This window comes from Temnothorax nylanderi, unplaced genomic scaffold, assembly GCF_030848795.1.
Source record: "Temnothorax nylanderi isolate EJ_2023f unplaced genomic scaffold, tnyl_v1.0 TNYL_tig0289_pilon, whole genome shotgun sequence".
NCBI classification, from domain to species: domain Eukaryota; kingdom Metazoa; phylum Arthropoda; class Insecta; order Hymenoptera; family Formicidae; genus Temnothorax; species Temnothorax nylanderi.
This window is the reverse complement of record NW_027249351.1, coordinates 83,401-155,489: the sequence shown is the minus strand read 5'-3', so window position 1 is coordinate 155,489 and position 72,089 is coordinate 83,401. Positions and strand designations below refer to the sequence as shown.

General features: G+C 42.5%; 4 protein-coding genes across 4 annotated transcripts; all 4 read right to left on the bottom strand.

Moving 5' to 3' along the window:
• Positions 1-29,544: 29,544 nt before the first annotated feature.
• Positions 29,545-30,469, bottom strand: LOC139780637 (uncharacterized). Its single transcript, XM_071719359.1, has 2 exons — positions 30,342-30,469; positions 29,545-30,240 (listed from the first exon to the last, which is right to left on the bottom strand). Exons 1-2 carry the CDS (start codon positions 30,467-30,469, stop codon positions 29,682-29,684), a joined length of 687 nt encoding a protein of 228 aa, XP_071575460.1. The 3' UTR covers positions 29,545-29,681.
• Positions 30,470-31,498: 1,029 nt separating this feature from the next.
• LOC139780636 (uncharacterized) lies at positions 31,499-32,701 on the bottom strand. The gene is made up of 2 exons (XM_071719358.1): positions 32,622-32,701; positions 31,499-32,537 (listed from the first exon to the last, which is right to left on the bottom strand). Exons 1-2 carry the CDS (start codon positions 32,699-32,701, stop codon positions 31,499-31,501), a joined length of 1,119 nt encoding a protein of 372 aa, XP_071575459.1.
• Positions 32,702-40,338: 7,637 nt separating this feature from the next.
• On the bottom strand, positions 40,339-43,274 carry LOC139780635 (uncharacterized). The gene is made up of 4 exons (XM_071719356.1): positions 43,018-43,274; positions 42,252-42,923; positions 41,730-41,875; positions 40,339-41,123 (listed from the first exon to the last, which is right to left on the bottom strand). Exons 1-4 carry the CDS (start codon positions 43,272-43,274, stop codon positions 40,339-40,341), a joined length of 1,860 nt encoding a protein of 619 aa, XP_071575457.1.
• Positions 43,275-67,891: 24,617 nt separating this feature from the next.
• On the bottom strand, positions 67,892-70,032 carry LOC139780634 (uncharacterized). Its single transcript, XM_071719355.1, has 4 exons — positions 69,392-70,032; positions 68,639-69,291; positions 68,131-68,524; positions 67,892-68,084 (listed from the first exon to the last, which is right to left on the bottom strand). The coding sequence occupies exons 1-4, from the start codon at positions 70,030-70,032 to the stop codon at positions 67,892-67,894; spliced, it is 1,881 nt and encodes a 626-aa protein (XP_071575456.1).
• Between the last annotated feature and the right edge of the window lie 2,057 nt (positions 70,033-72,089).

Here is a 72,089-nt window from a genome sequence, read left to right as displayed (position 1 = left end):
TAGCCGTAATTTCTTTCTGGTCATAAGAAATATTATAGTTTTAGATAATTTTTCCTGTATTTAGTTAACCGTCATTGCAACATAGTTTATAAATATAATCTTCTTTGTTCAAAATGACCGTTCAGGGTAAGTTGTCTCAAATGAGATGGGATTCAAAGTTTATGAGAATTATTATTGTTTTATTTACTCAAAGTTTATGAAAGTATTACAAAGTTTATGAAAATTATTATTCTTTTATTTACTCTAAGTTTATGAGAATTATATTACAAAGTTTATGAAAATTATTAATTTTTCGTTTAATTCATGCTGCAATATATTATTAAGTTAAATTTACCAAAAACTGGCACTAACTTTAATAAAATATTAAAACAGGAACTATTTGTCGTATGTTTCCTCTACATAAAAGATACATAACAATCAATCCAGAGTCATGTGACAACCAACTCTGGGTATGGGGTAAGTTGTCACATTTGCGCGGTTTTGCTTAGAATTAAATAACTTTTTTGTGTATAAATATATACAAGTCTAATATTTTTTTTCTTACACCTAAAGGGTGTAGCTACATTATAAAGTAATATACGATATTATAAAATATTGCTAATATTTTTTTAAAAATCAGTATTTGAAAAGTGTAACATCTAGCTCCGGTCTCCCCTACGGTGCTGTCTCGATATGTTCACTTTGGTCTATAATTTTTCCGGATACATTGTTGCATTTCTTATATTTCTTATATTTCAAAATTATAAATTTTCGGGACATTGTCTCAGTTCTAAGATTTCGAAATTATGTCCTTTTGGCACATTGTCACGTTTCTAAGATTTCGAGATTATGCTCTTTCGGCACATTGTCGTTCTTTTCAATTTTCGTGATTTTGATTTTTTGGGACATTGCATGTCCACCAGCCGATTGTATTAAACGTAAGTGTGAAAATAATGGGATATATTCTTATTATTATTAATAATGTTAACACTTTGACGGTCGCACATATCACATGTGACGCATACGTGACAGCGTTCGACAAAGTGTAATAATGAAATTTATTTACGTATATATACACGAAAATATGTCATTTTACTTAAAATATTTACTTTTTGTTATAGCCTGAAACGTTGAGCTCGTTGGTGCGGGCCCTTTACACCGCGATGCGAGGGAGAGGTAGAGGCCGAGGCAGAGGCAGAGGCAGAGGCAGAGGCAGAGGCAGAGGCAGAGGCAGAGGCAGAGGCAGAGGCAGAGGCAGAGGCAGAGGCAGAGGCAGAGGCAGAGGCAGAGGCAGAGGCAGAGGCAGAGGAAGAGGCAGAGGCGGAGCTGGTGAAGAAAAAAATATATTGGGCATCAACATATATTATTACCCAAAATAATCTTCAATAAATAATAAAGTAACAATTAATATCTATATTTTATTTATGCATAGCTCTCTCTACTCCTAAATCTAACTCCTAAATCCTTTCCTTCCTGAATTAGTGTTTATAAATATTTATTTCCACAGGTTGTATTTTTGACCAAACTGACATTTATTCTTAAGTTAACTCGACGTTTCGACACTGGTTTTGTGTCCTTATCAAGAGATTTTTAAAAGTATACAAAACGAAGTCGTTACAAGCATATTGTTACAGGAAAAAATGTCGCACGAGAAACAATCAAGGAAATATCTACCTATCTCATACTGTTCGCAAATTGCATTAGCCACCCACAAAGTTCTTGCAGTTCTACTAACATTGTCAAAATTCTTATCTTAAAAAAGGTCGCACTCCAGAGCGAGCCGCAGTCATGATGTGAACGGAACCGACCAGCGACACGTCGTTCCGGATCGAAAGACAGCGACTGACTAATCGCCGATATATAAATAAACGACTGTATAGGTCAAACAAATAAAAATAACGCTTAGAGAGAAATTATTACGTGGCTCTTATGATTCTATCGTATAGCGGATTGAGATTCTCAGTGTCTTTCTTTAAATTGATTGTGATCTTTTGTTCTTTTTTTATGTAAAACATTTCTGCAATTTCCCTCTTCCTTACATTTCTCTCTCTATGCATAATTTCCGTATCGGACCATTTAAAATTATGCCCGTGTGCAAGTCGGTGCTTGCTAACAACGGAGTGTTTATTCACATCTTTTTTGATGTCACCTAAATGTTTCTTCACACGAGTTTCCAAATGTCTTAGGGTTTGTCCAATATAAGAAACGTTACAGTCATTACATTCGATTTTGTAGACCACTCCTGTTTCTTTCATATTTTCGAGCTTATGTTTGCCCCGTTTTATAATTGAATCCAGTTTTTTGGGGATCGTGTAAAGGACATCCAGGCCACATCGGTTTACAGTCCGGCGAATATTCTCACTAAGACCCTTAATGTAAGGAAGCGCAATGTATCTCCGGGCGTCGAAAGTTTTGCTTACATTATTGCAGTCGGTGATGTTACTGCGATGCTTTAATTCTTTTAATCTCTTGTTAATTTGCTTATCAATCAGCTCTTCTGGGAAGCAATTATTCCTAAGGATGTCCCTCACAATTTTAATATTAGAACTATGAAATTGTTTATCCGAAAGTAAAATTGCATGGTCAACAAGGCTTGTGATTGTATTATATTTGTATTTCAGTGGATGGTTGGAAAAGTAATTTACATATCGGCCCGAGAACGTGGGTTTCCTGTGCCAATTAGTCAAAAGCCTGTTGCCATTTTTGATAATGAGAGTGTCTAGAAAGGGGATGGCCCCATTTACCTCCAATTCGTGAGTAAATTTTAAACGGGGGTGATAGTTATTAAACACGTCAAGGACATCCCCAATTTTATCCTTAGGAATTATGGCAATAACATCATCGACATAACGGCGGAAAAACGACAGAGAAAAATTAAGCATAGCAAGACAGTGGGTCTCTAAATCCTCCATCACGATATCCGCTAATATTGGTGAAAGCGGAGATCCCATCGGGCTGCCAAAGATCTGTTCATATGAGTCACCATTAAAACTGAAACTCGTAGATCCCAGTACCAGCTCAATAGCATGCAAAAATTGCGGCAAATTAAGCTTCGTGTTACCAGTGATATCCTGCCAACGTTTTTCTATTCCTCTGAGAACTAACTCCTTCGGGATGTTGGTGAAAAGAGCCGTTACATCGAGGGAAACGAGTACCTCATCAGTATTAATCTCAATGTCCTTGATTTCTCTTACAAAGGACCAACTGTCCTTGATGTGAGACTTAGGTGGGCGAATAGAGTGATGCAAGATACTGTGGAGAAAGGACGCTACGTTATATAAGGGACTTCCCAAAGCCGAAACAATAATCCGTAGCGGAAAACCATTTTTATGGATCTTTGGCAGCCCGTAACAACGTGGGAGATTACCGTTGGTGCAATTTAAACGCTTGTAGTCCGTGTCCTCGATAATGCCACTGTCTCGCCACGATCTAACAAGTTCATTTAATTTCAAGGAGATTTGTCTAATAGGATCTTTCTTTAATTTTTTGTACGTGGACTCGTCTTTAAGTAAATCAGTCATTTTTGTCAAGTATTCATCCCTGTCCATAATAACAGTGACCTGACCCTTGTCAGCCTTCGTGACGAAGACATCGTGGTTTTCTCGTAAAAATTTTTTGCATTCCGCGTATCTATTTAATATGCAGCGATCGACCAAATCTACGTGATTTTTATCCACTAAATATCTATGTAAAGAATCCGTTAACGACTCACGTACACCATTTACCGCATTCTCCGGAAACCTGTGAGCATTAACTTCGAAATTCTTTATTGTTTCTAAAACGGAATTCTCGCGGTCCTTCTTATCGAATTGGTTAATCGGTAACGCAAATTTATCTCCCAAACACAGAAAATCTGACACCGAGTTCGGTATCCGCTTATTACTGATGTTGACTAACCATTTCGATTTGTCTATCCTCGAAAAGGGATCTGCCACAATGTTTCGTTTTTTTATTATTCTGTTAAATTTGTTGATAGATTTAACCTTTTGAGTATCATTATATTTAATGACCTTCTCCTTGTTACATTCGAAAAACTCGTTAACCAACCGAGTTAACGAAATGCCTCGTCAACTCGGAAATGGTTAGCCAACATCAGTAATAAGCGGATACCGAACTCGGTGTCAGATTTTCTGTGTTTGGGAGATAAATTTGCGTTACCGATTAACCAATTCGATAAGAAGGACCGCGAGAATTCCGTTTTAGAAACAATAAAGAATTTCGAAGTTAATGCTCACAGGTTTCCGGAGAATGCGGTAAATGGTGTACGTGAGTCGTTAACGGATTCTTTACATAGATATTTAGTGGATAAAAATCACGTAGATTTGGTCGATCGCTGCATATTAAATAGATACGCGGAATGCAAAAAATTTTTACGAGAAAACCACGATGTCTTCGTCACGAAGGCTGACAAGGGTCAGGTCACTGTTATTATGGACAGGGATGAATACTTGACAAAAATGACTGATTTACTTAAAGACGAGTCCACGTACAAAAAATTAAAGAAAGATCCTATTAGACAAATCTCCTTGAAATTAAATGAACTTGTTAGATCGTGGCGAGACAGTGGCATTATCGAGGACACGGACTACAAGCGTTTAAATTGCACCAACGGTAATCTCCCACGTTGTTACGGGCTGCCAAAGATCCATAAAAATGGTTTTCCGCTACGGATTATTGTTTCGGCTTTGGGAAGTCCCTTATATAACGTAGCGTCCTTTCTCCACAGTATCTTGCATCACTCTATTCGCCCACCTAAGTCTCACATCAAGGACAGTTGGTCCTTTGTAAGAGAAATCAAGGACATTGAGATTAATACTGATGAGGTACTCGTTTCCCTCGATGTAACGGCTCTTTTCACCAACATCCCGAAGGAGTTAGTTCTCAGAGGAATAGAAAAACGTTGGCAGGATATCACTGGTAACACGAAGCTTAATTTGCCGCAATTTTTGCATGCTATTGAGCTGGTACTGGGATCTACGAGTTTCAGTTTTAATGGTGACTCATATGAACAGATCTTTGGCAGCCCGATGGGATCTCCGCTTTCACCAATATTAGCGGATATCGTGATGGAGGATTTAGAGACCCACTGTCTTGCTATGCTTAATTTTTCTCTGTCGTTTTTCCGCCGTTATGTCGATGATGTTATTGCCATAATTCCTAAGGATAAAATTGGGGATGTCCTTGACGTGTTTAATAACTATCACCCCCGTTTAAAATTTACTCACGAATTGGAGGTAAATGGGGCCATCCCCTTTCTAGACACTCTCATTATCAAAAATGGCAACAGGCTTTTGACTAATTGGCACAGGAAACCCACGTTCTCGGGCCGATATGTAAATTACTTTTCCAACCATCCACTGAAATACAAATATAATACAATCACAAGCCTTGTTGACCATGCAATTTTACTTTCGGATAAACAATTTCATAGTTCTAATATTAAAATTGTGAGGGACATCCTTAGGAATAATTGCTTCCCAGAAGAGCTGATTGATAAGCAAATTAACAAGAGATTAAAAGAATTAAAGCATCGCAGTAACATCACCGACTGCAATAATGTAAGCAAAACTTTCGACGCCCGGAGATACATTGCGCTTCCTTACATTAAGGGTCTTAGTGAGAATATTCGCCGGACTGTAAACCGATGTGGCCTGGATGTCCTTTACACGATCCCCAAAAAACTGGATTCAATTATAAAACGGGGCAAACATAAGCTCGAAAATATGAAAGAAACAGGAGTGGTCTACAAAATCGAATGTAATGACTGTAACGTTTCTTATATTGGACAAACCCTAAGACATTTGGAAACTCGTGTGAAGGAACATTTAGGTGACATCAAAAAAGATGTGAATAAACACTCCGTTGTTAGCAAGCACCGACTTGCACACGGGCATAATTTTAAATGGTCCGATACGGAAATTATGCATAGAGAGAGAAATGTAAGGAAGAGGGAAATTGCAGAAATGTTTTACATAAAAAAAGAACAAAAGATCACAATCAATTTAAAGAAAGACACTGAGAATCTCAATCCGCTATACGATAGAATCATAAGAGCCACGTAATAATTTCTCTCTAAGCGTTATTTTTATTTGTTTGACCTATACAGTCGTTTATTTATATATCGGCGATTAGTCAGTCGCTGTCTTTCGATCCGGAACGACGTGTCGCTGGTCGGTTCCGTTCACATCATGACTGCGGCTCGCTCTGGAGTGCGACCTTTTTTAAGATAAGAATTTTGACAATGTTAGTAGAACTGCAAGAACTTTGTGGGTGGCTAATGCAATTTGCGAACAGTATGAGATAGGTAGATATTTCCTTGATTGTTTCTCGTGCGACATTTTTTCCTGTAACAATATGCTTGTAACGACTTCGTTTTGTATACTTTTAGAAATCTCTTGATAAGGACACAAAACCAGTGTCGAAACGTCGAGTTAACTTAAGAATAAATGTCAGTTTGGTCAAAAATACAACCTGTTAATTTTTCACTGACAAAGCAAAGAATTTTGGGAATATTTATTTCATTTTATTTACAATTTTTACATTTATAAATTGTGCGAGAGTGCGCGGATGCGCGATTGATAGCGCGAGGAAGACAAGCACGAGGAAGAGCAGTTCACACAAAACAGAATAAGTTCATGAAAATTAGTGTCTTACAAAATAAAGTGTCTATATTTACAATATGTACAGTGTTCGTTTATTTCCAGAAAAGGAAAGAAGCAGTGAAAGCGCGCACAGAAGCTAATACGGCAAGCAAGAAGCAAAGCGTGTTTGCGAAGCGCGATAGCGAAAGCGGTGTACAAAGCGGTTTTAACTAGCGGTGATTCTAAGCGGGTGAACTTCGACAAAGAGCTTCGTCGTATTCGTGCGAACGCTAAGCGCGTGATTCTAGGCGGTGTGCGAAATGAGCGGTTTCAACTAAACGTGCAGGTGATCTGCGAGCGAGAGAGGGTCTCCGACGAAGCAAGCTCTTTTATAAGAGAGTTTCTTCTCGGCAATCACCAATTAAGTTTACGGGTTGTGGGTGACCTCAGGTCGAAGCGTGCGATTGGCGGCCAAAGGGCCCGACACGCATTGATTCGCACCTGACATGCGCGAGGCACGTATTGTGACGCGCGATTGGCAGTCGGCTGCCTACGTCATCGCAATGTGCCGTCTCGAAACGAAATATAGTTGACGGGCCGTTGACAATTGTTGTTGTTTGTCACGCCGAACATTGTTTATAACGTGGGTTTTTCTATCGCACAAGAACATAAAAACAGCGTTCGGAAAACGTCTAGAAAGTTATCGATTAGGAATGTTCTTGGAAAAGCCCATGTTATAACGCAAACACACAAGGAAATTACATGTAGGAATAATCATTTTATTGAAACGATGAACTTATACTACAGCGAAGGCACACGCCTTGTGCTTGTGCCTTTTCATTAGACGAAATCGAAGCACGCTATGATGCACTCGCGATCTCAAACATAAATATATATACATATATTTAAAAGTTATAAATATAAAAATTGTAAATATAATTAAATAAATATTTATAAATGTAACGTAGCACATCGTTGATTTGCCAACTCGAGACTTGGAAGTCGGCAAGGCACGAGACGCGATACCCGAAATGCGTGGCATCGTGGCAACGTCGCATAGCCAACGCCTGCCAAAGCAGTACGTCATAGCTCAAGAGAGAAGGAGACAGCCGAGACAGCAGATCGTATGTCTGTCCTTCTCTCCTCGCTTGAAGCTTGCCGAGCGCCGCGCGCCGGGTCGGCCAAGCGCGGCCGCCGCGGCCAGCATATCCCCTCCAGCTGGGTAGTTCGGACACGAACCATTAGCACGGACGCAAACCATGTGCAGTGCACATGAACCAAATGACCGACAGTTTTAAAAAGTGGATGTAGCACGGACACGAACCACCAAAGACCGACAATATCGAAAAGTGGATGTACAGTGAGGAGCATAAATGAGTTCCGTTACTCGGTGAGCTACGGTGCAGAGCGGTGCAGATGAGCGCGCTACCTCTAGGTCGGTTACCGACCTACTTACAGCCACGGTCGATAAAAGGTTCAAATACAGAACCGCGAACGCGTAAAAATAGTCAGTCACGCTGTATTGCTCGCGCGTGCATTTGATTAAAAGAACATTTTTAATACAATTTGATACACACAATTAATATTTATTACATACAATATAACAATCATAGGTGATTATGTAATTATAATTGTATTATGCATCTGCAACTATTATTCCACCGACTAAGTATGTGTTTACTGGAATAATATAATTATAGATAATATGATAAATATAATTACAACATAATTACCTATAATTATTCTATTGTATATGAAAAATTGTTTCGCGATATTTTATAATTTTTACGATGTCGTATTATTTTCAGTATCTTATTTATAAGTAAAGAAAATATTAAAACTAAAAGCCAAGTAATGTTACGGCCGATATTCCGAGCAATATTAGGGTATTAATAAAAAGCTATATATACATTTTGAATTATAATTATCGAGTCAACGTTTCGACCTACTTGGTCTTTCTCAGGGCATTACACTCAAACTTACAAGTAATATAAATAAAAATAATTATAACTGTTAGAGTTCACATTATCAACACTGAAAATTATAGTCATCGCCGATGGAACGATTACGACACGCAAAAGAAATAAAGTCAAAGCCAACTTCGAATTAAACGCCGTCACAGGCCACATAATTACAATAATTGTTACCGATTACAATAAATCCTGATCTGAGTTGCAGTTGACGGAGATGCTAATTTCGTGCATTTTCTGTATATTTTAAAAGGTTCTTGACGCAAAACCGATCTCTACTTCCATTTAATATTGGACATGACAATTTCCGACGTTGAGCATGGCTGATACCAGGATCATACAGAGGACTGCCCCTTTTAAAATATACAGAAAATGCATGAAATTAGCATCTCCGTCAGCTGCAACTCAGATCAGGATTTATTGTAATCGGTAACAATTATTGTAATTATGTGGCCTGTGACGGCGTTTAATTCGAAGTTGGCTTTGACTTTATTTCTTTTGCGTGTCGTAATCGTTCCATCGGCGATGACTATAATTTTCAGTGTTGATAATGTGAACTCTAACAGTTATAATTATTTTTATTTATATTACTTGTAAGTTTGAGTGTAATGCCCTGAGAAAGACCAAGTAAGTCGAAACGTTGACTCGATAATTATAATTCAAAATGTATATATAGCTTTTTATTAATACCCTAATATTGCTCGGAATATCGGCCGTAACATTACTTGGCTTTTAGTTTTAATATTTTCTTTACTTATAAATAAGATACTGAAAATAATACGACATCGTAAAAATTTTAAAATATCGCGAAACAATTTTTCATATACAATAGAATAATTATAGGTAATTATGTTGTAATTATATTTATCATATTATCTATAATTATATTATTCCAGTAAACACATACTTAGTCGGTGGAATAATAGTTGCAGATGCATAATACAATTATAATTACATAATCACCTATGATTGTTATATTGTATGTAATAAATATTAATTGTGTTAAATTGTATTAAAAATGTTCTTTTAATCAAATGCACGCGCGAGCAATACAGCGTGACTGACTATTTTTACGCGTTCGCGGTTCTGTATTTGAACCTTTTATCGACCGTGGCTGTAAGTAGGTCGGTAACCGACCTAGAGGTAGCGCGCTCATCTGCACCGCTCTGCACCGTAGCTCACCGGGTAACGGAACTCATTTATGCTCCTCACTGTACATAGCACGGACATGAACCAAATTTATCGACAGTATCGAAAAGTGGATGTGACTCGTAGTTCCAATTCCTGAAAGTGGATGTGTGGCGCTACTGTACGGCCTAGCAAAAGCGTCCCAAGAAAATCGCCGTCATTGCGCCTCTCATCCTTCTTTCTGCCTATAGTGACAGTCGTGCCAGATGTCAAATAGTGATAGAGGATTCGCGCTCGAGCCGTGGTAGCGAGCGGACGTCGGTCGTTCCCTCTCCCGTGATCCTGCGCAATTGTGCTTGTGCGTTCCTGTGCCGGCCGGTCTTTCCTCGAGCCGTGCGGGTTTTTAATATAGAGTTCGGTGTTAATTGTTCGTTTTCGGGCATTATTCACCCGTACTTTCCGGGTTTTCTTACGATTTAATACGTTTTATAGTGCTGTTTTTGCAAGACTTTCGAATAGCTACGGAATCTGGCAAGGAAATGCAGGCGGCTTTGGCCACGTGCATTCCCGAATTCAGCGAGGCCACCCTTAGTCAGCAGAGGCTTTCCACATCGTTGAGTGAGTTTAACGAATTTACTAGCAGTCTCGACAACGAGACATTCAAGCATAACTTGCCCGTGAGCCCCATTGCCTCGCCCATTATCAGATCTCGCTCTCCGTCGAGGGATCGTGATTCCTCGTCTGATTGTGATCGCGATTCCATTGAATTTGATTCAGCTCAGGAAATCGATACAGCTATGGGAGGTAAAAATAAGGGTAGAAAGCGGAATCCCGCAAATTTGAGAGGCGTGAGTGGCAAGGCCCTCTCCCCCCCACGCCCTTGCATCGGTTCAACGGTCCCATATAGGCCGAACATGACCGTTCTTGAAAACATTAGCCGCGCGGTTTCTAATCCGACACGTGCTACGCCCGGCATTACTGATTGCGCAAACAACGATCTCGGTCATAACAGCCCGCAAACAGATCAAAATAAAGACAATGCGATAGCATCTAACAGCACGACGCTTGCATCTTATAAGGAAACGGTTCCCCTCGTGGATTTGGCAATCGAAAATCCAAACGAAATTAGGAGGGGCGTTAAGCCGACCGAGGACAATTTGCCCTTGAACGGGGGCGGGGCACCCGATGCACCGGTTTCCAGTAAGAAATATCGTAGAGAAGCAAATAGATATACTGCCACAGATCTTCCGCCATTTTTAGTTCACTTTCAATACGCTGAAACTAATACAGCCCCTGATTCCCTCCTGATCTCCAAGATTATTAATGGATCTCTCGGAGAAAGCGTTACAGAAATTCGCACCATCGGAAACAACAAGGTCAGGGCTCAATTCGATTCTTATCAGGCGGCAAACCGTGTTATTGGTCATCCTGCGCTAAAGAAACACAATTTGGTCGCGTTCATTCCTTCCTTTAAAATTATGCGAATAACCCTTGTCAAGGGCATTCCTCTATACTTCACTGATGAAGAACTGCTGCAAGAAATAGAATCTTCAATAAAAGTTATTTCGGTTCAGCGCTTAAATCGCCAAATCAGGAAGGATGGCGAAACTAGATTTGAACCCTCTAAAACCGTTATGGTTAAATTCGAAGGGCAATTTCTCCCTACTGAAATTTCAATTTTCAAAACCAAACTAGAGGTCGAACCCTATATACCTCAAGTTCAAATCTGCTTCTCATGCTTCCGTTTCGGCCATATTAGTTCGGGCTGTCGTAGCAAGGCTCGCTGCAACAGATGCTCACAGGAAATCCACGCGAAAAAAGAAGACTGCCCTAGAATTAGCTTACCGCTACTCTGTATAAACTGCAAAGGTAAGCACTTACCCACATCTACGTCCTGCCCAGTCTTTATTAAGCAAAAGCAAATAGTCTCTATAGCTGCTGTTCAAATTAGGCGCGTTATTAAAAGTATCGCCTCGCTGGTAACAGCGACAGCGACGCGACCGCGGCGCCGGAAGCAAGGGGCGTGCTGCCGATCGCCTTTTGGTTCTCACCGGTCCGCGCTTGCGACGCGACGATACGTGTCGGGCCGAGTTCTGCGTCATTGGCTTGAGGTCCGTCGTACCGAAAGCACGTTTGTTCTTTCCCTGAATTCGCTGATTATTTTCGTGCTTGCACAAACCAGTCGTGAAAAACTATTAATCGTGAGAAAGTACGGTCGAGCGTGATTGTTCGTTTGTAGTATTGAGTATTGAAAGTCGTGATTCCTAAGAAAGTAAAGATATTCTACTCGGAACGTGTTAAAACAAACTGCGTCCTTGCATTGTTCCTTTCGAGACACCGGCTTCTTGCACGCGTTACCACGTGTGTTAGTAACTCAAGATCACGACCTGAGTGAACGCTGTATGCGTGTAATTGCCGTGCGTACCACGCAAAAGGAGAGAAAGAGAGCGAGATCATTCCTGCCGAAACACGGAAGACGCATTACTTGCGTATTTAATGAGAAGGACGAGTTACGTGGATTCGGAAAAGGATTACATCCCTTATAAACGTAACCTGTGAATATCGAGCTGTGAACACCCACGTTAAGTACTCTGTCTTTATTCTCATTCCGACCTCTCGGATAAGCGTGAACCACGCAATTGCGGGCTTGTTCAAGCCCTTCCGATACATCGGATAACGCTGTCCTTCGATAGCCGCTATAGCACTAGAGATCTCAAGATTAAGAAGCCGAGTATCGGCTTACACCACGCGTACCCGCGTTAAATATATTTCTTTCAATTCCGCTCTGTGTTTAACTAGCGGCGCTTCTTTGTGTAATCTCAATTTCGGAGATTCATTGTTTATTGCGGTGCGTTATAAGAACTTTGATATTTGATACTGCATTGTTCTGTCCGTCACGCGAGTCACTCGCGTTCCATAGTAATAATTAAAGACGATCAGATAAGGCATTACCCGCCTTAGAGTATTATTTTGCGTTATATTAAGGATTATTCATTTTATAAGCTTCGGCTTTGCGTTGTGTATTATTCGATTCCATACTTTAACTTTCTGTTCATTGTCTTTTAAAGATTTCTTTTATAGTGACGTCATAGCGTTTGCGATTTACAATAGCGACACGTATAGTTTCGCACAGAATATTATTCGTCATAATTACTTCCAACATTTATATAATCTGCTCAACATTCTTTTATTTATAGGATGTAAACCTTATTATTCTTTTACTTTAAGTTCAAATGCGCTATTATTTTATGTGTTTGCCATATATGTGAATTTATATTTGTGTCATTACTTTAATGTGTCTTTGCTCATCAGGAGGAGCTTTTTTAAATATACTGAGATAACTAAATCCCTGTTGCTCGTTCACCTTAGTTACATGTACATTGCTTATTCGCAATACTTTTTATACAGCTGCTAAGGAAAATATTCCTTATCTAGAAGCTCGTAATCGCGTTGAAAAGAACCAATCTCCGTCTTTTGACTTTAGTTCCTCGAATTCTTTTTCATCACTTTCCAGCACCCCAGTTCTGGACGTTCACAAAAGAGTATTCGATTTAATTTTGAACTATCCCCCTCTCTGCATGGCTCTCCCTCGACCTCTTCGCTTTCATACGCGGGTATCCTCCGTAACGGGTCCCAAAATAGTCGCGGCGGTCCTATAAATGGGCGCAGCCCGCTGGCTAGCCCTTTACCTAATCAACTCGCCCAAGAACAGCTTGCCAGAAGTCGTCAGCAGAAGCTCAAGGAGGCGCATGACGCCTGCCTCAACTTTCCCAATGAAAGAGAAAAGAAAAGTGAAGGTAATCCCTCTGTCTTTATCTTCGGTAAATCACCGGATAATAATTTCTCGAGCGATTCTTGCCCCAATCCTAATTTTTCTTTTGAAACCCTCACCTCTCTTATCAAAACCATCATCGACTTTGTATACAAACTGCCTGACTTCTTCCCTGCAGTCAAAGAATCTCATTTATACGGAATGGTACTACAGCTATGTACCATAATCAGTGGCATTTATGGCCTGTAAATGCACCCCAGCTCCTCCAGACAAGGCCCTCAATCTAGTTTCAGTATTCTCTACTGGAACTGCAGGGGAGCGGTACACAAAAAACCGGACATCGAAAAGCTCTGTAAGTCCTATGACATTAGTTTTCTGGAGGAAACCCTCCTAAAACCTTATCATTCCTTCTCTATTTTTGGCTTTAATATGGTGCGCAACGACAGCGATGTGGGCCGTCAAGGCATAGCTTTGCTTATCCGTAACAACATAACGTTTTCCCCCATTAATCTTAATAGCATTTTGAATTCCGACAGATCCGTTGAAGCTATAGGCGTAAAAATTTTTGTTTGTGGCGCCAGTGCGGCACCCAGGAAACCCCTGCCCTCAGAATACTTGGCAAATAATTTTTAACCTCGCCAACTCGTTTCACTACTCCCTCCTGCTCGGTGACCTTAATGCTCATCATCCATATTGGGGCGCACCGTCCCCAAACTCGGCGGGCAACGTTATCATGGATTTGCTGGATCGATTTCCTTTTGCTTTACTCAATCCTAACACTCCTACCTATATCCCTCCTCCTGGTATTACTCCGTCACTTATTGATTTGGTTATCGCGTCCTCTAGCTTTTCCACGCTACTCAACGTTAAAATTCTTAGTGATACGCGTAGCAGCGATCATCGCCCGGTTGAGGTTACCGTTAACGCGAAAATAAAAACAAAAAACATTTTTTCACATAAATGTAAATTCACCCGCGAACAGTTCAAGAGCTTCACTCGCACCCTGGAAGCCCGTGCTAACGACATAGATCCTGGAAAGGGCAGATAATGAGCCACTAGCGCAGTACGGTATTTTTACCGAGCTCTTGCAGGAATGCATTGATGCTTTTTCGCCCTCGACCAAAAACTCGACTTCAGATATATATAGCAATCTCAATGATCCTGCAAATAAACCTCCCCCCTCCCCCTGGTGGAACGGGGACTGCAAGGAGGCAGTTAAAGCTAGAAAACGTGCCTGTAGAACATACCGCAAAAACCCCACGATAGCCAATTATCAAGCCTACCGCAAACAGGTTGCTGACACTAGAAAAATCCTAAGGTCAACCAAAAGGGAAGGCTGGAAGAGCTATTGTAGTTCCTTGGACTTCATGACACCCACTCCTTCCATTTGGAAGATGATTAAGAGATTCCGCAACCGCAAATTGGCCTCTGTTGGTGATTCATTTTCTGTCACTGACGTTCAAGCTGAAAAATTGATGGCAAACATCTGTCCTCCTGCCTGTTCGGAAGAACGCAAAAATCTCTCGGACAGCAATCGCGCGAACAGCGGTCCATTGGAATGGATTGATAACCCATTCCAATACAGCGAATTTCACCATGCCTTAAATACCTCTAAAGGCAACTCTAGTCCGGGCATTGACCGTTTTGACTATAAAATTCTTAAGGCTCTTCCCCTTCCGCTCAAAAAGCTTCTCCTAAGGATCAATAACAATATTTTCTCGGAGGGCGCCTTCCCGAAGCCCTGGTCTCACTCGTTGGTCTATTTAATCCCTAAACCCCATGGCAAGGGGGCACGTCCGATCGCCTTAACCTCGTGCGTCCTCAAATTGTTGGAAAAAATGATCCTTAATCGCATTTATTGGTGCACTGAATCGGGCACTTTCAACCTAATTCCCGAACACCAATACGGATTCCGGAAGTTCCGGTCCTGCTCAGACAACCTCACCATTCTCACATCCGAGATCCACAACAACAACCTTCAGGGTAAAGCTACCGCTGCACTATTTATCGATATCAAAGCAGCCTTTGATAACGTCATTCCTAGTATACTGGTAGAAGACCTACTACAGGCTAGGTTCCCGGGCAAAACGTGTCAGTTCGTTCAGAATCTCATTGCGGAAAGAATTGTTTAGTTTGTAATCCAAGGCAGACTCACCCCTCCTCGTATTTCGCGCAAAGGTACCCCGCAAGGTTCTGTACTCAGCCCGTTCCTCTTTAATTTTTACCTGAAAGACATTGCTACCAAATTGCACCACAACGTTAAAATCTTGCAGTTCGTAGATGACATTGTCATTTTTGCCTCGGCCAAACGAATAAAGAAAGCAGTCAGGTTAGGTTCGAAGCTTCGCTCGCCAACATCAGGATCTCTACTCTAGAGGTTTAGAGATATCTCCTAGCAAAACACAACTCATGATTTTCTCCAAACAGAAGATCCACAACCTCGAGGAATTCTAAATTCAAATTGGTTCCGATTCCGTCTCTCCCTCTGACTCAGTTCGGTTCTTGGGAGTTACTTTAGACCCCAAATTAATAGGAAATCTACACATGGAGGCAGTAATTAATAAAGCCAGAAAGGTGGCGGACGTCATCTCCGCATTGAGAGGAGTTTGGTGGGGATCTCATCCGCAGCTACTCCTCAACATATGTCGCGCAGTACTACGTGGCTCCATCGAATATGCCTCCCACATTTTCGCTCTAAAATCCAGTCCTAAGTTCCACCGTTTAGAAATCATACAAAACAAGGCTATTAGAGCCTGTTTAGGCTACCGTATCTCCACGCCGATAAACACTATGTTCGCCGAAGCCAAATAACCCCCGCTCAGGCTACGCCTGAAATTCTTAGCGTCTAAATACCTTATCAAAACGCTATCTATTACTGATCACCCGGTAACTGAGTCCATGTTTCAGCTTGCGCTAACGACTCAAGATAATATAGCAGATCTCGAATGCTGTCGACAAAAATTTCCTGTTAAACTTATTTTTGCACGTCAAATCTCTCCTGCCTTCGCTGCACGCTGCAGTAGCGCCTTCTCCTTTCCAACACTCCTACCAATCCATTCTTTTCGCCCCCACACTATATCGACCAGACTCTGATTTCATTGACCTAATTGAAAGAATTCTCAAATCATCAGTTCAAAATGTATTCCTCCAAGCGTTTGAATCCGCCAGCATTTTGAAAGCGAGGGCAATAGCCCTCGAGGGTCCTCGCTGCAACGATATCTTTCCGATTTTGAAAAACCCCACGAATAAGATATGCCGACTAATCATGTCCTTTTGCAGGGCAGCCGACATCTCTTTGTAAATACGCGCGCTCCCGCGCGTGTACGAGCGGCCTCCGGTTTTCCCTATATTCCCCCACTCTCTCGCCCCTTTAGCACTCAATACCTACCTGCCTATCCAATCACGGCCGACAACCCAAGAGTCATAGCTAAGCCAATATACATAGCATTCAGTAGCACTCCACTTAATGTCAGCAACGCAAACAGTGGACAAAGCTGGACGTATTGTCCTCTGAAAAGAGACAGGAGCCAATAAAACAGAAGAAGAAGAAGAAGAAGAAGTCAAAAAGTGATAGTGTACATTTGACCGCAGAGAGCTGACGCCGAGGAGATGTTTAAGAAGGAAGGTATATCCAAAATTGCACACGTACGTACATATATATGCTGTCTTGTAAAAGTTAAAGAGAACAAGAAAGTGATCTGTAGCGCAGTTTATATTGTAGGCAAGTTATGCTAAAATATTAGTTGAATCGAGTCCATTATCAAGAGACACGTACTACGTTTACGCGAGCGTTACTTCTGTAGTAACTTACGATAATTCACTCGTTTACGCGGAGTAAATTATCGTAAGTTGCTACAAAATCCCGTTTACGCGAAGGAATTATCGTAAGTTACTACAGAAGTAACGCTCGCGTAAACGTAGTACGTGACAGATAGTGTGTGTGTGTGTATGTGTGTGTGTGTGATCATCAATATATCATATAATATTATTTATAGATTAACCGGAGGAAGCTGGATACCGTGGAGATCTTTAAGAAGGAAGGTGTATCCAAAATCACACACGTATGCATATGCTGTAAATTGCTGTCTTGTAAAAGTTGAAGAGAACGAGAAAGTGATCTGTAGCGCAATTCGAATCCCGTTTACGCGAAGGAATTATCGTAAGTTACTACAGAAGTAACGCTCGCATAAACGTAGTATAACGGTAGTGTCTCGTTCACTCGTTTACGCGGGATGAATTATCATAAGTTACTACAGAACCCCCGTTTACGTGGAGGAATTATCGTATAAGTTACTACAGAAGTAACGCTCGCGTAAACGTAGTACGTGACAGATAGTGTGTGTGATCATCAATATATCATATAATATTATTTATAGATTAACCGGAGGAAGCCGGATACCGTGGAGATCTTTAAGAAGGAAGGTGCAGCCAAAATCACACACGTATGCATATAAATAAGCTGTCCTGTAAATGTCTTGTAAATTGCTGTCTTGTAAAAGTTGAACAGAACAAGAAAGTGATTGTAGCGCAATTCGTATTGTAGGCAAGTTAAAATATTAATTGATTCGAGTCCATTATATTATATGATAGACGTTGATTTTATATCTTGGTGTCTGGTTTTATATTCGTATTCGTATTCAGCAATCTTAAAAACATTTTAAAAAATAATTAAATTAAATATGTTCTTCTCACACACAAAAAAGATTAGACTCTAAAAGGATTAATTAATATTTAATCGAAATATATATCATAATAAAAATTATAATAGCAAAGTTTTTGAAAGTGGTGGACAAACCAGTTAATATTTTTAATGCAAACTTTACCTCGAATTTTTATATTCACTGTCACAGTCATCAGAAGATTTTTTCTGCAGATATTTGAAGACTGGCGGATAATGGATTTTCTCGTGATTGAGCGCATACACGATTCTCTCTATTTAGATACTAAATTTTTGAATTCTGTTACACTGAGACTTTACTTTAGAGTATGGCGAACTCTTTGGTAATGAAGTTCTTAACAAGGTAAGATTTAAGATTATGCAATATAATTGACTGTTGCGTGGTTAGGATGTCTGTTATACCAACATGATGTAGACGCACATGATCATGCGTAGTGACGTAAAAGTACATGGAATTACAGTACTAGTGCAGTATAACAGCAACCTCTCATAATAGTCTGGCGCCTTTAATTGTGTGCTATTATTTGACTTTGTATTTATATAGACTTTTCAATATACCAATTATTTTCTGCTTTAAAAAAAGCATAAATTCTATTTCTATTATCTTTCTTAACCATATAGTTAAAAAAGATAATAAAAATAGAGTTTATGCTTTTTTTATAGCAGAAAATAATTGGTATATTGAAAAGTCTATATAAATACAAAGTATAATAAATACAAAGTCAAATAATAGCACATAATTAAAGTAAGGCGTCAGTCTGTTATAGGACAAGTTGCCGTTATACTGTATTATTACTGTAATTTCATACACTTTTACGTCACTACGCATGATCATGTGCATCTACATCATGTCGTTATGATTGAGAGCGACAATTTTAACTTATAGTACAATAAACGGATTAATACATTTTATATTTGTATTTAATTACGTGTTTGGTTATAATTATGCTCGCACTTCCAGTGAACGATTTATAATCTCATAGTATTAAATAAGATAAACGCATTATTCATGTCGCATAGATCTGCATTTATACTCTTCTAATAACATATCATTGATAAGTAAACTGTCAGCGAGGGAAGTGACGATTTCAAGAGACCCAAATAAATCATTGTCATCGTAAATTATCAGTATTTTTAGTGCAATACTTTACACATGGACATAGATAATATATGTTTAATATCGATCGCGTAATCCTTTTTTAATATAAACAATCCAATAAATATTAGGTTCGCCAGTATATATAAAAATAACGATTTAAAAATTACTCGACCCAACTGGCCATTTATCATTTATTCTTCTTCTTCACGACGTTTCGACCACAATCTGGTCCTTCTCAAGTGAGATGTTATATACAGTAAGCAACAACTACATCATGCGTCGCCAGACGTTGTGTCCCAACTACATCGTGCGCACGCTAAAGCTAAAAACGAATATGTCAAACTAAATGTGTCAAATATAAAACCAGAAGGCATGTCAGAGTTAAAACGTAGAAGCTTACATGTTGGTTGCGTCGAAGGAGTGAGATTGTAAAATTTTTTGAACATCGTTAGCGAAACAGTGAAGAAACTTACAATAAACATTTTCTCCACCCGATCCGTAACATGCCATATTCAAAGTCACACTGGCAAGAATCATATACAATGACGAATTACATTACAATTAAGTCGTGTTCCCAAAGTACCACAGGACAGGCCAAGATCAGACAAATTGACGTGTTCTAAAAGTATACAAAAACAAACTGAGTTCTGAGGCAAAATCTTATACGGTCTCGATGACTCGATCGTATATCGCGGGCAAATTCTCCGTGTCTTTTTGGAGGTTGACCGCGCCTTTGCACTTCTTGATAAAAAACATTTCAGAGATCTCTCTTTTTTTGAAATGTCTTTCCTTATATAGAACTTTCGGATTGAGCCAATCGAAATCGTGATTGTGCGCGAGGCGATGTTTCGTAACAACCGAATGGTCATTATCATGCTTTTTGATGTCATTTCGATGTTCTTTTACGCGTGTCTCTAGATGCCTCTTGGTTTGTCCAATGTAGCATGAACTGCAATTTACACAATCAATTTCGTATACTAATTCAGTTTGTTTGAGAGGCTGCAGTCTGTCTTTCCCCTTTTTAATTACGCAATTTAACTTCTTCGGGACTGTAAGAAGTGTCTTAAATTTGACACCTCTCATTGTACGCTCAATATTCGCACTAAGACCTTTAACATACGGTACCGTCATAAAATCGACAGGATCTCGACGCCCACTCGAGTCTGCACTTGAATCAACTGAATTATTTCTTTTCTTTAACTCACCAAGCCGGACATTAATATATTTATTGACAACCTCAATTGGAAAACAGTTATTTAAAAGAATTTTTCTGACCGTTGAGACATTGTTAGAGTGGAACCGATTATTGGAAAGCAGAATAGCTCTATCCACAAGATTCGGTATAATATTGACCTTGTATTTAATAGGGTGGTTCGAGAAATAATTAATATACCGTCCCGAGAACGTTGGTTTTCTGTACCAGTTAGTTATTAGAGAGTTGTTTTCCCGAATCACCGTGGTATCCAAAAAATTTAATGCGCCATTTGTTTCCAATTCGTACGTGAATTTTAACCTTATGTGATAATTATTAAATATCCTAAGTAGCTCATCGATTTTCGATCTTGGAACCACTGCAAAAATGTCGTCAACGTATCTACAGTAAAAAGATATGGCAAAACTCAACAGTTGCAGACAGTGTGTCTCCAGATCTTCCATAACCAAATCAGCGAGAATCGGGGAGAGGGGAGATCCCATCGGACTACCGAAAATTTGCTTATAAAATTGTCCGTTGAAACAAAAGCTGGTGGAACTTAAGATCAGGTCTATCGCGTGCGTAAATTGTAACATGTAAGCTTCTACGTTTTAACTCTGACATGCCTTCTGGTTTTATATTTGACACATTTAGTTTGACATATTCGTTTTTAGCTTTAGCGTGCGTACGATGTAGTTGGGACACAACGTCTGGCGACGCATGATGTACTTGTTGCTTACTGAATATAACATCTCACTTGAGAAGGACCAGATTGTGGTCGAAACGTCGTGAAGAAGAAGAATAAATGAGAAATGGCCAGTTGGGTCGAGTAATTTTTAAATCGTAATTTTAATCTTTTTTAATATGTTCGTGTCAGTTTCTGTGTATATTGTATATATACATATATTTTTCCAACTTTATTTAACTGCGCGCCGATTATTTGTCGGACTTGAAACACAGTTATTGTTGGAATTAAAACCCTTTCCTCCCCGAAATTAAATCGACTCGATTTAATTAAAAGCATACTATGAAGATATATAGCCGAAAGACAAATTATATAAGCGAATCATTAACCCATTCTCATTTATTATCAATCGAAAGGCTCAATTAGCATCAAATTGTTCGACTATCTCTATATACTGTATACAGGGTGTTAGAAATAAAAGTACCCAGCCGAATGGCTGGGGTAGAATGGGTCAAACTGAAAAGAAAAGTCATGTACCATTTTGCAAAATTCGCAATAGTTAACGAGTTATTAACTGAAACGTTTGAGCGAATGAGCGCACAAGGAGCGATAGAGGCGGGTCTCGGCTGGCACGGTGCCCGGCGCGCGGTGAGCGGTGAGGTGCGCGCGGCGCGTGGCGAGCGGCGAGCGACAGATGACATACACTGCGGCGAAAAAGTATTAGAACCAGCACACGTATTGCACAGGCATTGCCGTAGCGTCTTACGCCCTTACATAATATTAATTATTTTAACTTGAATTATTTGTAATAGAAATATTTATTTAATTTTAGTAAATTTAATTATTTTGTATGTCAAAGTTTACGATTATTTAAAGCTTTACTTTAACTTTTGTTTATGTTAAAATAACTTTAAGACGTGTTAATTTTGTAAAAAATAATTGTGTTAAAAAAACTCAAAATAATATTTAATTTCTACATGACATACATAAAATGTTAAGTTATCACGTTGAAATAAATGTAACACATGAAAATGTTAAGAAAATAATAACATAGCTGTTGTATGTGTATTTTACATTGAAGTAATAATTAAATTTTGGTAACACAAGAAAATTTTAACGTATGGACCGATACGTACATACGATTTTTTGCTGCGTACGTGCAGCGTAACGCAAGATTCTCGTACGTAATTTCTGTACGTAAGGCGTAAGATACTACGGCAATGTACGTGCGCTGGCTCTTAGCCTCTCGCCTTTTCGATGGCAGGAAAATGATACGCTATCATTTCCACACCACCTTGCGGTAGATAGCTTGGTGCGTTTTTTTTATAGTGGTTTCTCCGATAGGCCTAATCCACTCTCATTATTTAATGCAAAAATTGTTCAAAGTGCCGTCCTCTCTCTCGTATGCAGAGTTCGGCCCTTCGTACAATATTGCGCGTTGCACGGTGCGCCATGTCCGGTGTAATAGTATGGAAGGCCGCAACAATAGCTTCACGTACCTCGTTTTCTCTACCATTACGCCGGTGCTCGATTAGACTTTTTATATGACCCCATACAAAAAAGTCTAATACATTTAAATCTGGCCGAATATAACTCTAGAACTATTCAAAAGAAAGTCAGAACTCTAAAAAAACTTTTAGATTTTTAGGTATGGTGTGCCAAGTTCACAGGACCGGCCCAATCGTCTGGCCGGCACGGTCGCCAGATTTAAATGTATTAGACTTTTTTGTATGGGGTCATATAAAAAGTCTAATCGAGCACCGGCGTAATGGTGGAGAAAACGAGGTACGTGAAGCTATTGTTGCGGCCTTCCATACTATTACACCGGACATGGCGCACCGTGCGACGCGCAATATTGTACGAAGGGCCGAACTCTGCATACGAGAGAGAGGACGGCACTTCGAACAATTTTTGCATTAAATAATGAGAGTGGATTAGGCCTATCGGAGAAACCACTATTAAAAAAACGCACCAAGCTATCTATACCGCAAGGTGGTGTGGAAATGATAGCGTATCATTTTCCTGCCATCGAAAAGGCGAGAGGCTAAGAGCCAGCGCACGTACATTGCCGTAGTATCTTACGCCTTACGTACAGAAATTACGTACGAGAATCTTGCGTTACGCTGCACGTACGCAGCAAAAAATCGTATGTACGTATCGGTCCATACGTTAAAATTTTCTTGTGTTACCAAAATTTAATTATTACTTCAATGTAAAATACACATACAACAGCTATGTTATTATTTTCTTAACATTTTCATGTGTTACATTTATGTCAACGTGATAACTTAACATTTTATGTATGTCATGTAGAAATTAAATATTATTTTGAGTTCTTTTAACACAATTATTTTTTACAAAATTAACACGTCTTAAAGTTATTTTAACATAAACAAAAGTTAAAGTAAAGCTTTAAATAATCGTAAACTTTGACATACAAAATAATTAAATTTACTAAAATTAAATAAATATTTCTATTACAAATAATTCAAGTTAAAATAATTAATATTATGTAAGGGCGTAAGACGCTACGGCAATGCCTGTGCAATACGTGTGCTGGTTCTAATACTTTTTCGCCGCAGTGTATGTCACTGCTCACCGCGCGCCGGGCACCGTGCCAGCCGAGACCCGCCTTTATCGCTCCTTGTGCGCTCATTCGCTCAAACGTTTCAGTTAATAACTCGTTAACTATTGCGAATTTTGCAAAATGGTACATGACTTTTCTCTTCAGTTTGACCCATTTTACCCCAGCCATTCGGCTGGGTACTTTTATTTCTAACACCCTGTGTATAAAGTACACTAGAAGTTACTGTAGTATACCTACGTTTCTTTAATCTGATCAAAACGCCGATTACTAGCAATATCTTTTATAATTCTTAAGAATGTGAGACAAGTACATCTCGGGTGTCCTCTAGTATTTTAATGTAGATGTTTTATTATTATATATATATGTATATACATATAATATATATAGAGTGTCCCCCCCATTTTAATCAATCACCCCCAAAGCTTTTTTATTTGTGATTCTAGAAAAAATGCTTCAGACGAAAGTTGTTTGGTTTGAAGGAGGACATATGTAAGTCGTCATCATTTTCAAGAAATTTTAAAGGAGACTAATTTCTTAAATAAAACTTGATTTTTTCTTGAGATAAAAGTTGTAGATCTCGTCGAGACGTTCTCAAAACACTATAATAAAGCTCTCTTTCGTTAAGGATTTCCTGAGATATTTTAAATTTTGTCATATTTTTAATATAAAATATGAAATATTTCGTAAAGTATTAAATTCACTTTTTGATGACTTTACGTTGATACTTTTATACGTAGAATAATAAAAGAAACTGATTGTTGTAAAAAAAAACAGAAAAATTTATTTTAAAAAATTTGATTGCATTTTGTAAACGCATTTAATTGTGCAAAATTGCAAATGTAAAAATTAATTTTATTATTCGCTTTTTTTCATTATTTTATGCACAAAAGTGTCAAGGTAAATACGAAATATTTCATATTTTAACATGACAAAAGAGTGACCCCAAAATTGGACATTTTTACCCTATTTTGGTGGCCCTCGAAATTCGAATCGAATTCTATGCCGAACGATGCTACACACACATGATGGGACATTAATCTAAAAAAAAATTAAAGTTGAGCATAGGCCTAGTTTTGGAGATACGGGGAGTCAAAGTGCCCAAATTTCCAATATTATCCAAGTACAATGTTACGTTCAGTTTTTTTTTGTCGGAACGTCGGAATGGGTTCACGTGCATCGAAATGTTAAAGCATTTGAAATATTTTAAGGCAAACGCGAAGGTAAGTGAGATTCATGATTTGTTTCCTTGGAATGCTGACCCGCGCTACACTCTCTAAGGATGAGACGAATTTTCTGTGTTAATATTTCAGTCTGAAGGACTCTAGGTTTTGAGCGCGTTGCGACAACAGGGCCCGGTTGAGGAGCATCGAGGGCGCCCTGAACCTCTACGGGAGGTTCTGTTGGTGCGGCCTGAGACGGAGCGGGGTACAATGTGCTTGGATCAAACTCGCCGGCCGTATGGTAGGCTCGACGCAGTCTTTTCAACTGGTGAGCCCGGCCTGACCGCCTCGATCGCACCATTAACGACGTCAGACTTACCGTAAGGTTGCTTACTCTGCCTCAAGCTCCTGGTTAATAGGGGTATTTCGACCTTCTTCGTCCTCCAATCGTATGCTAAGTTGTGTGGGTGTGTCCCCGTGTCAGAGTAGAATTGTGTGTATGTAACCCTTAGAGGTGGCGAGTACTTAGTCACTCGATAATCGGTATTCCATAAATCTAGTTTATTTCTTAATTTCAGGAACGAGGAAAAGGAATTGCGGGGATCAGAGAACGCCCTGAGGGAGGCGCGCGTCTGGGTTAGGACCTGTCGAGAACGCCCTGAAAGAGGCGCGCATCGACTCGAGGATCCGTTGAGAACGCCCTGAGGGAGGCGCGCTTCAACTGGTGAGTATCGGGTTTGAGGTCGTCGAGAGGTGAGTATAACGAGATTATTTATGCAAACTATGCAACTGATTTATTGCTAACCACGTTTCAATTCTTTTTACAGGTTGGATTTCGGCACATTAACAACGAGGCGCGCGGCTAAGTTCCGTCGCGTTGTCGCGGCTAAGTGTTCGTTCGGCGATCACGGCTAAGTTCCGTCGCGCTGTCGCGGCTAAGTGTTTGTTCGGCGATCACGGCTAATTTCCGTCGCGCTGTTGCGGCTAAGTGTTTCGCGGTACGCGATGCTCTCGACTTGACGCGAATGCTCAGGTAGCTACAAAGATCGGACGTTAAATGCGAATTGCGGCTTCGCAGGGCCCATATTTATACTCTCAGTTCGGTGGCATCCCGGGGAAAGGGGCCGCAAGGCCCACGCGGGTGCGCGAAATTATCACGTGAGACTATTCAGGAGAGCGCGTATTTGTGCGAGAGCGTCGCGTGCCGATCCAAACCGTCGAATGATCGTTCAATAAACGAATATATTGAATTATCCACTAGTTATTCCTTCAAATTCTTACAGAAAAATATTTCGTACCTCTACATTTATTGTTTTCTATTAAGGAGACTTGAGTCGTAACAATATCGTAATCACTCCACAATCGTTCATTTATTTAATCAAAGTTTGTGTGCCGAAGCGAAGGTACGGCGCTCACGCGGATGCGTTCCGTTGCGGTGCGAGACCATTGGTTTCGCACGTAACAATAATAGGCACAAAAAGGATGTTAAAACTTCTTTGATAATAGTGGTATTTTGAATAGAATTAGTCCGAATGATTCTCTGACCACCATACTAAAAATCCACCACTTCCATCCCTGTTACTTAATTTTTTAAAGGAGTAAAATTACCCCTAAAAGAAGTTTTTGCTGAATTTTTGGAAAACGGATAGAGATACAAAAAAATGTTTTTAATAAAAGTTGTTTGTCTAGAAATTCTGCACAAAAAAGGTTTCTTTTATTTTTTTCGTAGGACTCACTCTTTGGCCGGAAACCGCGCCTGAAGAAAGATAATTTTTAAAAATAAAGGGAATTTCCTCTTAAAGAACTATCATCACAAAAATAAGTGTCGATATATTTTAAAATATAATTGTAGAAAGATTTTAGTTATCTTAAGTATTGCGAACTGTGATTACACCGTGTACAAAACTGTGTTTTACACCGCATGTGATATTTGAAATATCTTGATATAAAATACTTTAAAGAAGCTGGAAATTGACAGAAATTGACAACTATTCCTTAAGAGGAAATTCCGTTTATTTTTAAAAATTATCTTTCTTCAAGCGCGGTTTCCGGCCAAAGAGTGAGTCCTACGAAAAAAATAAAAGAAACCTTTTTTGTGCAGAATTCCTAGACAAACAACTTTTATTCGAAACATTTATTCGTATCTCTATCCGTTTTCCAGAAGTTCAGCAAAAACTTTTATTGGTAGTTTTATGGAGGAGGTGGATTTTTTAGTACGGTGGTCAGATGAGAGAGAGCGAGAGAGATTGATTGATTGATTAATCGTCATTTATTATACGCTCTGGGACAGGTCCCCTAAAGCGTTAAGATATTGTTACATACTATGCAGAAATTCAGATTGCGCAAAACATACAACGTTGAAACACAATAAGAAGATAATAGAGATAAGAAAAAAGAAAGTGTATATATATGTATATGTATATAAAAAAAGAATGAGCATATAAAGAAAACAACAAAGTAAGTATAACAAAATGCTCTCGTCATGCAGGAATATGCTCAACTGTGAGTCTGCAGCGATTGCCGGAGCAAATACTCGTAAAACTTATGTTTAAATTCGCAAATGGAAGAAGAATTGCGGATGTCGGGTGGAATGTCATGCCACAGTTCAGCAGCTAGGGAGCAAAAGGAGCGCTTGAAAAACTCCGTGCGGCACAGCGCCAGCGGGAGGTTAAGAGCGCTACCCGGGGCCCTAGTATCGCGCGAGGCTATATCACGCTTAAACACGAAATTCCTGTAAAGGACCTGAGGTTTCTTTTTCCGCAACACGGAGAAGGTCAAGTTCCCCACGAAGTACAAACGTCGGAAACCGATTCTTAGCCAACCAAGTCTGGCTAAATAGGGAGTTATATGCTCGTCCCATTTGACCTGGTAAATTAAGCGGACGCATTTGTTGAAAGCCCTCTGCAAACGTAGGTCCTGCTCTCCTGTGATATTGGTTTGGACCGAGCAGCAATAGTCAACCAGAGGAAAAACAAGAGCCATGATGAGTCTAATACGGAGAGAAATTGGCAGGAGTAGTTATAGTAGGCCGATTCCACCCCGGGGGCAATGAGGGGGGGTGAGGGAGGGGGGTATCGGGTTTCGCGGGGGGTGAGGGGGAGGGGGAGGGGGCGGGGTATCGGTTTACACAAGGGTATCGGATTTCGCGAGGGTGAGGGGGAGGGGGGGGGGGTATCGGGTTACACAAGGGTATCGGATTACGAGGGGGTGAGGAGGAGGGGGGTATCGGGTTACACAAGAGTATCGGATTACAAGGGGGTGAGGGGGAGGGGGGTGACCTTGACATACCACCGGGATGACTCACCGGGATGACTCACCTGGATGACTCACCGGGATGACTCACCGGGATGACTCACCGGGATGACTCACCCGCGTTCGAGTTCGCGGTCGCGCCGCGGGTCCGCGCCGCGGGTCCGCGCGGAGGGGGTCCGCGCCGCGCCGCGGGTCCGCGCGGGGGTCCGCGGGTCCGCGTCGCGCCGCGGGTCTGCGTGGGGGTAGCGTTAGCGGTCTTACCTTTTTAATTTTGGCGAGGGAGGGTCCCATGGCCGCGACCCTCCATTCGTCGCAACATAGCCAGTAAAGCCTTCCGCGGATTCTGGGCACCAGGGCGGCGGTTGACGGCGGGAGGAGGACCCGCGATATGCAGGACTCGATCCACGTCGAACAAAAGTTCGTCCGCTAATCTATTGTCCTCCTCCGTTGGAACATACGCGCGGCCCTGCGCGAGGGCCGCGGCGTAAAACTGTGCCCGCCCGCGTCCGAGGGCCGCGCGGTGATCCACGTAAACTTGTACCCGCCCGCGTCCGATACCAAGTGGTCGGATAGGGTTCAGCAGCGCCCGCCCGCGTCCTATGGCGGGTAGCTGACGCGGGGGAGCAGCGAGCCTCTCCCCCTGATCACCAACAAAGTAGTCAAAATCAGAATCGTAAAATTCTGCGATACTGACGTTCAGTAGCACCTGCCCGCGTCCGATACCGAGTGGTTGACGCGGGGGAGCAGCGGGCCTCTCCCCCTGATCACCAGCAAAGTCGTCAAAATCAAAATCGTCCAAATCTGCGATACTTCCGTCAATTTCACTTAATTTTACATATTTCGCGTCATACGGGGAAAGGTTCGGAGGCATCACAAAAAAGAAACACGTCCGAACACGCGTTCGTACACAAAAAAACTCGTAAAAAACACGTTTAAGCACGCTCACGGCCACGACGAGACTTTTAAGCACGCTCACGGCCACGACGAGACTGAATTCAATGACGCTTCAGACGGTTGCAGAACGGAGAAGTCGCCAGAGAAAAATATAAAGCCGGTGTATAAAACTGATAGTCGCTTCCAGCGAAGTCTCGCGCTACAAAGGCGAGCGCCGACGTCCGCTAGAATTTCGGCTGCTTGAATTTACAAACAAGTAATATAGAAGCGAGGCGCCGATGCTCCGGCGGACGTCGCATATACGACTTGAATAGAAATGCGCGCGAAGAAATTATAGTATGATTTATACTTAAAAAGACAATCTATCTACGCAGTACGTAAAAGACAAAGGAAGAAATGACGTCATCGAGACGATGATCTACCCGATAACGCGTCGAACCTGTCGGAACATGTTCGTCGTAAACAACATTTTTCTAGAAAAAGGGGGTGTTATCGCGTAGACTAAACAATTTCGCGCTATTTTTTACGACGCAGTACGTAAAAAACAAAGGAAGAAATGACGGATCCACGATGATCGACCGCATAAAAGCGATGATAAAAATTAAGGTAGGGATGGACATGCACGCAAAGAAATTACATCGTTTATTTAGGTGTAAAAAAAGCCTGTTTATTTAACTCTTCTTTTACATGATATATCTTACGTACTAAAAAACTAAAGCCGCGAGCTCACAATCGATGAGCTGATTTGTATTGAACGCATCGCTAGCGTATATTACATTCGACGCTTCCTTGGGATCCGTCACGGTGGACGCGATATCGGAGAACTGTGCAAACTTTGCATCAACCGTCGCAAGTATTCTGACCAAACGATCGAATCTCGCATCGATGCACCGATCAAGATCGAACATACGATGCAACGTCAATTCGGTCATCATTAAGCGTACGTTTACAGATTCAAGACGTATGAGTTTGACGTTATTAACCGACGTACAAACTCTCACCGTTAGCGGTCCAACATTTATAAAACTATGGACATCTTTGTAGTCGTTGCGAAAGAAATTCTGAATGTTTCGCCGTTGCTCGTAGAGTGCCTTCCACGTTTCGAGAGACAACAGCAGTTCCTTTCCTCGATGATCTCCAACGGCGATCTCCACGTAGCTCGGTGGGCCCACGTTGATGCCAATTTCGAGGAATTTATATCCCGTAGCTGTCAACGCGTATCGTCTGCCGAGTATACGTACCGCGCGACGCTCCAACAAAATGCTGTATAAAAGAAATGAAATTAGTTTATTTTCGTAAGTAATACAATTTGCAAAGATATAAAAACTGGGAGAGGCTCTATTTTTCTCTTAAAAGAAACTTACCTATTACATCTGGCCTCATACGTTTGAGTTTCAACGTCGTGAATCGGCACGTAATAATTCACGGCATTCACGCGTTTTGCACCGTTGTTGCTGTTGCTGCTGCTGTTGCATCCTTCAAAGGAGAACATTTTCGCCCTCTAGGCTCTGAGAAGTTGACCGTCAGTACAAGCGATCGCGACAAGGCTGATCGTGTAAAATTAATCTAGTATACACGACAATTCCAAAAGTAATGAGGTGGTGGGGGAAAGAGAGAGGGGGAATTAATGTTTATAGAACTGCGCAGTGGATTTTTTTTATTAGAAGAGGGGGAAGTAAAGCCTACTCTAACGGTGATGATGGGGGAGGGGAGGGGGAGTAAGAAATAAAAACATTATAAAAAGTTATATATAATTTATTTTTTAAAAAAAGATCGCAAGTTCTTATGGCGTTGCGCGCGACCACCAGTTAAATAGTTTTATTACATTTTGTAACGCGCAATTCTTTTCATGTTTTCCGCATCGCATAGTATTGGTGTCATCTAGTTTATTCAAAGATTCGATATCTTCGTAATGCGCATCCAGAGTCTCGAAGATTAGGTTTTTTCGCCCATAATTCTCCAGCAGATCCACCAGCCAGTCTCGTTTCTGACATCCCTTGACGTACACGAGAGTCGGCATCTCATCGTCATCGTCTTCTTTCTCATCATCGTCTTCTTCTTCTACACCAAGCACGGCCGATGTAATCAGGCGTTTCACCATGCTGTACGGCACGTTTCCGTCTTCCCATCGTAATCCATGGTGATTGCGAATCAACCAGGTAGCGCACGATTTATCGGATTTTGTGAGGAGATTCCACGGCATGGGGTAATTAAAGATGTGATGCGACAGAACGCAGCCTTTTCTTAGCACAGCCACCTCCTTCACGACAAATTTCATCCCGACGAGGAATCCTTGCAGGTCCACGAACGTTGGTACGGACATGACGAGATTTCTTTATATATATATATCTCTCTCTCTCTCGTCGATGCGTCAATCGAGAGGAATGACGCGTAACTCTGCAAACCGTCTCGCGACACTCTGATTTATACTTCCTCCTCCCTTACCCCTCTCAATAATTGTATCGGAGACTGATGGAAAGAGAGATAGAGAAAATATTCACGTCGACGTTGCCGCGAAAACTCAGACTATTTTGCGCACCACGTTCGTCAACGGGTTGTACTCAATCACGCGGTCGTGTATGATGAGACAGTAAGCGGAGGTATTCGGCGGTACGTTCTCCATACAATCGAATTCTAGTCTGACATCCACGGTGGCGTTTTTGACGGATTCGTTTTGGCGAGAGCAATCGATGATCACAAACGGGCCGTTACGTAGAAAAGTCGAAACAGTGAGACTCGGCTCGAGATATTCGTATCCGTAGTAGTTCTTGCAGAAACGCGCATACATATCGTACAGAATCGCCCATCTGTGTTTACCAAAATCCAAATTTAAGTCGTCGTACGGATAAACTTCAGAGTTTAGATAGAGTTTTACGTTGGTCAAGTTGCAGTCGTCGAATCGGCTTGTGTCGGCGGACATGACGTTCTTCCGACCCGTCTGCAGAGCGAAGACGACGTATCGCGGTTTCTCGAGCTGAGTCGCGGTCTTAATGGCCCACGAGTGCTTGGTCGTGTTCTGCAACAGGGGATACTCATACAGATCCCACGAACGGAAACCCATACTTAGATATCGTCCGTTTTCCAAGGTGCGCAACATCGACAGCTTGTTGATCTCGTTCAATACCACGTGAGGCATTCGCCATTGTATCTTGAGTATTTTGATGGTGGGCTCCAACGCGAGACTTCCCACCAGGGAATTGTTGTCGTTGCGCGATCGTATCAAGATCAATTTGTGACGAGCGTTGACCACCACGCGTCTGTAATCCCCGCAAAATCCCAGCAACGTGTTGAGCGGTACGCAGAAATTGAAATATCCGTTCGGGTTATTCTGTGACTCCCAGCCAGCGTTTCTCAGGATCACGCTTCTGTCGGACGATACCGTAACGTAGTTCTTGAGCGTGCTGGTTATTCCTACGTTTCTGCAGCGATCAATCTCCATACCGTCGAGCTCGTATCGAATCTCGTCGAACATGAACGCGACGCAATTAGTTCCCAGTACCACGTTATCGACTTGACCGGCTGCTCTGGTCACCGTCAATGTTCCTTCGACGTAGAGAAAACTTTCGCACGGCAACGTATACAGATCCTGCTGTTGTATGGGTATTCGTATCTCGTCGCTATAGTCAAACGTTGTGTTGGCGTACGGGTTGTACGTGTGAGTCTTGATCTTGACGATGCGATCGTCGAAGACCGGCTCGCCTCCAATGTTGAGAATTTCAGTCATCGTTCAGATGTTTCGCACCGCGAATCCCAGAGATTGTAAAAATTTAACGTTCGACGCGTTGAGCTTCTTTCTCGTCTCTTGTTTAACACCGCCGAATGTCGACTTGACGATATCGTCGATCGGCGCAGCCGTAAAGATAATATTGTTATCTGTCGCGTGCTCCGAGTCGTTCAACACTAGCATCTCATATGTCGCGCGTACACTCACGCTCACGCACACGGCTGCCGCGTTATCGCTCTCGCCGTCGTACGTGCAATCTGACGGTGATCTCTTCTCCGCGAAAATCGGCTAATCGTCCGTCTTGATCAGCGACGCGTATCGTTAGATCAGTAACGCTCCGCGCGATGATCGGCAGGTAGATGATCTGCGCCGGCGTTTCCGATATCTTATATCCCGGTGGTACGCTCGGTGAAAACTCGTGTATCGTATGAACGCGTTTGCCGTTGCTGTACGCACCCGCGGTCACGTTACACTCCACGCGGATAATGTTTACGTTGATAATATTAATCGGTGCGTCCGATTCATGCCACTGTCCCGGCTGCAATACACGCGTCGACGAGAATCCCAGTAGCGATCCGACGTTGTTCGGTTTGTTAAAGTTCACTCTGAAAGCGCACTTGATCTCGCTCTTCATTGTATTGTAATTTGCGCGGAGCACTATCGGGTACTCCGCGACCTCGTCTTCGTAGCCGTTCGCGCGAACGGTCTCCTCTCGCGCGATATTCGCGACCGACGTACGATCGTCGTCGTTGGAACGAACCACGCGTTGCGGACGTTTACATGAAATTTCACGTTTCAAAAACTCGTGTATGGCCCGTATCTCGTATGATCCCTCGGGAATCGTAATTTCTGTGTCATCCTCGTCGAAATAAAATTTATTATTCAAAGAATTCACGTTCGGAATCGTGTGATAAGTCTCAAAACACGTTAGACCTAGCTCGTAGTCACCGTCGCTCAGATCCACGGCGGGAAAATAGTGCTCCGCGAGGATATATGCTGCTCTTCCCGTCAGCGTGAACGTTATAGACATGTCGACAGAAGCTGTTTGATGAACAATGAGTCTCCACACGGCGCGTCGTCAGGTTTTAAATTAGCGCCAATCGTCGTCGATCGTCCGGAGAAATTGCAAACATAATTGTCCACAGATGCTCTGATCGTATCGCTGATAAGACGTGCGATTGTACTCGATCTTCGTCACGCCCGGTCCGAAATATCGCACCAGTTCTTTCGGTGGTCGAAGATTGCCGAAACTGTCGAAATATACGACTCGATCTCCCCTCTTGGCGTACGCTACCCAATGAGTACCGGGGCCCGCTGCATCGTCCAAATTCACGATACCGCTCTCGTTTCGACGTATGCCGTCGACGATCGGTAACGAATCACGCATGAAAACACCTCTGAAGAACGGTACGCGCATTCGCCTTGCCAGTCGACTCAATTGTACGTTAGTCGTAATACCCGTGGGCATATTTAACGTCTTTTTGACGTTTTTTTCTTTCTAATCTTCAACGCTACTCCTCGCCCACGTTTGTGCGGGCCGAGATACAGTTTTTGTCCATATTTGTACGGAGCGAGATAAAGTCCGCGACCTTCCATGGCGCGATTGTGACGTTGCGTCTCTTCCAGCTGACGCCGCGCGGCTTTGCTAGCGTTCATCGCCGTTGTAATTCCGGCCGCTCCGCCGCGCCGGCCAGAAAACCGAGAACTCCCAACAACGGTAGAATCGGCAATACGCCACCTCGTTTCGCTGTCGGAAGTATCCGTTTCTTCGTCGACCTTTTCCTCGTTCGTGTTTTTCGTGATTTCAAACCCATTCCGAGCTTCGTCTTAGCCTTCATGGCCGCCCAGACGGCTGTAGCGGCAGCCCTCTCTCCGAGAATTGAATCTCTCGCGATGACGCGTCCCAGCGCTCTCTCGGCGAGTATCTTGTCCGCCGCGTGTCTCTCGGTGAGCTCTTTGCTACGCGAATAGTCTACGTCGTGCTCGCGACACGCCGCGTCCAATGGATTTACACCCGGATCACCTCTAGCCAATCGTTCTTGCAGACGAGTACCCGGACCGCAAAACTGGTAGCCGGGAATGTGCAATTCGAACGGAAGTGCACCAATCGCGCGATTAAACAGACCTCCACCTGTTTTTTTGTTTTCATTGACATTCGCCGCATTCGGCGCTAAAATCGCGAATGTTCGAAGGTCTCGACAGCAGGACAAACATCTGTGCGACTGAGCGATTCGCGGTGCCGCGCATCTATAAATAGACGTTCGAACGAGAAAGTTCGATTCAGTCGTACAAAGTGCAAGAGAAAAAAAAATGAGATTCGTGCGACAACCGTTGGCGATTCGCGTGACGAATTGCGACGATAGATCACGACCGATGGAGGGCCACGCGGAGAAGCGCAGACACGGTACGATGTTGCCGACTACTATACGCGCGATCATTTGCGGTCCCTCGAATTGCGGTAAAACCAACGTTCTGATAAGTTTGCTGGAAAGTCCGCACGGTGTACGTTTCGAGAATGTGTACGTGTACTCAAAATTGCTGCGACAACCGAAATACCGATATTTAGAGAATTTATTGACATCGATCGACAAAATCGGCTACTACACCTTCTCCAATAACAGTGACGTCATTCCACCGAGCGACGCGTGCCCAAACTCGATATTCGTCTTCGACGACGTGGCGTGCGATAAGCAAGACACTGTGAGAGAGTATTTCTCAATGGGCAGGCACTCGAGCGTCGACTGCTTTTAACTCTGTCAGACGTACGCGAGAATACCTAAACATCTGATACGCGACAACGCGAATCTGCTGATCCTGTTCAAACAGGATGGTACTAATTTGAAACACGTGTACAACGATCACGTAAATACCGACATGTCGTACGATGAATTTTGCTCGTTGTGCCACGATTGTTGGCAATGCAAGTACGGATTTGTAGTGATAGATAAGGACAGCGCGCTTTCGAACGGCCGATACAGAAAAGGATTTAACGTGTTCGCGATACCGCAAAAGCGGTCAGTCGTCGCCGATACGTCGTCGAAGGTGAAACGTTAGCGTTACAGAGAGAGATCGACGCTCTGCTTTGTTTTTTTTTCCCGCGATGGCTGCGATTGACGGGAGCAAGACGATTCGCGAACGCGAGAAGATCGTAAAAGATATTGCGAAAACGAGTAATTCGATTCGTAAGAAACTTCGCGCTTTGAAGACCGGTAAGATCGAGAAGGACATTGAGTTGGACACGCACTTTAAACCTCTCATTGGACCGCTGAAAAAGATCGTCGACAACTCGAGCTTGACCGCGGTGAAGAAGGAGAAGCCGGAAAGCGTCGCTGGCGAGGAGGAGGAGGATGCTACACCGAAGATAAAGAGGGAACGATTAGACTCCTGGTCGGATCTCTCATCGTCGACACCGCGTAAATCTAATCAATCGAAACGCTCGATAGTACTACCGATAACCTCTACACCGATAACCTCTACACCGACGCGAACCGTGCAACGTACAAGTCCCGAATTTCTCGAAAACGAGAATGTTTTCGAAACCACGGATGACTCGATCGGGACGACCGTTCAAAAGCAGTTGCAAACGTCGGAGGGGCGAGAATTGTTTATAGAAACGTTGGAAGATCACTTCGGTCCACTGAGCCGAGTGTATATCTCGTCTGTTTTGGGCGCCGATCCAACGACAGACGACGTGTACGGCGTTTATCTCGACAAGAATGAATTGATGCTCGGTAATAAACGTTTTTACGTGGACAAAGCGGATATCATTCATATCAGCGACGTACGATACGCCGGCACACCCGGTATTTACGAGTTAATCTTCAAAAAAATACCCGATGATAAGCTCTACACGGAGGCCGATAGGCAAAAGTACAGAAGCATACTGTTGGCGACGAGTGCTCATAAATACAAGCACGATTCTCGCGAGCGAGTAAAGGGTAACAGGGGATACAAGTATCTATGGGTAATCTCACCGTTGATATCGACCGAATCCAAGAAGAAAAAATCCGGAAAGGGATTATTCGCGCCTCGCGCGATGACGCTAACCGACAATAAGATCGACTACGTGCACTGGGACGACCCCAACGAGCTGGTGGATCGTCTGCGATTGCTCGACGCATCGCGTCAAGCTGGCAACAATGCTCACGACAACGAGATCACGTCGATCATCGAGGAACTTCGCAAGGCTGGGCTTATTATAAATTAAACGGCGCAACAGCGATCCGTTCAATCGGTGTTGAAATGCCGATCAATAAATTTGGATTGTTCGAGCAGAGCGAAGACGCGACGAATGCCATTTCGTACCATCGGTGGAGCGGATTAGTGAGAAATTTCGTGCGCGACAACGCTCTGTGTCGCACCGCCACGGACTTTGACGCAAGGTCGCGCAAGATTCGTCGCGTAGCGCAACCTGAGACTGACGGTGACGCAGATAACAAACTATACGTGGATCAGTGCGTTAAGTTTGCGAGATCAACGGAAAGAGTCAGACGAGAAGCTTACCGCGTTCGAGAAGGACGTGCGAGCGTTACAGACTGCGGTAAACGCGCTTCGGCGTGCGAATATCGTTAGATTGGAAACGACTCGCGAACGACGATGAGTGACAAGAAACGGTTCAGCAGAAACGACTATCGAACGGCGACGAGTGAAGAGAGGCAACGGTTAATTAACGACGGCGACGAACAGCAACGAACGACTCGAGAACGGTTGTCGGACGGCTGTCTTACGGTTCAAGAACGGTTGTCGGACGGTTCAAGAACGGTTCAAAAACAGCTCAGAAACGATTACAAGCGGTTCAGAAACAGGTGCGAACTACGCGGTGACAGGAAAGGCTACAAACGGCTAAAGAACGTCGACGACGACGACGATAAATGATAAACAACTGTTAACTGACGACGACGAACGACGACGAACGATTCAGGAACGGTTGTCGGACGGCCGTCAAACGGTTCAGGAACGGCTCGAAATCGTTTCTGAGCGGTTCAGAAACAGCGACGAACGACGCAGAAACATAAACAGAAACGGCTACGTACAGTTAAAGAACGACGACGAACAGCCAACGAAACGCTAACCGAACATGAGACCGTTAAAATCGACCGATGTGGATAAAAATATCGAAAAGCGACGGTTGGTGGATGAATTGCACGCACCGGCGAGAAGAAATTTTCCCCGCAGACACGTCATAGTGCGAGGATACGACGATCTGTGGCAGGCTGATATCGTCGAGATGCGTCTGTACTCGCGTTTCAACGGAGGCTACCACTACATACTCACCGTCATCGATGTGTTGAGCAAGTACGCGTGGGCCGTGCCGCTCAAGGGTAAAGGCGGTAGCGAGACAGCTGACGCTATCGCTGAGATAATTCGAGATAGCGGGAGGTGCCCTAGTAATCTACAAACCGACATGGGGAAGGAATTTTACAACACCGACGTGCAACGTCTCGTGAGAAAACACGGCATCAATCATTATTCCACGTATTCGGCGATGAAGGCATCGGTCGTCGAGCGATTCAATCGCACGTTAAAAAACAATATGTGGAAGATGTTTACGCTCAATGGAAATTACAAGTGGGTCGACGCCTTGCCGCGACTCGTGTCGGATTACAACGCGCGCAAGCATCGAACGATCGGCACGCGACCCGTCGACGTTACCCCCGCGATCGCCGAAAGACTCTTGGCTACGGTGTACAGCGCGATAAAGATCGCGGGCCCGGCAAAGTTCAAAACGGGTGACTCGGTACGCGTCAGTAAATACAAGACAATTTTCGAGAAGGGTTACACGCCGAATTGGACCACCGAGATGTTTAAGATCGTTAAAGTGCAGTGTACCAATCCCGTAACCTATCTACTCGAGAACTATTGTGGAAAATCCGTCGCTGGAGCGTTCTACGAGTATGAGTTGCATCGCGCGACTTATCCTGACGTGTATCTCGTGGAGAAAGTACTGCGCAGAAAGGGCGACGAGGTTTACGTGAAATGGCTGGGATTCGATGGATCGCACAACTCTTGGATACACAAGAACAATGTTATTTAATTCGTACAGATTGTATTTTTTTAAAAGATATGAAAAAATAAACTATGTAAAAAATATTAAATACAAAATATCCAATATATAAAAATATGTAAGACGTATGCAACATATAAAATGTTTGAAATACATATACAATATCTTTATTAATATCCTTTCTAATATAATACGTTATCTACTATTGCGGGTTTCGTGTTCATCGTGGCGCTATAAACAAATTTTTTTCTTGAAGAAGGGGGGCTGTTATTGCGTATACGTATCTATTTTACACTATTTTTTTACGACGCAGTACGCGAGACAAAGGAAGAAATGCAAAACAGAGAAAAAAATGATCTTTCAAGATTCAGTTGGAGCGGGAGAGAGAGCAAAGGGTATATAACGAGGGATGCATCAAGCTACATTAGTATGATTTGAGAGCTTAAACACCTCGGTGATACATCTGTGCATTGATTGAGACATTTAAAATCTGTGTGCAGCGATCGAAACAGTTAAAATCTATGTGCAGCGATCGAAACAGTTAACAATCTATGGTGCAGCGATTCATCTGTGCAGCAATTCATCTGGTAAATTTGCAAATTATTAATTAAAATTATTGGAATGTGATGTGGTATAATTTTTATGACATCATAATTTTTATGACATCATAATTTTTATGACATTATATTTTTTTGTCAAAGGTTTTGACAAAATCGCAGTATGGAGATGGTGGTGGAAGGCTTCGGTCTGAAGCTCACGCAAAAGGATCTTCACACGCTGGTTGACTTAAATTGGCTCAACGACGAAGTGATTAACTTTTATATGAATCTGCTGATCGCCAGAGGTACATCTTCGAACAAATATCCGAAAGTACACGCGATGAATACGTTCTTTTACCCAAAACTTTTGTCGAGCGGTCACTCGTCTCTGAAGCGATGGACCAGGAAGGTGGACATCTTTGCGCAGGATCTCATTATTATCCCTATACATTTGAACGTGCACTGGTGTATGTCAATAGTAGATTTCCGCGATAAAACAATTGTTTATTACGACAGTATGGGCAGTGATAATCCGAAATGTCTGGCTGCGCTAAAACTATATTTACAAGATGAGAGTCTTGACAAAAAGGAACAACCTTATGATATGAGTGATTGGACATTTTATTCCGCCAAGAATATTCCGCAACAGATGAACGGCAGCGATTGTGATGTATTCTCTTGCATGTTCGCCGAATACGTCTGTGCAAGCAGGAAGATAACGTTCACGCATGATGACATGCCGTACTTTAGGAACAAAATGTTTAGGGAAGTAATAAATGGAAATATTGTATAAAAAATTTTTTATTGAATAAATGTTTTATAATATAAAATATAAAAATATACGTGATTAATATTCCTTCCATTATACATATACGTACATACATATATACATACATACATTCATACTAGTACATTACTAGTACATTACATTACATATTATATTACGTTACATACATATGTCGTGTTATACTACTACATACATTACATACATATATTCATATGTACATACATACATACATTTTATTACATATATTGCATACATTACATACATACATATATACATACATACATACATACATTACATACATGAATCTTCACTGTTCCTTATCATATAAAGGTATGCGATAATGTTCCCACGGCAACGTATCTGTCGAATCCGGCACGATATATCGCTTATCGTCGTACGGACTCAGAGCGATTTTCGTCTCGCTGATAGTGTACACTTCGTGCATTTTCGATCTTATGCACGTCTGCGGCCAAGTCATTTCGATCTCATCGTTCAGACACCGCGTGTAGTCGTCAAACGTGATGGTACGCGCGATAACGTTGCTTTTGACACCTTTCGCTTTTTTACAGTCTTTTTTGCCATCGACTCGCAAGGCGTACATTTTCGCCCTAAGTCCAACGAATTCGGTCATGATCGCTCCGTTGTTTTCGTCCTTCATCAGGCTCGGCACTTTTTTATTCACGAGAGACATACCATAAGCGTTATCTACCGCGTAATCACTCGTGTCGAACCTGGCTATATCACGTTTCATGTTCTCATACGCGTCGTCGCACTTGATATGATAAATCAAACTGTCCGTGTCGGTATACATGATTCTACACGAGTCGCGGTACAGGGGAGACATGTACTCGTGGTGAAATTCGTATAGGCACACCTTCGACAGGTCGAGGATGCACATGCCGACATAGATCGGTTTGTTGAATTTCACCTCGAGTTTGCGCAGTTCGACGGCTACTAAATTTTCCGAAAACACGCTCCTGCTGTAGAAATTCGATCGTGCGATCATTGCCTCCGCGCCGTATCGTCCGTCCCACTTCGTCAGTAACTTTACATCGACGTGATTGCGTACATTCTCCATCGTTTTTCCGAAAACTGCGTTATTCATTAATTTATATAAAATTTTTTTGAATTCATTTTTGGCCCGTGTTCTAAATTTTGTATTGAGTTCTATGTAAACGCAGAGCCACGCAGATTGAGCGAATTGCAATACGCGATGTATTTTTGTGACGCGAAGGCCGTGGCGCGTGCACTGCTGTAGATTGCGATAATGAATGACGTAACGCTCCTTATCGTGCAGCGTGGCGAGAAGTTTGTCCTGTCGTTTACCGGGCGGTTTATCGCGCATCGGACAGAACGGTAGGTCAGTGTGCGCGTCGTGTTTATCCCGCGGATACTCTAGGTCGACCTTGAGAATATAGCCCGTAGGCGAATCCAAAGCGATCGCGTTAAAGTCGAATTTTGACACGTCTTCGACCCATCGAAACTCCGCGTAGGGCAATGGCCGACACATCGCCCAGCCGTACAGGTTATTTACATCGAAGTACATTAGGTAAGACGACGGTTTCAATGGATCGTACGACTGCATATATTTGTTGTTGGCCTCCGCGTATCTGCCGGAACATTGACTCAGGCCGCCGCGAATACCACGTTCGATAAACATAACCATGTCAATGTCGGTCAGCAGTTCGAAATTGATACAGGTATGTTTCAACATGGCGTCCCACGTAAAGCCTGGTAAAGTGTAGTAGTACGCGGGATCAAGTCCGTAACTCGCGACGCAGCTGTCGCGGACATTTTCAAACACGTCGGCCAACAGCAATACATCGGTTTTCAGGTACAGATCGCTGTATTCGCCCAGGGTTCGAACGGAGAATCGCTGCCATACGTTCGCGGCGTGCGCGTAATCGCTCTCGGATACGGTTTCACCGGTCAAGGAACTGTAAAATGAATCGCGCGGCGGTAAACACGTATCCTCCAGCTTTTCGACGCTGTCCACGTATTCGTATGGAAAGACACCTTTTCAATAATTTGAAGTCGTCGTTGGATAACGCGGAAAATTTGGAACGTATAATTTTTAATTTATCTTTGTCGAGGAAGGATGCCAATTTTGCGAGACTCGCGCTCAGAAATTTATACGAGTCGATAAATCTTAACTTTATATCGCTGCGCGAATCTGATCTGTCGGCTGTGTCTTTCACATGCTTCGTGAATGAGATGTACTTTTCCTTTGTTATAGGCAGTACATCGATCGAGCCTTCGAACGCGGCAGCTATCTCCTTGATAATAAAGTGTGCGTCATAGCCCGATAGATTGTGAAAAATGACTGGTATGAAGTGAGAATCCTTATAATTCAGATTGCACGTCGAATGTGCCGGACCTCTATAACGCCCGGTCAGGTGGCAATGATCGCGTACACGATTATCATTTGGCGTGAACGGTTTTTCACATATGTGACATTGTGCCACGCTGTTAAATGTCTCCCACTCGTCTCGCGTTAGGTCTACCATGCATACATTGTCTGACAAGATATTCTTTACGCGATGCGCCAATCCTTTGAGTTCCTCGACGAACCACGCGACGCAGTCATTATCGCGGCGAAATCGATACGTTGATAACGTTTCGTCGTACGAACACTGTACGTAGTATGCTATACTACATACCCGATGATGTTGATAGGCGTATGACGCGTGTTCCGTCTCCGGTTGTGTCTTCTGCAGCACGCACTCCAGATCGGCGTACACCACGAAGGGAAGTCGCTCTTTCCTGCTGTGGTTCTTGAAGCTCAGCCACTTGTTGTCCTCGCTCGGTAGTCGGATTGCGCATTTGTTTACCTTTCGACATTCCACAGTGTGAGACTGCAACTTGTCGCTCGAACTAAAATAGTGAAGACATCTGCAAAAAAGAAAAACACAAATATTATAAATTTTTTTATACACAAAATATAAAATATTCTATATATTTTTAAAAAAGAAGTATAGATACTTACCGATCACAAATGTACTTTGTGTGTCCATGTTTATTAATTTGTGAGCTCACGAGGCGGGATAGATGCTTAATCCACGCAAAATGTCCAACATTGTTGTCTCGTGGATCCTGCACGTACAACAGATTCACGTGTTTCTTACTCGTGCGGTCGGTAAGCCGTATTGGAAGAACGTTTGACGTCTTCTGTCCCTCGATGGTATAGACATTGACGGATATATTGTTGAGCCGTTCGAACTTTTTAATTTGACTCAACGTCATTGGGAACTCAATGTCTCGTACATTCAATACCGTTGAATAATGCGGGTATGATGATTCCCGTTCTGAATGTCTTACGGCTGGATGCAAGGCGGCTACCACTGACCACGCAAAACACGCATTGTCCATAGACAGCACATTAATCACGGCATTCTTCGTTTTAATGCTTGAGGCAATTTCAAGTGACACCCCGCGCGCAAAGGATTGTATCTGTTGACGTTCACCGTCAAATTGAGGATTCGCGTCAACGCCCACCCACTGTCGCGTTCCTGGAACTCCTCGAGTTTCGCTAATGTGGGCTTGATAACGTGCCGCTTGTACCACTCGCGCAAGTGCGATGTACGACAGAGTTCTTTGTTATTTGTATTAAAACTCTTATTGGCACGTTTATCACCCGCCACAAACTCTCTGTTGAACAAGGTGTTCACTTTGACATAGTTATGTTTTTTTATAATGTCTCGCACTCGCTTGCACACTACGCTGCAGGCGTCTTCCAAAAACTGCCGCGGTTCTACATGGTCTGTATTAATTACCGCACCGGTCATTATCCGCGATTCGAAAGCGGCATCGATTTCTCGCCATACGAGTTCTGCCGCGCGCGTGTGGCCACTGTTACCGGCATTCGCATAATCACCACCGCTATGGATAAATTGTCTTTCCAATCGCGTCTTCGAACCCTCGAGTCGCGCGATTCTGGCAACCAACTTTTGCCTCCGCCCGATCGAGAGCCGCGGACGTTTTGTACGACAGCCTTCTTCGAGCTGCTCGACGAATTCCGCGCATTGCAACGCCCATGTGAAATATTCACTCAAGGTAGCGACTTGGTCGGACGGCTCCAACAGATCGCGTTCGGTTTGCTCGAATTGCTCCATGTTTTATCTATTCAGATTCAGGTTGTTCATCAGATTCAGATTGTTCATCAGATTCAGGTTGTTCATCACCACGAATTCGACGCACATTCCATATTGTAGAATTGTCGATTACGTCACACTCTTCGAAGGGGCACTTGCACACGCATCGACGGCACGCTGGACAATGTCGATAGGCATATTGAACGCGATAGTGTTCCAACATATATTCATAAAGACTGAAGAAAGGGACATCACAGTGCCAATTATCAGAATCAATAAGTTCACGTTTAAGAGTTCTTTGAATCAATGCATTATTAGGACCGTTTACCTTATGATCGACGGAATGGTAATAGCGTTGCATACACAGATTGTACCTCGCCACCACTTCGACGCACTTCCCAGTGCCTGTGTGAATTTGAATGAGCAGATCGTCTAAGCGTCTTTTTATCCCACGAATAACTTTAGTCGCCCAATAGCGATACTCCTCATACTCCGACTTAAAGTCAGGTTTAATGTTAAGAAAACCGCCACGAACTAGACGATCTTCAACTTCTTTTTCCTCGTTTCGCACCTGTATGTATATTTTCCGTCTTATGTTAGACTTCCAGTCATAAGGATACCTATCGGTATCGATAACAACTCCTTGTCTAACGATGCGTTTATCGGTTCCGCGTATCCCGAGTTCTCGATCGCGAACAAACTGCACCAATGACATTTGTTGCACAAATCTTCTCATCGATCTCGATCTTCTTCACGCAAATCATTGGCTATATCATCTATTAAATGGTCACCATAAAAAAAAACGGCCGCAATAGTATGGAAAGTCTTTGCTTTTATCGATTTCACTCTTATAGACCGGTGACCACGAGCGATTATCGTCAAGCGTCATTTCTTCTTGCTCACTGTTATGAGAAAAAATAGAAAAATGTTCACGTCGCGAAAGCTAATATTTTTATTTTCGTTGACATTCGCCGCAATCCTTAATCATCGGAGCGGGACCGTCGATGTGCGTTTGCTGCCACGGTTGATTCCAGTGTTCGTCACAGCGACGATAGGTCTGAACCTCCAAATCCGCCTTTATATGCTCCGGAAGTTTGTCCACACGTAGTGAATGTGATCACCGCACATTTGCAACAGAACGGCTTTCGGCACGAATTGCAGCTGTTCGGCGCTAAAATCGCGAATGTCCGACGGTCTCGACAGCAGGACAAACATCTTTGCGACTGAGCGATAAAAGAATCTCTTTTACAGAGCACTTGCACATGATAATGTTCGATCATAAATTAACGAAGAAACCGCGTTACTTTTCGATCGATGTATAGCTCTCAAATCTCACTACTGCGGCTCGACGCGCTTCATCCTTCGTTATATACCCTTTGCTCTCTCTCTCGCTTCAACTGATTTTTTGAAAGATCTTTTCCTTTGTCTCGCGTACTGCGTCGTAAAAAAATAGCGCAAAATTGTTTAGTCTACGCGATAACACCCCCTTTTTCTAGAAAAATGTTGTTTACGACGAACATGTTCCGACAGGTTCGACGCGTTATCGGGTAGATTATCGTCTCGATGACGTCATTTCTTCCTTTGTCTTTACGTACTGCGTAGATAGATTGTTTTTTTTAAGTATAAATCATACTATAATTTCTTCGCGCGCATTTCAATTCGAGCCGTATATGCGACGTCCGCCAAAACTCCGGCTGCTTGAATTTTACAATCAAATATCGCATATCATAACATAGAAGCGAGGAGTCGAAGCTCCAGCGGACGTCTACGCTCGCAGGTGTAATGCGAGACGTATTGCTATCAGTTTTATACACCGCCATTATATTTTTTTCTCTGGCGACTTCTCCGTTCTGCAACCGTCATTGAATTCAGTCGCATCGAGTCAGCGCAAAGTGGTACACGTGTTTTTTACGAGTTTTTTTTGTGTACGAACACGTGTTCGGACGTGTTATGTGATTTTTGTGATGTCTCCGCGCGAACCTTTTATATCTAAAGACATAGAAGACAGTGAAATTTTGGGAGGGCCCGATGCTCCCCAGTTTGAAGACGCTATAGAGACGTTTGAAGGCGCTCCTCCCGCGCCTCGGCTTCCGTTTTTCGGCACGATATCCGCGCCTTGCCGCGCGCGGGAAGACCTCTTCCGCCTGACGGGGGACCGATCTCTTCTCGTGGACGAGGCGCTGATTGCCTACGCGGACCGCGTAGCGAGTTTGTAGAGATTCGCCGCCCTGCTAAGGTAGGATTTCCCGCGGCGTGTAAATATATTATTTGCTATCTACAATGCTGATAGAAGCTAGATATTTACGCGGCGCGACGCGGACCCCTCCCGTGCGGACCCGCGGCGCGACCGCGACCGCGAACGCAAACTCGAACGCGGGTGAGTCATCCCGGTGAGTCATCCCGGTGAGTCATCCAGGTGAGTCATCCCGGTGAGTCATCCCGGTGGTATGTCAAGGTCACCCCCTCCCCCTCACCCCCTCGTAATCCGATACCCTTGTGTAACCCGATCCCCCCCTCCCCCTCACCCCCTCGTAATCCGATACCCTTGTGTAACTCGATACCCCCTCTCCCCCTCACCCCCGCGAAATCCGATACCCTTGTGTAACCCGATACCCCGCCCCCTCCCCCTACCCTCACCCCCCCGCGTAACCCGATACCCCCCCCTCCCTCACCCCCCTCATTGCCCCCGGGGTGGAATCGGCCTACTATAACTACTGGCAGGAGATGTTTGCCGAGTTTTAGCTGGTAAAGCGCCGAATTCACACGAGAGATTGTCTTCGTGGTTTGCTCGGTCCAGGAAAGTGTACTGGTGATGGTGACACCTAAGTATTCCACCGTGTCCGAGAAAGGAATAGTAGTGCCGTCAACAATAATATGGGGTAAGGCACTCATCTCCAGGTCGCTAATATATCGCAGTGTCCCCATGATCATCGCTCTAGTTTTCCTGGGGTTAATCATGAGCATGTTGTCCGTTGCCCAACCTAGAACCCTACAAATATCCTCGTTGATGAGAGAGATAGCCTCACTGAGCAATCCAGGTTCCATGTGGAGATAGATCAGGAGATCATCAGCATAGAAGTTATATTTGCAGTGCTTCAGTACGATCCCAAAGGTCCTCATGTAGAGTACGAAGAGTATGGGTCCCAGTACAGAACTCTGGGGCACTCCCCTACGAACCGATCTATCAGATGATAGCTTACCGGTGACGGGATCGCGCACAGCCTGCTCCCGATTCGTTAGGCAGAGCCATCGCAAGGCAGAGCAAGAGAAACCCAGATTTGTGAAGTCCCTTTTGTGAAGTCAAAGAATACAGCGACCGTGATCATTTTCTTATCCGCGGCCATCCTAACGTAATCCAGGACTCTGATCAGAGCTGTCTGCGTGGAGAAATCCCTCCTGTAAGCCGACTGAAAGGGATCCAAGATGTCACAATCCTCGAGGTAACTCACGATTTGATCCGCCGCGATGCGCTCCAAGACTTTAGACATTGCGCATAGTATTGAGATGGGCCTATAATCGTTGAGTTCTGCAGGGCGCTTCACCTTAGGAATCGGACAAATGGTGGCGCACTTCCAGACCTCCGGAAAAACGCCGTAAGTCAGACAGAAATTAAAAATATGAGTCAGTGCCAGTAGAATGCTGGGAAGCGCCCTCACAACCAAACTACGGGGAAGTCCATCCCTGCCCACCGCATCCGATCGGCCCATACGGAAAGCCCTACTAATGTCCCTCGGTTCAATGTGTTTCCAATAAAATTTAGAGTCCTCGTATACCTCTTCGCCCAAGTGGAAAGTCCCACTGGTACCGGGATCAGAAATCCTGTTGCCCGTAAAATGGTCGTTCAACTCGTCGATATCAAAGAGAGATAGATAGATAGATAGATAGATAGATAGATTTATTATGCCCAAGCAATCTAAAGGGCAAAAAAGTAATATAGCAGTTACAATAATATGGTAATTACATACTATAGCAGTTATAACAATATAGCAGTTACAAGATGTTAAAGACAGAAGTCGATGAGAGTTTGATAGAAGTACAGTACTGTAATTACAAAGCATAATACAAAGATACACATGATGTAAACAAGAGCGAAATATTAAAGACAGAAGTTGATGTGAGTTTGATAGAAACACAGTACTGTAATTACAAAGCATGTGCATGCTCTCTCTCATAAGGCGAGCAACCAATGATCCAGCATACAAAAAATTGATAGGATGTTGAGTATGACGCAATAAAATATAGCCAATTTCAATAATATATACACTATAAAATTAAGAACTAACGCAACTTAATAAGTATAATGAAAATAGAATATGATAAGAAGCAAGTAATACTAAGCAAACTAAACAGTGTATATAAAACTAAGAACCAAGGCGCATCGTAATCTACAAACTTATAACAAGGTAAGAAAGCACTAGAAGCCCTATACCAAAAACTGAAGTTATCCAATTCCATGTGCAAGCAAGTCGATATGTCCACAAAGGGAACTAGCGTTAAATTGAGCAATACGGATAAGAAAATTTACATGTTGCATTATGCCGAACGATAGACAAGCTTAGCAAGATCAGTATCTGAATCAATATATAGTAGATAACAGGTTCACCATCGGAATATTTAACGCATATCTGGCCGTTCCTTACCGAGACATACTTATACGACCTCTCCTTAGCGATACTCTTAGCCCGTTGTAATATGTCATAAGTGCTCTTGGATAACATCTCATTGACGTAGATGTTACGATCTGAGTTACCACCAATACGTTTTTCCTTTTGAGTACACCCTTTGCCCGCTTTTTAGAAATAACAATATCGCGAACGGCACTCGAGGCCAAGGTGACAATAATCGAGCTAGAAGATGCAGCAACTGTGGAAGTCGCTGACAGTGCTTTCTTGACAGCTCTAGCGCTGAGAATATGGCATGACAAGTTCGGAACGTCCAATGCCTCTAGCACATTTTTGGCAAGCTCAGATGGAGCAACGGACAACGTCGATGGTAAACCTGAAATGATCAAATTATTTCCACTATGGGATCCCTGAAATGACTGAGCAGATTTCAAGTCTTGGATTTCGCGAATAAGTATCGCATTATCTTGCTCCAATTTAGCTAAGCGCTGACTATTCTGAGCGACAGTGTCAGCAAGACGATTTAAGTGACTAAGTTTAGCGCTTATTTCTTTGTTCGTACGTCGCTGACTGTCAATAAAAGCGGAAAGGTTCGCATCAGATTTTTTCATCTGCTCAATCAATCCATCATTAGTACGTTGCTGACTGTCAATAAAAGCAGAAAACTTTGCATCAGATTTTTTCATCTGCTCAATCAATCCACGCAAAAGAACAGTGGTAGAGTCATGTGTAGTGTCATGCATAGTGTCATGCGAAGCGAAATGCGTACGTGCACCGCCGAGTGAGGCATCAACGATGTTAGATACTTTATCACAATGATCTGAGGAAAGTACACGGCGATCCTCTCTCGGAGTACCCGGCATATTTAAAAATTGTAATTTACAACAAGCACTAGCGGACTTCGTACCAACGTAAGTTTTGACACAACCCGGATGAAATACTCTGACACTCAGCACATGAAGCAGATTTACCAGCAATCTGTTTAGTACACTTAACACACATACGCTGCATGTGTTATCTACAATCGCTTAATCACTTAAAAGAAGTAGAGTTCCGTGGTATCGATCCGCAATCAGAGTGTTCCGTATAGATCACAAGAGACGTCGCAAAGAGCAACCCGAGCAGCCAATCAGCAATCACGTAGATAGCACGTGTTCAGAGAATAGCACGTAGATAGAGAAGATCGGCAACGATAGGCGTATGCGCAGCTGAGATCGACGTCTTACCACAGAAACAGTCAAAAATTAGGTTAGAACAAGCGATGATATTTGCCACAGAAATGCTGTTAATTAGGTAGCAAGCACCAGAAAGGTAATGATAGCACGTGACAAGCAACAAAAAACCTGCTAATACCTGCAACAAAATAGCCCGAAGGCGGCTTACGGCAGAAAACAGATTCACTTGAAGCAGGAGCAAAGAGAATAGACAAGCAATGATACTCACAGAGAGAGGGGGGGGGGGGAGAGAGAGAGAGAGAGAGAGAGAGAGAGAGAGAGAGAGAGAGAGAGAGAGAGAGAGAGAGAGAGAGAGAGAGAGAGAGAGAGAGAGAGAGAGAGAGAGAGAGAGAGAGAGAGAGAGAGAGAGAGAGAGAGAGAGAGAGAGAGAGAGAGAGAGAGAGAGAGAGAGAGAGAGAGAGAGAGAGAGAGAGAGAGAGAGAGAGAGAGAGAGAGAGAGAGAGAGAGAGAGAGAGAGAGAGAGAGAGAGAGATAATTATTCAGACTAATTCTATTCAAAATACCACTATTATCAAAAAAGTTTTAACATCCTTTTTTTGTGTCTATTGTACTTGGATAATATTGTGAATTTGGCCACTTTGACTCCCTGTATCTCCAAAACTAGGCCTATGCTCAACTTTAATTTTTTTTAGATTAATGTCCCATCATGTAGCATCGTTTGGCATACAATTCGATTCGAATTTCGAGGGCCACCAAAATAGGCTAAAAATGTCCGATTTTGGGGTCATTCTTTAAAATATCTCAGGTAATCTTTAACGAAAGAGAGCTTTATTACAATGTTTCAAAAAGATCTCAACGATATCTATAACTTTTATCTCAAGGAAAAAATCAACAACTTCCATTTAAGAAATTAGTCGTCTTTAAAATTTCTTGAAAACGATGACATCTATGACATAACTCACGTAAGAATCATGTTTCTCCCTTCAAACCAAACAACTTTCGTCTGAAGCATTTCTTTCTAGAATCACAAATAAAAAAGTTTTTGGGGGTGATCGATTAAAATGGGACACCCTGTATACGTATATATATATATATATATATACGGGGTGGGAGAAAAGTATGGAAACCCTGAAAAATCTCGAAAACTATAAGTTTTACAGAAAAATGTTTCAGACAAAAGTTGTTTGGTTTCGAGGGGGCCATAAGATGGTATCATTGGTTTGACCTTGGATGGTCGTTTAAAGCTCACGTAAACGACACCTTTAATTTCTTAAATGGAAACCCCTATTTTTCAATGCATATTCTTGTAGCTAATCTCGAGAGCTTTTCAAAACACTATAATAAAGTATTTTTTTATTAAGAACTTTTGGAATTATGAGGCTTGAAAGTTCTAGTATTTTGACATAAAATACAAAATATCTTGTAAAACATTAAGTTTTCGGTAATGTTACCTTAATACTTTTATGCACAGAATAATGAGACGAATCAATTGGTATGAAAAAAAGGCACAGTTCCTTTAAGAAAAAATATGTAATTTGCAACACGCATCTGCATACTTTTTCTTAAAAGCAACTATGTCTTTTTTTCATACCAATTGATTCGTCTCATTATTCTGTGCATAAAAGTATTAAGGTAACATTACCGAAAACTTAATGTTTTACAAGATATTTTGTATTTTATGTCAAAATACTAGAACTTTCAAGCCTCATAATTCCAAAAGTTCTTAATGAAAAAATACTTTATTATAGTGTTTTGAAAAGCTCTCGAGATTAGCTACAAGAATATGCATTGAAAAATAGGGGTTTCCATTTAAGAAATTAAAGGTGTTGTTTACGTGAGCTTTAAACGACCATCCAAGGTCAAACTAATGGTACCATCTTATGGCCCCCTCGAAACCAAACAACTTTTGTGTGAAACATTTTTCTGTAAAACTTATAGTTTTCGAGATTTTGCAGGGTTTCCATACTTTTCTCCCACCCTGTATATATATATATATGGGACATTCCATGTCAACCGGAACAGCGCCACGCCCAAAATTTGAGAGGGTTTAAAAATTTGTTTTGGGGTGCAAAATTTATGTAAACATATTAGCTTTCGAATACCGAGTGCGCATTTTAAAAAATTCAAAATGGCGGACTCAGTATGGCGCCTAGAATAAAGAGAGTCACACAATAAAAAGTTATAACTTGAAAAAAAAATTATAAAACCACAGAGTAAAATTTTGTTTTGCATCTAAATTGTGTGTTCATTTGTGTACTTTACGTTAGGTATATTGGATTTAAAAAAATTCAAAATGGCGGACGAAAAATTGAAACTTAAAATTTGTAATTGAAAAAAATATGGTCATATTCTGCGTCAAATTTGAAGTATAAATGCCCTCTTGCGATTTTTCGATATAATGCATCCTTTTCGAGATAAAAATTAATTAATATCGAAGTGCTGATTAAACTTGGAAGACACGTAACTTGTGCACGTGATAGTAGGTTTTAGGGTCACTGAAAACAAATCTGATATGATGAATAATATGAAAATTCAAAACGGCGGAGTCAGAATGTGTGTGTGTGTGTGCGTGCATGCGTGTGTGTGTGTGTGTGTGTGTGTGTGTGTGTGTGTGTGTGTGTGTGTGTGTGTGTGTGTGTGTGTGTGTGCGCGTGTGCGTGTGCGTGCGCGCGTGCGTGCGTGCGTGTGCGTGCGTGCGTGCGTGCGTACGTGCGTGCGTGCGTGCGTGCGTGCGTGCGTGTGTGTGTGTGTGTGTGTGTTTGTATGCGCGTGCGTGTGTGTCTTAGCGCGCGCGAGAGAACATGTAAATGAGAGCGCATCCCTGACGAAAATGAGAAGTGAGCATTTGCGGAAGTTCATTGAGAGTTTAGAAACGGTCAGTAGAGAGTTTGTAGAGCGGAAATTGCAACGCTGCAGCGTTTGAAAAACCCAACGGCGTTATGTAAGCGTTCTTATAAAGTTTGAAAGCGTATAAACTCTCAAAAAACCCTCATTGAACGCTTGTCAACGCTTTATAAAGCTTCTTATTTTCGCCAGGGATATTGATGTAAGGACTTCACTCAGAAGCCTACGGCAAAACCAGCGATACTATCGATAACACACACACACACACACACACACACACACACACACACACACACACACACATTCTGACTCCGCCGTTTTGAATTTTCATATTATTCATCATATCAGATTTGTTTTCAGTGACCCCAAAACCTACTATCACGTGCACAAGTTACGTGTCTTCCAAGTTTAATCAGCACTTCGATATTAATTAATTTTTATCTCGAAAAGGATGCGTTATATCGAAAAATCGCAAGAGGGCATTTATACTTCAAATTTGACGCAGAATATGAGCATATTTTTTTCAATTACAAATTTTAAGTTTCGATTTTTTGTCCGCCATGTTGGATCCGCCATTTTGAATTTTTTTAAATCCAATATACCTAACGTAAAGTACACGAATGAACACACAATTTAAATGCAAAACAAAATTTTACTCTGTGGTTTTATAATTTTTTTTTCAAGTTATAACTTTTTATTGTGTGACTCTCTTTATTCTGGGCGCCATACTGAGTCCGCCATTTTGAATTTTTTAAAATGCGCACTCGGTATTCGAAAGCTAATATGTTTACATAAATTTTGCACCCTAAAACAAATTTTTAAACCCTCTCAAATTTTGGGCGTGGCGCTGTTCCGGTTGACATGGAATGTCCCATATATATATATATATATATATATATATATATATAATAAATACCAATTTAGATAGAAATATTTTAAACCAGACAATTTTTTCTTACTTATTCATTTAGCTATTTAAGGGTCAATCCATTTACTCATCTATCTATTAATGTCTTTATTGCTTGGATTTAAGCGTATTGATAAAAAAAAATGCTTAAACATCGACTCACCGTCATGAAACAAAGAATCATCTAAATGAACTCCGAATTTTTTGAAAGCTTTGACGAAATTGGAACCATTATCCGTAACAGTGCCTACCAACTTCTCACCAATTATTTCGTATTTTGAATGAATTTCATTCAAAATATTGGCGATTCGATCATGGCTTCCGGGGAATCGTTTGCAGGCAATGGCATATGAAATTCTTTTGAGAGACTGTTCATCAATCTGAATGAAAACATATAATAAGTTCCAAATAAAATGACTACTGTTACTGATTTCGAATTGATAGTTTAACTTAAAAATACTGAATGTTTTATTTATTTGCTCAGAACTCATGTAGCTTACGCTTACAATATTGAAAATGCTTAAAAGAAAGTCTTTCTGACATTAAAAAAAAAATAAAGTTTGAACAACTCGTTAAGCACAGTCTACAATGACAATTTAAAGCCTAAAATTTAAGCTTTAAATTTAATCCTTAAGCCGTAAGAAACTGACAAATCACAATCGAATATTCGATTCAATTTCTTACGGCTTAAGATTTAAAGCTTAAAGATTAAATTTTACGCCTTAAATTCTCATTGTAGACTCTGCTTTATACAGAGTTTTCACTCAAGGGCTAAAAGAAAATCTTTTAGTCAAAATATAAGATACTATGATCAACAATGCATTTTTTAATTAAGGAAAAAGCGGTTTTTGTCTAAATAATTATTTTTTTGGGCAATAAATATCTGCTTATTTCAATTATTTTATATGATCAAAATAGCGATTTGATGATTAAATGCGAGTTTTTCAAGTATACATTGATTAATAATATAAATTCTACAATAATTACCCAATGAACAGTCACACCAATGAATCGACGACTGTGGCTACTCCAGATATCTGCTGTTGTACACACATATTTGACGTTCGAAATCTCGTTCTTTATATTTTTCATTTTGTCCTTATATGACTCCTCAATTCTACGTAGTAATGTACGAGCAGACAAATGGTGCAGTTGTTTGTTATCTTTACGAATATTCATATCTATAATGCATATTTATAGCTCAAAATTCACTATCCATTTCAATATTTAAACCATGTATTTAAATAAACGTGAATTTCGGTCAAAATACTCATAAAAATCGAACAAGCGCTAGGATTTCATTGTTCATCTATTACAAAATTTTTATTGATAGTATTGCAAATGGAAGCAAAATATCAAGTATGAGGAAAAATCATCTATTCACTCACAAAATTTTGAAAACGCGCTGATTTCTATAGTGAAGTAACCTTTTTGCCATGAAAATTTGTTTAGATTTCTTTGCATATACACCTTTCCTTCCACATACTGGTATTAATACAAAAAACTTTCTTCTATTCAAAAAAAATTTTTTTCTACAAATACCTAGATTTTTTTTATATGACTGCATTTAACTGAATTTCACGTGTCTGTCAAGTATTTCGAATTCTGAAATCGACCATACAAGATCGTATTCTTTATATTTAATTGAATTAAATCAGAATTACCATCAAAAATTTTCCGAAATGAGGGTAACTCTACTGTATTATATGGCACAAAACTATCTAAAATAAAGTTTGTAACATTGTCTTCGAATTCTTTTTGAGAAAAATCACAGTAGGTTCTTCGATTTTTATTGTCTTGAGAACTGTGAAGGCGTTGTCTTTTAACGAAGCAGTAATTCTCAAATTCCGTCAATTTTTGACTATGTACTCTCTAAAAACAATTTAGTATGAGAAACATTTATTATGTGATACATTCTTTAAGGATAAATGAAATTTGTTTATTACTGCAATTTTTTAATTTTGCAACAATAAAATGATTTTCTATAGAAAAATACTATACTAATTTCCTACAGGCTGTATAGTACAGAACGAGTCCATTTTTGCTATACCTGTAACCTACACGGAGAGAATTTTTCGTTATATTTTACCATTAAATTCATTATAAACTTGGGACAACTTGGCAACCGAAGAATTTTTGAAATATACAAAAGACATTTTACAAACAACGTAATAAAAATTACCAAGCGGATTGGTAATTCTTGAAAAGTTATTACAATTATTGAAATTTTACTATATATTTTAGTAAAATTAATCAAACATATTTTATATTTTATTGTAATAGATATTAATATTTTTTATTATGGTAGATATTAATCAGAAAAGCTCGCATAAAATTCTTCGTAATACATGTTGTCCCACAACTACTATAATTTTTAGGGTAAATTCTAATAGAAAATTCTCTCTGTGTACTATTGACCACTTTAAACAAGAGAAACCAATGTTATCAATCTATTAATAATATTAAAATAAGTATCAATTCAGAATTTTAGTAAAAAAATAATGATATATTCGTTTTTAATCAAGCTTTACGATTAAAGGTTACGATTAAATTTTGCAATGTGAGCGATACAAATTTATTATGAAAAATTAAACTTGAATTATTATTCGAATTTAATTTACCAAACTTTAACTTATAATGATAGCACATATGATAGTGAATTGAATTATTCTTATTTTAAAATTAATAATGAGTCAATAAAAACACTAATTACAATGGCAACTTTTTATTAATCTATTAAAAATGAAATTTAATTCTACTGTAAAATTGATGCTTGTCTCTCTAAATTCATATAATTTTTCATTAGTGATATAGCAAGATAATAAAAAATGAATACAATAAAATAATACAAGTAAAATAATTAGTTCAAAGCATCCTACCTTTAAATGAGTTTTAAATGAGAAAAAAATGTTATATGAAGTTTGGCTAGAAATGCTTTATGACAAAGTTGTAAATAATTATTGAAACGGAACGTGAAATATATATATATATATAGGTAAAAATTATTACCTATTTTGATGATTCTTATTTTTTAAAGTTACCTATAAGTAAAAATCAAGAGGTGTTAAATTTGGCGATCTCGCCAAATTTAAGTCAGAGGAGGTCAGAGAACCATTGAGGATAACATTTTTTTCTTATTTTTACTTGTAGAATATGCTCCCGCAGTTTGTCGGGTAAAAGCCGGGGCACCCTGTGTAAAATAATGTTAGTATTATATCATACATAATTATATTACTAATTTTAGAAAGATATATGTATATACATGTAAAATAAGAAAATATATAAAATTACACATAAAGCAATTTATAGAAATTTCAAACATAATTACACACATATACTTATTTATCCACATAATGTGTAATGCATATTTAACCCTCCGTGTACGTGGGTCTACGGCGTCCGAGCCAAAATAATATCTGCTCGTAACTGTAAAACTGGCAAGCCTGCCTCCCCTTCTAAAAAAGTAAGTGGAAAAAGGGACTCAAGAGGGACCCAGAGCTGTTACGAAAGATCAATATATTGCCGAATACCGAGAAAGTCAAGTCTCGCACGGACGTCTCAGACCCATCTATGCACTAGACGTAATTCATACCTTCAGAGGAAAATTTTTTCTTGTTTTGAGGTCCTAAATTCATATTTTAAGTTAGAATATTTAACTCTGAAACACCCTGTATACATAATTCAGAGTGGATGAATAAAAAATAAATTCTTTCTCGTCTATTAATCAATAAAGGACTTTTATCTTTTAAAGCTGTATAGCAATGTTTATTGTACGTAATTACAATTAATGTTTATACGAATTATGTGGAGAAGAGTTTATTTTGTTAGGAATATTATTCAAGAATTTCAATAAACAAAAATTGGTCTTAAAATCTCAAGTGAGAATTTACTTCAGTAAACTCATATAGTTCTTAAGTCACAATGCATAAATAGTGAATATACTTTTTTTATTATTTAGTAAAATTTATTAGTAGCAGAATTACTAATAATAAAAGTAGCATCACATATAAACAAAAAATATTTATGAGAGTGTTCGCATACAATTTGAAAATTAGTTCACTTTAAGTACTGATTGCGTAAATCAGAAGAATATTCAATCTGATTACTCAGTATTGATTACATAATCGAAAAATTTTTCAATATAATTACTGATTACTTAAGTAATCAAAAATTTATTTGCTATGATTACTGTTAATCAAGCAATCAAAAAATTTTATAATCTGATTACTGATTAATTAAAGTAATAAAATATTTTTCATCTTGATTACTGATTAATTAAAGTAATTAAATACTTTTCTTCTTAATTACTGATTAATTAAAGTAATTAAATAATTTTCTCCTTGATTACTGATTAATTAAAGTAATTAAATAATTTTCTTCTTGATTACCGATTAATCGAGTAATAAAAAATTTTTTTTGTCGATTACTGATTAATTAATTAATCGAAAAATATTTTTTTCAGATAAATAGTTAATTAAGTAATCAAGTAATATTAATTTATTCTTAATTTTTTGCCGATCTCTGGCAGCAACTGCAACAGCAGCAACAACTGCTACAACAATTGACGGTTGCGGTCGTCGATGGCCAGAGAAGCGGAAGGAATCGACGGACGAACGAGCGGATGAGCGGAACAGGAACATCAGTGCCTCCAGAGAAGAAAGTCAAGTGTTACCGTTGGCCTCGGTTTCGTCTGCACATGCGGAGAATCTGTTAGCGACGCAGATTCCAGAGTTTATCGGAGCGGAGTCAGACAACGTCGAAGTATGGCTTCGACGAATAGAGAAGGTAGCCGAAATAAACTCGGCACCAGAAGGCGTAAAATACTTGGCGGCGCCTGGTAAGCTGACTAAAGGAGCAAGGAAGTGGTTCGAGATAGGATCAGGAGAGATGCTGGAGTCGTGGACGGGCTTCAGAGAAGCCATATTGGCGAGATTTCGTCGCAGAGTTTTATTCCACGTGGCTATACAGAAAATTGAAGCACCTAGGTGGAACCATTGGAAGAAAACCTTCTTGGAATATACAGCAGACAAGCTGGCCCAAATGTACGGCCTCAATATAACAGAAGAGGAACGAGTACATTTAATTATTGGCGGCATAGGGAGCCGCTCTCTGCGAGAAACGGCGGCCGTGCTGAACACGGAAAACGTCGATTTATTCCTGCAACAAATGCAGAAAATTATAAGTGCCTCAGGGGAGACGGAGGCCAGGAAGCAGACGAGAGAAGGAAGCAAAATGCCCCAAAGGGACAACGACAAGGACAAGGCGAAGGAGAAGGACAAGGAGCCGGGCAAGGAGGGAATCACGTGCTTCAGGTGCCAAGCCAAGGGGCATAAGAGCTACGAGTGCCCGAAATTCAAGAAGGACGACAGGCCACCCTCGAGAGGGACGCCGGCGGCCGTAGCAGTATCAGCCGTGCAGGAGGAACCCGCAGAGGAGAACTCAACCACGGTAGCGTTAATTGAGAGCGATTCAGGTAGACGAATTAATTATTCCGGACGACCGTTGTCGGTTATTTCGCTCAATTCGAATAGATGTAAATTATCCGCAATGATAGGTACGGGTAGCCTAATTTTCTTTGTCCGCGAGAATGTATATAAGAAACTTATCGAAGGCTCGTCAGGGCCGTTAGCTAAATCAACAATAGCGTATAAGGCACTTAATAATACGCCAATACCGATTCTGGGTATAGCAAGGTCGAACATGATATTGGAACAATGCCCGGATATCGACTTAGACGTCGAACTTCACGTGATCAGAGAAAGTTCTCTGCCTGTTGACGTGGTGATAGGACGCGATCTTTTAGAAAACCACGAATTATCCGTACAGTATTCTCCTTCAAAAGGAGAACAACAAGAAGTGTTTAAACTATTCGGGCCACGAGACGCGGTTTGCAGTACTGTTAGTGAAATAGATGAAACAATCGATAACCTAGACATAAATTCCGATAATGAGGTAAAACTTGAATTAAAATTAAAGAATATAGAAAGTAAAGTTGTTCCAGTATCAGACGACGGCTATAAGTTTAAGGTCGCCCACCGCGCGGGCAAACAAATGATACATGTATGAGATGCACTCAGCAGGCCTGGTCGGCCTGGTAGAAGCTTTACCGCTAGAGTGCGAATTAGAATTCAGACAGCTGCGCAATCATAGATTGAAGAAAATAGCAGAAAATCTCGAGTTTGAAACTAATGATAAATTCGAGCCGATAGACGGTTTAGTTTATAAGAAAGGCGATGATTGCACTCGATTTGCCGTACCGGGCGATATGATTAATAAGGTTATAAGAGCATACCGTGATGGGGTGAAATCGTCGTTGAAAAAACGAATAGAGTACTTAGGATACGTAATAGAAAACAACAATATCACGTTGAATGAAAGACACACGGAAGCCGTGCGAAATTTCCCACGGCCTAGCAACGCAACAGGGGTTCAGCGCTTTTTGGGCTTAGCAAGCTATTTTAGAAAATTTATTCCGAATTTCTCTATTAAGGCTAATCCACTACGAGATTTGCTTAAGAAATCGGCACACGATTGGAAATCTCATCTAGGTACAGCTCAATATGTTATAAATAATACAATACACGTAGCTATTAAGATGTCACCGTCAAAATTGTTATTAGGCTACAATCAACGGAACCAAGTTGATGCATCGATAGTTGAATTACATTTCGATCCCGATAAAAGGGACGAGAATTACAAAATCGCGGAAGAAGCGACAGCTTCATTAGCAAAATACAATAAAGATTACTACGATAGCCGGCATAAAAAGCCATCGAAGTATCAACTTGGCGATTACGTTATGATTCGCGATACACAAGCGAAACCGACCGAAAATCGTAAGCTTAAACCTAATTATAAAGGACCATACATGATTGCGAGAGCGTTAAATAAAAATAGATACGTAGTACAAGACGTATCGTGGTACCAGGTTTCAATTTATCGTCGAGACCGTACGACAATATACTCTCGCCCGATCGCCTCAAACCGGGTTAACCGCCTCATGGGTTAAACCGGTAACGTTAACGCCCGAGCGCGACGAATAATATAGGGTCTAAATAAATCGAGTAATTAGTATGTAAGGACGCGTAGTGAGTAAGAAATAATATCGCTTAATAGAATATGATTTTTATTTTTGAAGTTTCAGCCAAAGAGTCTAACTATTGTTAACACGCCTCATTCGGGACGAATGACGTGTCAGAAGGGCCGAACTGTAAGAAACCGTTAAGCTAAGTCATGTTGGCACCGTGGCTGGCAGGCCTGCGGAAGTGTCGGGAGGAGACATCACGCCGGACACGCGTGATCAAAGCCGAACACGGAGCTCGTTGCTCCGATTGTAATGCGCGGGTAGACGATCGTGAACCGCGAAAAGTAGAGGTAGACCGTCTCCGGTTGCACGCTGCGGTGCCTACCGTATTGAATCGTGTGTAACGAAAGTGAATAAACTGTATACAAATAAGCATATCTAATAAACTATTATCCTGACATCATCCCGAGTTGACCTCTTACAGTAGCTCCATACGCAAGATCGACAGGTTGTTGATCAATCCGAATCGCAGCGTCAGGTCTCCGATCGATATCGGCGAGGGGGGGGCGGGTTCCGTCGATGAGGTTGGATCGCACACACGACAATATGTCGCGTTTGCGCTCGACTAGTCCTTTCCACATATTGAGCGTCAGAGAGATCTCCTTGCCTTGCTTATCTCCCAGGGCGATATCCACGTACGAAGGTGCGGGTATACCGTACCACGGTGACTTAACCGTGACACCGATGGCCAAGTATTTGTAGCCAGTCGTCGTCAGCGGATAACGTGTCGTCAGGATGCGCACCGCAGGCGCGACGACGGAGTCGCGAACGTCGTTGGGGGGGTGAGAGCTGGAACGCGACTCCCGATGATGATGATGATGATGATGATGATCGTTCGTCGATTCGATCCTTCGTCTTTTGCCGTTGTCGTTCACCTCCGAATCCGTCTCGCGAGGGGAAAGATCCCTCGGCGCGGGTCGATCGGTCAACGTCGAGAACATTTCGCACACACGCTATAGTATCGTTCGTTTCTTATTTTTTTCCGACGCGTCGTATTCGGCTGACGATGCGATACTGATGCTTTGGGGGGAACACATCGGTATAAGTAGAAAAGTTCTTACTTATATCGCGCGATGTGTGGTGTGGTGTGGTGTGGGGATTTGCGCAGTCCTTTACTTCCTTCGGTTGGTACGGCGATCGGAAAGCTGAACGCCGTCGTCGTCATCGTCCGAATCGCTCGCCGGTGACGTTAAATCGCCGACGCGTACGATTCGATCGAGAAGATCGCGCAACTGCTGCAACAGTTCGGTCTTAGGGCAGACGATATTCAGCATCCGTAGATCGAATTTACCGGCAGCCGTGACGGTTTTCGTAAATTCGTTGAATCTGTAGAACTGCGTCCGAGTGGTGAAGTACAAATTGCCGTCGACGTATCGGAAGATCGACGTCATGCCGGTCGGTATTCCGGGAAACGTCGCTTCGAGAGGCGTAAATCTGACGACTCTCTTCGCACATTCGTCTATCTCGCCCACCGCGTTACCGTTGAACATCACGTAGGAACGGCCTCTGTGGGTGTTTACCGCTCCGTTGATTATCGTTTTTGCGGGAAATCCGAGTTCTTGCAAGGTCTCCGGCCAATTTGGCCGCAGAGTAAATTCCGGATATCGAACCATGTATACCGAATTATCTACGAACACCATGAGATCACCGGACGGAGATTGATAGGCGGCGGCTATGCGCGTGTAATTGTCGTGAAGAAAGCTCATGTGATTCGACAGGGCTAACGGTCCATTGTACGTCCTACCGTCCAGATCGATCGACCAAACGTAACGCTTGTACGAGATGTACATTCGATTTTCCAAAATCAATATCGCGTTTACGCGATCAAGGGTGCACAGGTCCGGCGATGGCGGCGGCGGCGCCGGCGTCTGCGAGGGTTCGTTCACCAGTTTTTCACCGTACAAACGTTGAATGTCAATAATGTCGTATTTGTCGAGCTTTACCGGATACTGCTTGTCGGGCGAGTACGCGAACATCACCGAAGTCGTGCGCTTATTGTGCAGCAATCCGAGGGAGTGACCGATCTCGTGCGTTAGCGTGAAATGCAGGGAGTACTTATCCGAGGGATTTTTACTGACGTAAATATGCCACGGCTCGTTCCCGTCGACGTGCACCTCGGAGACGAACCCCGCTTCGTCCGTCGGAAGAGACGCGTGGGCGAGCACGCCACCGGGACCGTCGAATTTGGCCGAGCAATTTGGGCCGTTTACGTTGATATTCGTGTTACCGTGACGTAGGTTTCGCCAAGATATTATAATGTCAGGATTCGTTTTGGAGCGTTTGTACGGCAATGCCGAATGCTGCGACCACAGGTCGAACGCGGCCCGCGCGGTATTCAACTCGTCCTTGGTGGCTACGTAAAAATCCCACGTCAGGTGAGTCCTCGGCCATTTGGATAGACTCGCTCTCGTTCCGTGCTTCAAAATATCTTGGAAACCACATCGCGGTTTACGCATCAATTGCAGCGTTTCGTTGTCAGGCGTTCCATCACCGGGCAGACCGTAGTATTGCTGAAATTCCTCGATGGCGTTACGAAGAACGTCGTTTCGTCTCTAAGCCGGAAACGCGTCCACATCTTTGGTCAGATATCCGTATTTCTGCAGGTAATCGATCGTAAGTGCGTAATTCTCGTCCGTGGGATTGATGCACTTCACGGCGATAAAACACGCGGTTAACGCGATTACGCGCGCGAGCCACATTGTCGAGAGCGAGAGAGAGCGAGAGAAACGGCGGAACTGCGATAACGGCGCCTCGCGATATAAGCGCGATCGCGACGCGCGGTCTACGCGGCGACGCTCGTTGCCGATAGCGCGGACAGGTGGCGGCGGGGTCTCGGGGTAGAAAAAAATGCGTCGATTCCGGTGGATGAGTCGGTTTGATAAAAAACAAATGCAATTTCCCTCTATGCAAATGCTATTTTTAAAATAGATTTTATTACACAATATCCTTCTTTTATTGGCGATGACGGTGCGTCGCGATATGAGCGCGATCGCGACGAGCGGCTTACGCGCGGGGATGCTCGTTACCAATAGCGCGGACAGATGGCGCGGGGGTCTCGGGGTGGAAAAATGCGTCGACGATTCCGGCGGATGAGTCGATTTGATAAAAAAAAATGCATTTTTCCTCTATGCAAATGCTATTTTTAAAATAATATTTCATTACACAATATCCTTCTTTGATTGCACATCCTTCTTTGATTGCGCATCCTCGATATATATAAGAATACTCTCTCTCTCTCTCTCTCTCTCTCTCTCTCTCTCTCTCTCTCTCTCTCTCTCTTCAGGTCGCGGAGATACGCGCGCACACACACTAACTGCGGCGATAACGTACGTGCAGTATAATCGTTATCTCCTCAAAGTCGATCAATCGATCGTTCTGATCCACGATTCGCACCGTGATATCGGTGACGTTTCGCGCGACGATCGGGAGGTAAATGATCTGCGTCGGAGTCTCCGACAGTTTATATCCCGGTGGAACTTTCGGCGCGAATTCGTGTATCGCGTGCACCGAGCGTCCGTTGCTGTACGCTCCCGTGGTGATGCTGCATTCGATGCAAATTATGTTCACGCTCATGACGTCAACGGGTCCGTCGGAAACGTACCATTTGTTTGGTTTTAGGATACGATCGCGCGAGAAACCCAAAAGAGAACCGATGTTGTTCGGTTTTGTAAAATTCACTCTGTAGGCGCACTTTATCTCGCTCCTCATGGTATTCTCGTTAGCGCGAAGAGCGAGTATCGTTCTATCGCCGCCGTCATCGTCGTCGTTCTTGCCGTCGTCCTCGTATATGCCATAACCGTCACCGTCGTCGTAATCGTCGTCGTCTTCGTCCTCGTATATGCGATAACCGTCGTCGTCGTCGTCGTCCTTTTCCGTTCGGTTTTTTTCTTTTACCCGTCCAGCGCCATCGGCCTGCAGTTTTTCTCTCTTCTCTTTCTTTTTCTCTCTCGCGGGCGCGACGTTCGCGATGAAGAAGAGCGGAGCGCATATCTGCTCACGGCTCGCAGCTCGTACGACCCTTCCGGAACGACGATCTTCCGGTCGTCCTCGCCGAAGTAGAATCGATTGTTCGCGGACGTAACGTTCGGTATCGAGTTGTACGTCTCAAAAGTCGCCAAACCCAGCTCGTACTCGCCGTCGCTCAGATCCAAAGCGGGAAAGTGACTCGCCGTGAGAACGCTGCTGGTTCCGGTTAACGTGAGCGTCAGCGACATCGCGGGAAAACGTCGATCGTTCACCACTCCCCCAATCGATCTCGCGAAGAAATCGCAGGCACAACTGTCCGCAGATTCTCTGCTCGAACGTCTGAAACGCGCGACGATTGTACGTCACGATCGCGCTCTCGCCGCCACCGCCGAAATATCGCGCGAGATGCCTCGGCGGACGGAGATTTCCGAACGCGTCAAAGTAGATCGCCGCGTTCCCTTTCTTCGCGTAAGCGACCCAATGCGTGCCCGGACCCGCCGCGTCGTCGAGATTCACGATGCCGCACTCCGCGTGTCGCACCCTCGTCGGCAGAGCGTCGCGCATGAACACCCCACGGAAGAACGGTATGCGTAGGCGACGCGCCGATCGATCGAGCTGCTCGTTCGTCGTGACGCCGTACGGCGGCAGATCCGACGTCGCCGCTAACGTCGCCTTCTTCCGCGAAATTTTTTTTTCGACGATTCTCCTCGCGCCACCTCCGCGCTTCTTATACGGCGCGAGGTACAACCCGCGACCCTCCATCGCGCGATTGTGTCGCTGCAGTTCCTCGAGTTGTCGTCGTGCCGCTTTGCCGGCGCTCACCGCTTTGGCCACGCCAGCCGCGCCACCGATCAAGAAACCGAGCGCCCAACATCGGTAGAAAAGGCAAGAAGCCGCCGCGTTTCGCTGTCGGAAGTATCCTCCGCCTCTTCCTCCTCGTCCTCGCGTTTCTCCTTAATCTCCTTCCTTTCCTCTTCTTTCCTTTTTTCCGTTCCATACCCATGCCCAGTTTCGTCTTCGCCTTCATAGCCGCCCATACGGCCGCCGCGGCGAGTCCTTCGCGGTGACGCGCTCGCGCGCCCTCTCGGCGAGCAGTCGATCGGCGACGAAAGGAGGTCGCGACGGCTCTCCGAAAGATCTTTCGCGAGGACGTGCGATACCCTAGGAATCTGCAAACGGACAAAGGAAAGGAATTCTACAACGCCGACGTGCGCAAAATCTTCGACGCGCGCAAGGTGAATCACTACTCCACGTATTCGGTGATGAAAGCGTCGGTGGTGGAGAGATTCAATCGCACGTTGAAAAACGACATGTGGAAGCTCTTCACGCTCCAGGGATCGTACAGATGGATTCTATACTCGCTACACAGATATACAGAGTCTATACTCGCTGCCGCGCCTCTTGCCGAATTACCATCGTCGCAGACACAGAACGATCGGAATGCGTCCGGCGGACGTGACGCCCACCGTCGTCGAAAAACTGCTGCCCACGGTGTACAGTCGCGCGAAGATCGCCGCGCCGGCGAGATTTCGAGTCGACGATCCGGTGCGCGTGAGCAAATTCAAAACGATCTTCGAAAAAGGCTACACTCCCAATTGAACCACCGAGATCTTTCGCATAGCTAAAGTACAAAGGACCAATCCCGTTACCAATCCCGCTGAAAGACATTCGCGGAGAAGCGATAGCCGAAGGATTCTACGAACACGAGTTACGCGTCTCCAATCCCGACGTCTATCTCGTGGAAAAAGTCCTGCGTAAACGCGGCAATCGAGTGTACGTGAAGTGGCTAGGAATGGACAGTTCGCACAATTCGTGGATAGATAAGGCGTCTGTATTGTAACAGAAATACTTAGACATTCGTAGACACGCACAACGTGTACTTTATTATTAATAAAAGTTTGCACATTCATTGGTTTGTTTCTTACGTGTTATTGATTTTTTTACGATAAAACAATTTTAGAAAGCGTATGATATTGTTTCTTTTTTTTACAACTTTATTCCGTAATGTCCCCACGGAAGCGTTTCCTCGCTGTCCAACGTCACGTATCGCTTGTCGTCGTGCGGACTGAGAGCTAGTTTTTCCTCCGACACGGTGTAAACCTTGTGCAACGTCGAGCGTATGCACGACTGGCGCGTCTTCAGCTCGCGCGCGTTCCGCAGGCACGCCACGTAATCCTCGAACGTGATCTTTTTCGCGACTACGTTTCTTTTAACACCCTTTATTCTCTTGGTGTCGTCGCGTCCGAGTACCTTGTAAGTGTACATCTTCGCTCCGAGGCCCACGAACTCCGTCATGATCGCGCCGTTGTTCTCGTCCTTCATCAAACCGGGCACCTTCTTGTTGACGCGCGGGATATCGTGCGCGTTATTCTCCGCGTAATCGCTCGTGTCGAACCTGTCTATGTCGCGTCTCATACGCTCGTACGCGTCTTCGCACTCCAGCGAATAGATCAGACTATCGGTATCCGTGTAAAGAATTCGAGACCGGTCGCGATAGAGCGGCACCATGTAGTCGTAGTGAAACTCGTAGAGACGCGTCTTGGATATCTCGAGAATACACATACCCACGTAGACCGGCTTGTTGAATTTTACCTCGAGCCTTCGCAGATCGATCGCGACCAGATTCTCCGAGAAGACGCTTCTGCTGTGAAAGTTCGGCCTGGCGATCAACGCCTCCGCGCCGTACCTCCCGTCCCATCGCGTCACGAGACGCACGTCCACGTGATCGCGCACGTTCTCCATCGTTTTGCCGACGACGGCATTGTTCATCAGTTTGTACATATTCCGTTCGAACTCGTTGCTCGCGCGCATCCTGAACGTGTTCAGCTCGATGTAGCCGCGAAGCCACGGTGACTGGGCGAATCGCAGGACTCGACGAACGCGCGTCAGACGCAAACCGAGTCGCAGACATTGCTGCAGGTTTCGATAGTGCGTCACGTAGCGCGATTTGTCGTAGAGAGTAGCGAGCAGTTTCTCCTGCCGCTTACCGGGCGGTTTATCGCGCGTCGGGCACAACGGCAGGTCCGCGTGGCCGTCGTGCAGGTTCCGTGGATACTCGAGATCCACCTCCAGAATGTAATCGATATCGCTGTCCGTCGGCACGGTCGTCATGTCAAAATTCTCAGGGTCGAGCCACTGGAAATTCGCGTACGGCAACGATTCGCACATAGCTCAGCCGTACAGATTGTTCACGTCGTCATACATGAGATACGTAGTGGGCTGGGACGAGTCGTACGTCGGTACATGCCTGTTGTTGGCTCGCGCGTACCTGAGCGAACATTGACTGAGGCCGCCGCGTATTCCGCGTTCCACGAACAGCGCCATGTCGATGTCGGTGAGCAGCTCGAAACGCACGCCGGTGTACCTCAACATGGCAGTCCCACGTGTACCCCGGCAACGTATAATAATACGCGGGATCCAGCCCGTAACTCGCTAAACACGTGTCCCGAAAATTTTCAAAAATATCCGCCAGAAGAAGCACGTCGGTCTTGAGATACAGATCGCTGTACTCGCCGAGATCTCGCACGCGAAAACGTCTCCAGACCCTCGTCGCGTGCTCGTAGTCGCTCTCGCTCGCGGTCTCGTCGGTCAGGGAGCTGTAAAAGACCTCGCGCGGCGGAAGCTCGGTCTCCCGCAGTTTGTCCACGGTGTCGACGTACTCATACGGAAATACTCCCTTGCGAGTGAGCAGATCGAGATCCTCCGTGCTCAAATCCGCGTACTCCGAGCGCGTTATTCTCAGCTTGCCCTTGTCCAGATAGGACGCCAGGGTTTCGATACTCGCGGCTATAAATTTGTACGAGTCTACGAATCGAAGCTTCACGAATCAATTCCACATCCCGTCCGTTTGCGTCTCCTTAACGGTCTTCGCGAAAGATATGTAATTTTCCTTCGTAAGCGGCAAGAGATCGACCCCACCCTCAAAATCTTTCACAATTTTCTCGATGATAAAGTGCGCGTCGTAACTCGACAGATTGTGGAAGAACACGGAAATCACGTACACGTTTCTGTAATTCAGATTGCAACGAGAATGCGCCGGACCTCTGTACCGTCCGTTTAGATGACAGTGATATCGCATGCGCTTGTCCTCCGGTTGGAACGCTTTCCGACACACGTGACAATGCGTCGCGCGCCGAAATTCGAGTTTCTCGTCCTCCATAAGTTCTACCATCGATATATTGGTGGAGAATTTAATCTTAGCGTGACGTGCGAGAGCGCGAAGCTCGTTCACGAACCACGAAACGCAGTCCTCGCCGCGACGATAACTGTACGTAGATACGGTATCGTCGTAGGTGCAGCACAGATAGTAGCCCAGGCTGAACGGTACGTGACGCTGATAAGCGTATCTTTCCATTCTCGCGCCCCCTTCGGCATTCTCCCTCTCCCGTTGTTCGAGAAGACACTCCAGATCCGCGTACACCACGAAGGGGAGTCGCTCCTTTCTGTCGTGATTGTCGAACGACAGCCACTTATCGTTCTCGTTCGGAAGAACGATGGCGCAGTCGTTCATTCGGCCGCAGTCGACGCTGTGAGCGGCCAACTTTTCGCGCGTATAGAAATAGTGTAGACATCTGCGAAGTAACGTGCGTGCGATTACTATGCGTATATAAAATAACACCGCGTCGTTACCTTGTTCTTCCGGTTTTTTTTACTTACCAATCGCAAACGTACTTCGCACACCGGCTTACGGTCAATTGCGAATTCACCAATCGCGATAGATTCTTTATCCAGGCGAAATGGCCCCTGTTGACGCCACGTAGCGTATCGCGCAGATACAGGAGATTTACGTGTCTACCCTTCTTATCGTCGGTTAACCGCAGAGGCACGATCGCGTTGTCGTCGGCGCCCCGTCCGAACTTATCTTTTTTTTCAATTCCTTCCCGAGTTGTAAATACGTTGATCGATACGTCGTTCAGACGTTCGAACTTTCCGATGTGTTTCAGATCTATGAGAAACTTGATCCCGTCGAGATTCAGCACCGTCGCGTAATCGGGATACGAGCCGCATCGTTCCGCGTTCCGCTTGGCGGAATACAGAGCAGCGACCACCGCACGCGCGAAACACGTGTCGTTCTTCGACCACACGTTGACCACCGCCTGTTTAAGTCTTATACCTCGCGGTATCTTCATCCAACATCCCACGCGCATGGGATTACACTTGTTCACGTTCACCGTTAGGTTCAGTATTCGCGACAACGCCCATCCGCTGTCGCGTTCTTGAAATTCGTCCAACGCCGCTAGAATCGCGCCGTGCACGTGCCTTTCGTACCACTCGCACAGATCGGACCCTAGGAGGAGCTGTTCGTTCCGCATAGCGATACTTTTCACATCGGTCTTAACGTCCGCTACGAATTCCCCATTGAATATGACATTGACCTTCAGACACGCGTATCTCGAGAAATCGCGCGGGTTCGATGTACGCCGAGTTCGTCACAGCGCCGGTCAGTACGCGACTTTGGAACGCCGCACAATGGCGTATTTCGCCTAAAACGTGGCCATAAGTAAGAAAATTGAAACCATAAACAAAATATGTTATGTACATACAATTAATAGAAAACATATCCATATGTACGTTTCTGATACATATTTGTCATTTTTATTGTTGCTGTCATTGTTATTATTTATCAAAGCTTAACCTTTAAGCGAACCGTTTATAGCTTTATGTAAGATACGTTGTCACTTCGTATTATGATATATCTCACAATTGAAAGTTTCCCAGATCATTCCAGCATGAAAACGATGTCTCCAGGTATTTTAATTATATATTTATATAAATAGTTAAGTTTTACTTCTTATTTTTATAACAAGTAGTACATTGTTTTAATTTGATGTAAACTTCTTATTAGAACATCAGAGATTTTTTAATATTTATTATTGTTTCCGGCATCTCCCGGCTATGAGTTTTTTTTGTTATTTAATACGTTTATTTGCCTATAATATCGCGAAAGAAAATATTGCGCCTTTGTGTGCTTTTTAAAATTATTTAATATTTTATAACTAGAGTCCAACCGAAATCGAAACCGAAACTTTCATGGAAATCCTAGAAAAGCCATATGTATACACGCTCACATATATGTATATACTATACACTTTTTCTTTATAAATATTATAATATTTAATTATTAAAATAATAATTACACATATTATCACAGTCCTACTATTACAATCCTATTGAGTTCGACCGAAACTGAAAACCGAAACTTGGCCTAGAGCCCGACTGAAATTACAGGTTGTGATAATAGAATTGTGTGATAATGTGTGTAATTATTATTTTAATAATTAAATATTATAATATTTATAAAGAAAAAGTGTATAGTATATACATATATGTGAGCGTGTATACATATGGCTTTTCTAGGATTTCCATGAAAGTTTCGGTTTCGATTTCGGTTGGACTCTAGTTATAAAATATTAAATAATTTTAAAAAGCACACAAAGGCGCAATATTTTCTTTCGCGATATTATAGGCAAATAAACGTATTAAAATAACAAAAAAAAATTCATAGCCGGGAGATGCCGGGAACAATAATAAATATTAAAAAATCTCTGATGTTCTAGTAAGAAGTTTACATCAAATTAAAACAATGTACTACTTGTTATAAAAATAAGAAGTAAAACTTAACTATTTATATAAATATATAATTAAAATACCTGGAGACATCGTTTTCATGCTGGAATGATCTGGGAAACCTTCAATTGTGAGATATATCATAATACGAAGTGTTATGGGTAAGAATACGTCAGAAATATCACGATTTGGACGTGGTTTCCGGATTAATTTGCAAATTGGTGAAATTATAGTATTGGATAAGAGAAATTAAAAGGTCAAAGGATTTTTAAAAATTTTGAAAATTGTAAAAGTTACGCCATGTTAAATTTTTTACTAAGTATTTTTTTAAGTATTAATATTTACGAAACTATTTATCGGATTTTAATAAAATTTTAATATGTTATACTTGAAATCATGCCTTTTTAGACTATTGCATTATTGAAAACAAATTTTTTAATTTTGACCAAAAAAAAGTAAAAATATTTTTTGGAATCGTTTTTATTCGAACGGGACCAATTTGTCAGAAATTTTGTAAGATAATAAAATATTCCTTATAGTGTAACCTTTCTTTAAAAAAAAAAAATTGATGGAGACTCTAATAGGTTCTGAGATATCGCAATTTTCGTGAAAGCGTGCAGCACCGCGCCGCGCCGCGCGGCCCGCCCGTACAGTGCCACACGTAGTACAAGGCGCTTGTTCGAGCTTCGCTAGCGCCTAAGCTATTAACCGTAGAGTAGGGCTCTCACGGACTTTTTTATAGGAAATTTTATGCTCTACGAAAAAGGTCCAGTACAATTTTGTCGTAAAGTGCACCGTTTTC

What these genes read in the sequence shown, in the direction of transcription:
- LOC139780637 (XM_071719359.1), bottom strand. Translation starts at nt 30,469, where the DNA reads ATGTTCTCCTTTGAAGGATGCAACAGCAGCAGCAACAGCAACAACGGT. An exon ending in TATGAGGCCAGATGTAATAG is followed by an intron (nt 30,241 to 30,341) that starts GTAAGTTTCTTT and finishes TCTTTTATACAG; the next exon opens with CATTTTGTTGGAGCGTCGCG.
- LOC139780636 (XM_071719358.1), bottom strand. Translation starts at nt 32,701, where the DNA reads ATGACTGAAATTCTCAACATTGGAGGCGAGCCGGTCTTCGACGATCGC. An exon ending in AAGACTCACACGTACAACCC is followed by an intron (nt 32,538 to 32,621) that starts GTACGCCAACAC and finishes GCCGTGCGAAAG; the next exon opens with TTTTCTCTACGTCGAAGGAA.
- LOC139780635 (XM_071719356.1), bottom strand. Translation starts at nt 43,274, where the DNA reads ATGACGTTGAGTCAAATTAAAAAGTTCGAACGGCTCAACAATATATCC. An exon ending in ACAAAGTACATTTGTGATCG is followed by an intron (nt 42,924 to 43,017) that starts GTAAGTATCTAT and finishes TCTTTTTTGCAG; the next exon opens with ATGTCTTCACTATTTTAGTT. An exon ending in CTGCCTATAACAAAGGAAAA is followed by an intron (nt 41,876 to 42,251) that starts GTACATCTCATT and finishes GGGCGAATACAG; the next exon opens with CGATCTGTACCTGAAAACCG.
- LOC139780634 (XM_071719355.1), bottom strand. Translation starts at nt 70,032, where the DNA reads ATGCGGAACGAACAGCTCCTCCTAGGGTCCGATCTGTGCGAGTGGTAC. An exon ending in AATTGTGAAAGATTTTGAGG is followed by an intron (nt 68,525 to 68,638) that starts GTGGGGTCGATC and finishes TTCGATTCGTAG; the next exon opens with ACTCGTACAAATTTATAGCC. An exon ending in AGTTACGGGCTGGATCCCGC is followed by an intron (nt 68,085 to 68,130) that starts GTATTATTATAC and finishes TGCCATGTTGAG; the next exon opens with GTACACCGGCGTGCGTTTCG.